This window comes from Eleutherodactylus coqui, chromosome 7, assembly GCF_035609145.1.
Source record: "Eleutherodactylus coqui strain aEleCoq1 chromosome 7, aEleCoq1.hap1, whole genome shotgun sequence".
NCBI classification, from domain to species: domain Eukaryota; kingdom Metazoa; phylum Chordata; class Amphibia; order Anura; family Eleutherodactylidae; genus Eleutherodactylus; species Eleutherodactylus coqui.
The window spans coordinates 73,974,006-74,034,953 of record NC_089843.1 but is presented as its reverse complement, the minus strand read 5'-3'; the positions used below and the strand labels follow the sequence as shown (position 1 = coordinate 74,034,953).

The 60,948-nt window shown below is 42.8% G+C and overlaps 1 protein-coding gene across 1 annotated transcript; it reads right to left on the bottom strand.

Annotated features, from left to right (window-relative positions):
* Window positions 1–5,296: 5,296 nt before the first annotated feature.
* Window positions 5,297–45,176, bottom strand: LGI2 (leucine rich repeat LGI family member 2). The gene is made up of 8 exons (XM_066574629.1): window positions 44,972–45,176; window positions 37,644–37,715; window positions 28,407–28,478; window positions 14,760–14,831; window positions 14,581–14,652; window positions 8,717–8,886; window positions 7,443–7,607; window positions 5,297–6,256 (listed from the first exon to the last, which is right to left on the bottom strand). The coding sequence occupies exons 1-8, from the start codon at window positions 45,151–45,153 to the stop codon at window positions 5,439–5,441; spliced, it is 1,623 nt and encodes a 540-aa protein (XP_066430726.1). The 5' UTR covers window positions 45,154–45,176; the 3' UTR covers window positions 5,297–5,438.
* Window positions 45,177–60,948: the final 15,772 nt, after the last annotated feature.

The window sequence follows — 60,948 nt, the reverse complement described above, 5'->3', positions numbered from 1 at the left end:
CCGGGATGGACGTGACAGCCACCTACTTTACAGCTAAATAATGTCGTCGTATAATACACCTAAACAATATCACCTACTGAACACATATAAATGATACTATACTGTATAACTAAAAAAAATACTACTAAATTGTTCACGTACATAAATCATACCAACAAATAGTTCACAAAGAATAATGCCAAACAGTGCCGAAGTCATATGAAACCCAAGTAACACTATCGTTTAGTGCCCAAATAATACAACTGTAAGTCATGAGCACAGTAGGTATGCTCACAAGCATACGCATTAGATACCTGCATGCACACATACGTAAACTCATGACATACATGCAAGCACTCTATATAACACCATCTAAGAGCCATAAAAGCCCTGTATAACACTCAGAGTTATACAGCGCTTTCATGGCCTTACACAATTATATATACCAGTGTTTAGGACAAGTGTTGAGTGAAACGAACCAGCAGAAAACTTGTTTGGGGTAGAAGTTTGCTAAAATCTCAGTTCAGGTCTAGCAAAGTTTGACCTGAAACTGGGTTTACTGGTTCAGTTCGCTCAACACTACATGCCAGGATTTGACCTAAAAAAGCAGATGTTTCAGCTATAATATACACTGCTTATTAGCATAATTATAGTAAATCTGATAGGAGGAGTGCAGAATGCAGCCCAATGCCAAGTCCTGACATTTTTTTTAAGGTGGCACGGGATAGAATAAACTATTAAAAATATAGAATTTTAGCACTTGCGCCAAAATTGTGCTACTTTGATGCCACAATTTAGGGCCAAAGCAGATAATACATATACCCCAATGTCCCTAAAATTGGGGTCATATTGAACTGCAAGGGGTTATGCATTTATACTTCTACTAGACCCGATGGGTCTATCATCTGAGATAAGGAAATCTATGTTCCTCATCACTGCTGGTCAGGTAGTGACAAGCTCTGTCACTTGTTTTGGGCTCAAAACTTGGCTTGTCACTTCTGAAGTTCCCAACATTATCATTACCCAGAGGGACATGTTCTATGTTAATCTTGCACTTGTGTTCTCTGAGCAGGGTAAAGGCACCTTTACACTGAGCAACTATCACAGTTGTTTATTTGTAGAGATGAGCGAATGTACTCGTTTCGAGTAATTACTCGATCGAGTACCGCGATTTTCGAATACTTCAGTACTCAGGTGAAAAGATTCGGGGGGCGCCGGGGGGCGGGGGGAGGAGTGGCGGCACGGGGGTAGCACTCCCCGCTGCAACCCCCCACTCACCCACAGCGCCCCCCGAATTTTTTCGCCCGAATACGTAAGTACTCGAAAATCGCGGTACTCGGGCGAAAAAGGGGCGTTGCTGAGTACGTTCGCTCATCTCTATTTATTTGCTTTCACACAGAGCATTCATTGCTCATTAGTGGTGTGCTATCTCCATGCAAATCCATTTGCAAGTCGTTCAAGTACGAAATCCTGTGACTTTATACCGGGCAACTTTTGATCAACCAGCAACTATATTTTAGGTGAGCTAAAACAAAATGACTAGTGAGTGACTCATCCCTAATCACCCAGTTGATGACCGTGTTTACACAGAAAGACTATCATTTGCATTCACTCTTTCAAATGACTATTCAGATAACAGTCATCCCATGTAAAGCCTCCCTTGGAATATATTGAGATTATAAAATCTATCCACCGCAGATTTCCACAACCTGGGCCACAAACGTGCTGCATTACTTTCACTTCAGCACACCATTCAGCCTCTCTTGCAGAAAAAACCTGTTCTCTCCATCCCCCTCTCCTCTGTGTGTACAGCATGTGGTCTGTGTGGGAATGTTCCTCCATATGTGTATGTGTGTGTGTATATATATATATATATATTTATTTATATGTATGGGAGGGTTGATGCGTTTGAACTGTGGTGCTGCTGAAAGCTGCTGCGTATGCCCTGGATGGCAAGAGTAGCAAACAGAGAGGTCATGAATTCTAGAAGACCCGATATATCACTGAGGGCGGAGATGTCCCAGCTCAGGCTCATGTATTTTGGCCATTTAATGCGAGCAGAGTCTTTAGAAAAATCTATAATGCTTGGACAGATCAGTGCAAAAGAAGACCCGGCCGCCAAAGGACACAATGGCTGATACTGGCATGGATATCACACAACTGAAAGAAGCTGTGCAAAACCGAGGAAGGGAGGGAGCCTTTAGGGTCGCCGAGGATTGTGAACGACTAAACGGCTAACAATATATATATATATATATATATATACACATATACTAGCTGATATACCCGGCTTCGCCCGAGTTAATTTGGTACTGGTGTTTATCTGGTGTTTACACGGAAAATCTTATGAAGTCGTGGTTACTTTAGAGATACCGGAAAAACATATGTTCACCATTTTGCATTGTTCTCTGCGTTACCCAGGAAACACCACGTGGAGGTAACCATGCGACATTTCCTTTATATAAAATGACATTGGGAAGTGAGAGAATTAGATTCCATACGTAAAATTTGGACGCTAATTCTTTTGCACTTAGAATTGAATAATCGAGTTGGGACCCATTAACTTTTCCTATTTATGACATAATCAATGCCTGTGTCAAATTTCAAGTTTCTATGACATCAGAAAGTGAGAAAATTACATTCCGTATGTAAAAGTTGGACGCTAGTTCTTTTGCGATAGAATTGAATAATTGAGTTGGGACCCATTAACTTTTCCTATTTATGACATAATCAATGCTCGTGCCAAATTTCACGTTTCTATGACACTGGAAAGTGAGAAAATTACATTCCGTACGTAAAATTTGGACGCTAATTCTTTTACGCGTAGAATTGAATAATCGAGTTGGGACCCATTAGCTTTTCTTATTTATGACATAATCAATGCTCGTGCCAAATTTCACGTTTCTATGACACCGGAAAGTGAGAAAATTACATTCCGTACGTAAAATTTGGACGCTAATTCTTTTGCACGTAGAATTAAATAATTGAGTTGGGAGCCAGTAGCTTTTCCTATTTATGACATAATCAATGTTCGTGCCAAATTTCACGTTTCCATGACACCGGAAAGTGAGAAAAATACATTCCGTACATAAAATTTGGACACTAATTCTTTTGCGCATAGAATTAAATAATCGAGTTGGGACCCAGTAGCTTTTCCTATTTATGACATAATCAATGCTCGTGCCAAATTTCACGTTTCTATGACACCGTAAAGTGAGAAAAATACATTCCGTACGTAAAATTTGGATGCTAATTCTTTTGCGCATAGAATTAAATAATCGAGTTGGGACCCATTAGCTTTTCCTATTTATGACATAATCAATGCTCGTGCCAAATTTCAAGTTTCTCTGACACCGGAAAGTGAGAAAATTATATCCGTACGTAAAATTTGGACGCTAATTCTTTTGTGCATAGAATTGAATAATCGAGTTGGGACCCATTAACTTTTCCTATTTATGACATATTCAATGCTTGTGCCAAATTTTAAGTTTCTATGACATTGGGAAGTGAGAGATTTAGATCATGTACGTTAAATTTCGACGCTAATTCTTTTGTGCTAGAATTGAATAATCGAGTTGGGACCCAATTACTTTTCCTATTTTGGAGATAATGTATGCTTGTGCCAAAATTCATGTTTCTACGACATCGGGAAGTTGGAGAACTTTTGGCCAGTCAGTCAGTCAGTCAGTCAGTCAGTGAGTGAGTGAGTCAGTGAGTCAGTGAGGGCTTTCGGCTTTATATATATAGATTGTATAAATAACAATAGTACACAATATATATATGCCTGCAAATTATTTTTTTTTTAGGACAATGCCACAGATGTTATTGCATGTGGATTTACATGCATGTAGTATTGTGGCGCAGCTTTTGATCATGCTGCACATTGCCACAGCTAGTGTACATTCCCACGCAGAAGAATATAAATAGATATAAATCTGTATAATTTTCCTTGTGGATAGGGGCGACAAAAGAAAAGGTGCACAGCGCACGTTGAAGATTTCCACAGCTGTGGTGAAAAAAAATATATCAGTGGTACCGAGTAAATACAGAGGCAGCAGCACTGAAAGCTACCACCTTCAGGGTGGGATTTGGAAACTTGAATTGTGAAGGACTATTGCCTTCATCATCAGGATTCTGAATAAATGTGGATTAACTGTTACCCTTTCCGTCTCCCTTGACTCTCTTCCACTTAGGGTATCGTGCTATACCAAGACATAACATTAGGCAGCAGAAAGAAGCACTTAACATCAACCCCCTGTACTGTAGCCAGGTGGGAGAGGGACATATACTGTAATGGCCACCATAAATATCACCTTCCACTCTGTCATACAACATGGGCTACCTTGGTATATTTGCCATAACGTTATCTTTGCTTGTCCACATAGTCTATGCATTCATTGTATTGTAATAGCAATTTTAAACTACTGAATGGGCCTGATTTTCCATAGACAGTTTTAATTTTTGGAGCTTTCTATTACAGAAAAGCTGCATGGCCACACAACAATATAGGCTTTACCAAAATGCAAATTGTGGATTACAATTGTGCATTTTATATAACCTGCCATTTTGAATCTGGCCGAAAATGCATGGGTGAACATTTCACTACTCATGTTGACTGTTTTTTCCCCATTTTAAAAAATATAATACTAAATAATGGACACGATTAAAACTCCTGCATAGTAGTCCTATATTACCCTTTAATTTGGGATCTGGATAAAAATAATTGTATAAACCGAGCATCTAAAGGTGCAGTACATGTGATGTTAGAATGATCTCATAAGGCGGGAGGTATATACAAAATATGGCTGTTACAGGATATAAACAATACATTTGTAGAAATAGTTTCACAAGGAGAAAATATTCTAAGTTAGAGGTTGGGTGGGTAAAACAGTCTCTATAGTCCATTGTACTTCAGTATAGACAGGCAACCTAGGTTCTCCAGCTGTTGAGGCATTACCATTCACAATGGCCTTACAGCTGGGATCTACTCTACTGGACTAATGATTTATGCAATATATAAACAGCATTGATATCTTCGAAAAAGTATTGTGTTTTGTTATAGATGTTCCAGGTGTTCAGTATCTGTTACAAAAAGTGTTGAAAGTTATTAAAATTGATAAATGAATAAGATCATGCAAATTACCCAAGATATGCATTTGAACATCATGTCAACTAGACCAGGGTTCCCCAACTCCAGTCCTCAAGGACCGCCAACGGGTCATGTTTTCAGGATTTCCTCAGTGTTACAAAGGTGATGTAATTATTGTCAGTACCTCAGACATTGCCACAGGTGTTCTTACTAAAGGATATCCTGAAAACATGACCTGTTGGTGGTCCCTGAGGACTGGAGTTGGGGACCCCTGAACTAGACGTTGATGCTCAGATGCAAAGTCTCCTGGTACATCATATAGTTCCCTGTATTTCTTCAGGAGCTATCCAGTCTACCTTATCTGTGTTCTTCACAAGCTTAGGTCAACTATGATGTGTTCAAAAATCTGTGTGTTTCCCTTAAAACTGGAGGCAAAGATAAAATCCCGGCGATCGGTTGACACTGCGGTGAAGGAACGAGGTGCTTGTATGTAGATCTCTTTAAACTTCTCATAAGTCTTCTTCTCAGGATCCCACTGGTATATTTGTGAAAATGTATAATCACTTCCCAGCGCTAGGTAATATCTATCCTTAAAGATAAAGGGTTGCAACGCCATTGCCCCACGAGACGGCAATGCCTGGATATCAACAAACTGTTTGTTGCTCCATTTCATGATTTTTGAGTCTCCGATAAATCTGGTCAATGAAATGTAGAGTTCATCTTTCATTTTGAAGCTTTTAACTGCCAGGACATCCTCCATGTTTGGGATGTCACTCAGTGGGGTGAATTTCTTTGTGCTTTTGTTCCACTGTAAGATAAGAGGAACTTGAGATCGGCTAGACAATACAAGATGAGGCTTCTCGTCAATTTCGATGAATTCTGCATCAGTGTCACGGAACCATTCATGAAGGGATTGGTAGGAGTAGAAACCTTTGCCATTCCACTTATACACAGTAGTCAGACCTGCCTTTGAGCTGTCAGCAATGACAAAAAAATTTTCCCCTTCTATCTGAAACAGCTCAATGTCATTTGGCTTAGAGATACGCGAGACTTCAATGTCTTGGAATTTGGTGAACTTGGCCCAGCTTTCTTCATACTTGTATATGTGAGAGCCACCAAACAGTTGGGCCACCACCATGAACACTTGATCGTCGATGAGTATGGCTTTGCATCCAACAATGGACTGGCCTGTAGATAAAGAAAACTTTGTTACAAAAATTATGTATAACACAGTCTAACTTTATGGTTTGCAATGTATGTTGACAAGAAGTTTCTAAGTACAACATAATTGAGAACGTCAGGAACATCTATTTTGCTCAGGTTGAATTTCTGGTTACCACCATTTTTGGTAACCAAACATGTATGGGGGGCAATTGAATGACTGCTCTTATGGAAAAGTCTCAGTATAAACTGCCCTGTTGAACCAAAGCCCAATCTGCTTTATTTTTCCCTTGAGCTAGGAAGTAGCAGAGATGTCTGGCTGCTACTCATTCCCCCATCATCATAGGCATTGAAGCGCTATTCCAATTTCATAAAGTAATGGTATATTTCCAGGATATGCTATCACATTATGATTGGCTGACTCTGATGTCTGGGACCACCACCGATTCTAAGAATAAAGGTCTGTAGCATTGATTCAATGCTGTGGCATCTTCACTGTTTTTCTCTATACAGTGGTGCTCCCAGACACCCAGTTGTGCAGGGAACTGCAGATGATCATATTCACTTAAATGGCGGTGTTCTGCAGTTCGATGCACTGCAAGGTGGCTAAGAACCGCTATGCAAGTAAATGATGTGATGGGACTGAAGCATTGAATCACTTCTGTGGTCCCTTCATTCTGTGGACTGATGAGGGTCCATGAGGTTGTACCCCAACTGATCATAAAGTGATGTCATATCCTTGCAATATGCCATCACTTTATAAAATGGGAATACCCCTTTTACATTAGGTTTACAATTTGACTATATGCCATACACAGCCACGGATGGACCAATAGAAACTTTGTAATCCATCGGATTCAGTTAGTAGTGTATAGTTTAACCATTAGAGATGAACGAGTATACTCGCTAAGGCACATTACTTGAGCGAGTAGAGCCTTAGCCGAGTATCTCCCCGCTCGCCTCTAAGATTCGAGGCAGGCGGCGGGCGGGGAGCGGCGGGGGAGAGTGGGGAGGAACGGAGGGGAGATCTCTCTCTCCCTCTCTCTGAATCTTTAGAGAGGAGCGGGGAGATACTCAGCTAAGGCACTACTTGCTCGAGTAATGTGCCTTAGCGAGTATACTCGCTCATCTCTATTAACCATGCATCATATTAGTAATTCAAATAACTTTTTTTGATTGATATCAAATTGAACTGCAACTATTATTTCTGTACCTGTAATGTTGTCATAACTTCTGAAGTTCATTTCAATGTGATCCCACTCCAGAACCATACAGTTTTCCATGCTCGGTTGTGCAATAGCTACAAAGACGTCATTCTTATGTTGGAAGGTATCAACTGACACAGACTCATATGGCAAAACTTGATGAACGACAAAATCTGTAAATTAAGAGGTTGAACATTTAATTAAATTGTTTTATGACTTCACTAGGCAGCATAAAGCTCCTGATATTAACCTCGGCGTGCGCTTCCCCGCAGTCCTCGACACTCGTACAACATCACTTCCTGGTTTCGAGATTTATAAATCCTGCCTCCAGGAAGCGATGGCTGTGATTCGTTCATCCAGCGCTGCATTGATTGGCTGAGCAGCGGTCGAAGAACCTATCACAGCCATTGTTTCCTATAGGTGGAATTTATGAATCCCATAACTAGGAAGTGATGTTTTACGAGCGCCGATGACTGCAGGGAAGCGCGTGCCGAAGCTATGAAGAGGGGCGGGAGGGACCTGGATCTGGACTGAGCCTGCTAGGTAAGTATAATAAAACCTCCCCCCAAAATAAGACGTAGTGCCTCTTTTGGGGCAAAAATTAATATACGACAGAGTCTTATTTTCGGGGAAACACAGTATTTTTACACTGAGCTTTTCTGGTGTTGGTATGCTACTAACGCACTATTTTCTGCACAAGCCGAATACAGGCAGACTGCCTATCAATGCAATATATATCACTTTTTTTCTTATGATGGGGGAGGCACAAAAAAAAAATCTGAACAAGGAGCCACTTAACCTAAGGCTGACACTGGGTGGCACTAGGGAGACACTTTCCATTCTACTTGGAAGTAGAGCGTATTTGCATACATTATTCCCAGGGCAGCATTACATGAATTACAAGACTCCCTAAGCCTATTTGGCACTCTTCACAAGGAGAAAACTACCGCATAATCGCATTCAGATTGTAATAAAGTAGTAACAGTGGGAACAAGATAAACATTTTAAAGATAAACATATGAACCCTACATGCAACTACTATAGATACTGCCCCCTATGGACAAGAATACAGACATGTACCAAATGGAGAATTTTAATATCAGAATGCAGTGGCTTTACCTACAGTGGAATAGTTCTCTAAGATCTGAATGGCTGCACACTATAGACTCGGTCGGGCTTTAGGTCTGCGAGACATCTCCACATAATACAGAAATGCAAATTATTTGAGAATTTTGCTATCACCATTAATCATTCTAATAACCTCATTAAGGTCAGAACATACCGGTTGTTATGCAGTCTGTATCAAAGCTTGTTATTTCATTCAGCTTCTTCCCTTGATACTCAGATGGCCCGGCACAAAGCACATCCGACACGGTGGAGTTTGTCATCTTCAGCCATGAAAATAGCCACTTAGCTTTACAGTCACACTCGAACCTATTGCCTCGTAAATCTCTGCAACACAAAGATATGGCACATGGAAATTACAAGCTCCTTGTGTTTGCAGGATGCATTTTACAAGTTGTACATTTTATTTTTTGAACATTTGGGTAAATCTGACTTACTGAGAATCCCCTTGAATAGAGCCCCTCGGGATTTACTCTTGTGCCAGTGAAAATGGAGCCAAAATTATAGAATAAATTGCCTTTGTGTGTCTCAATGGTAACAGACAACAAACAAACCCTGTATAGTTTGATCCTGCAGTCATACTCCCTTTTGTTCTGAAGTGAATGGGAGAGAACTATGTAAGAGGTGCCCTCTGGGCTTCCTTCACTTATATAAAATTCTCGCCCATATAATGCTTAACCTACAGGATTGACCTATTGTGTATGTGACTTTCAGAGGGAGGAAGCTCCTTGGGCATGCATCGGAAGAGGAAGCATCTCGAGTTAGACACTCTGAAAGGGCATGGCTGCTGACAAATAACAAGTCCCCCCCTGTCCCGCTTTGGGGGCCCAACCGATGTCCAACATGTCAAGCAAGATCGCCTCCCAGGGAAAAACATGCGCATCCTGAACCAATGCCTGTGGTGCCATTACAACTGCAATACCAAACTGGGCCACTGCCGAATAGACATCGTTATAAGCTTTCTGGCTGACAACAGCTTCTTATTAGCTGATTTTCAAATGTCCCATGTGCAACGAGCTGAAGTCGGCAGGGGTAACCCGAGGGGTTGGTTCCGATTCTAGCTTCGTCACGGGGGTTGTTATTCTGCCTGGAAATGAAGATCCATGCAACTAACCGCTCATACAAACATGGTCGGTGACCACAGTAAAGAAGTCTTTTGTGACGCCAGTGCCTCTGAGTAGGATGTAACATCAGAAGAAAATAACAAGTCAGTAGTCAAAGCATTATTTGAACCAGAGGCACACGGTTTACTTAACACTTGTAACATTGTTTTTCACTACATACTACGACAGTTAAAGGTAACAACAATTCTGGCAAGTTTTCTATAACAGTCACTGATAAAACTTGGTTGATTAAGGCCTCCTGTCCACGGGCAATATGTTACTGCATTATCCGTGGCCGCGGGTAACACAGTGAACGCTTTCCATAGACGTAACTATGGCAAGTGCAGCCCAACGTCCACGAGTGGAGAATCATAGCGATTCTCCACTCGCGGGATCCAAATCACGGTATGCTGTGATTTGCCATGATTCTTCTATCTGATAGATAGGCTCACCGCGGAGACCTATAATTTCTCCTCCTGCTCCCCCGTGGCGGAATATCGCTAGCGATATCCCGCCTCGTCCGTGGACAGGCAGCCTAACTTCTCCTTCCCAGAGACATGGTTGCCGTCAGTCTCAGTTATCTGATGGCTATTCCTGGGGTGAGCATTCTCAAGGCATAGATGGGGAAAAAACGGACAGTCTCTCTCTCTTTCCTCGACCCTTTTGCCTCTGACCTAGCAGATATGCCATACGTTCACTCACGCTAGGCTTGTCCTTCACCTCACATCGTTTGAGCCTGAGTCCCCCTCGCACTTGGTATTTTATCAATTTAAATAATCTTACTGTAGGGAAAGATGCATATTTTTTTAATACTGGATTATAAAAAATGAAACTTTATTGAACTTTTTTTGACACAGTTTTTTTAGTCCCTTAGACTTGAAGATGCAATCATTCAATCTCTATGATAGTACACTGCATTACTTATGTAGTGCATTCTACAATGCCTATGACATCAGCCTATTGGACTCTACCACAGATGGAGTCAAGTAGGCTGGGTCACATAGCAGATATAGAGGCCCTTGTCATACCTCCGGTTGCCATCCGAACCCATTGGCTCCTTGCAATTGCATTGCAGGGTGCTGATAGGTGACAGGAGGAGCCCTCTGTCATCTGCTTATATACTGTAGTTGCTATTGATCGGGGCATGTAAAGGGTTCAACTGCCAGGATCTGAGGTTTCTCAAGTCTTGGCAGTTACAGCAGGATCCTGGAGGTCAGTAATCTGCCAAGCCACCACTTTAAAAAGATGTATGTGCAGGCCCATTTGAGACCACCGTAAAAAGGCATATTTGTAGTCACTAAGGGGTTATTTTAATTTTGGGGAAACTTAGCTTAGAAACACAGAGAAAACGCAAGTCTATATAGTAAATGCTGCCCTACAAATGGCTTCTAGTATATTGTCCTCAGTGGCCATAGGGAATATACTAAGGCCCTGATGGCTAAAGGGACCCTAAGACCCCTCTGCCACACAGTACAGCTGTATTATAAATGGCATGTGGAAGTTGAGGGGACCTGGTACAGATTTTCCATCAGGTCTCAGGAGCTTCAAGTAATGCTTCTGATTCCTCTACAAAGTGCAGATAAGTTGAACTGACTGTAACCAACATTGTCAGCAAGCAGGAAAGAGAACATTAAAAGCACATTAGTAGGAGTACTAGCCCATTACATTTCTAAAATATATCACTGCATTCAATAAAATATTCTCACAGTAAAGCAATAAAAGAAAATGGGACAAGAGACTGTGACATGCATTTATATGAAGAGGCAGTCTCTACGGGATCATACCATATTCACTAAGATGAAAAGATCTTTAGGCTCATGAATTATGAAGCTGAAAATGTAATAGAAAGCAGATGAGTAAGTGTATTACAGTGGGGGGTAGAGAGGAATAACCTACAACATAAGGCGACTAGATCAATACGATATAGATATTTGTGATAGTTTACCAAATCCTCAACCCAACAGGAAATAGGTAGCTGATGGGGAATTAGTACATAAAGGAACTTTACGGTACATAAAAACCTTCTTTAAGTGCGCCATAGCCAAAGTTGTTGCGTAGTTCTAGTCTTATGTTGGCCATACTCTATACATAAGATGTTGTTTTAACAACTGATCAAGCATGTTAAAATCAAACAGCAGTGTAGGCTGGTAGAGGCCACATTCACACCAGCTTTCGGCTTCCAGAATAGTTTCCGTTGCTTGGCTTCACTATGAAAGCTGAACAACAAAAATACCAGAAGTGTTGGATCCAGCACATGCTGGACCTAAGCAGTGGCAGATGAACCCCTATTGACTAGGGCAGTGATCCACAGCCACTCTTATTCCCTTCTGGGCATGGTTCACTCTCTCAAGACTCTGTCACTCATCAATCACAATCTTCAGAGTCATATCTTTTGGTGTAGAGATGTTCTATTGGTTGAAAGTTTATGGGGGCTACTATAACGGGCTGGTGGTATATGACCGTGTTACAGATTATGTGATGGCGTTGCGATGACAGATGGTGGCTGAGGCAGCCCATTTTTATTAAAAATATCATTTACTTTACATTATATTGTTCCACAGGAGGGTTCATATACTTGAACGTTGCGTCATAACATCCTGCATCTGTATTTAAAGTGACACTAACCAGACTTTGCTTGCGTTCTCCAGTGTAACTTGCTGTTACATACATTTCCTCTCACCTCGAATGAGATGGCAGCAGCAAGACTAAATATAACTTAACCGCTCCTACCCTTTAGCAGTAGCCATTACACTGTCATTCACTTCAGCCACCAGGTCATTAGGGCTCCCTGGTCTAGTGGCGTCATCTTCTTATGCCCCCAGGTCAGCAAGGTTCGAGGGCCTTCTAGCTCAGGACTTCTCCTGAAAGGTCCCCAGCAGGACGAACCTAGCTTCTGCACTGGCCTGGAGTAGGCCTCTGCCAGTTTAAGAGTCTTGGCTGGTGTCTTCTGTTTAGGCTCTGCTCCACTCTGCTGCTCTCTGATCTCCCTTAGGCTGACTGCACAGGAGCTGTGACTCAGCTCCTTCCCTTATATAGCAGGCATCTGAGAAATATTCTTATGTTTCTGGACGGTGGTAGGTCTTAGGAGGAGCCTAGCCCAGGTGCTCACTAAGCCCTATGCATAAGGGATGTCCCTAGGGTAGTCATATCATGGGGGAGTGGGGTTTCTTCATACTAGCTCTCAGAGCGCCTCTGTTAACCCCTTACGAAGCTGCTATACTAGCAGGGGGAAGGGGACTTTATTTACAGGGCAGTAAATGCCTTACAGTCCCATTCTCCCTCTACCCCACTTGGCCAGTTCCCAAGCCAGAGGGGGATGGGACTTAACATCACAACACCTGGAGCATAAGCATACTCCTTATATAAAATGGGCTTAATTACTGGGCCATGCAGTGCAATCTTGATACGTCTACAGGTGCAATGAAATACTCAACTACGATACTCGTTTAATGAAAAAACATTAGAGTGTACAATATACCTTTCTCTGCCGATAGCCAGTGAACAAAATGAATAGTAGGACAACTAGAACATCATCAATGTATATTACAGTGCAACACATAAACAAATGTGGCAAACGTGCCAACAATCAACTATTCAAAGTTCCAGGATATAGTAATGAGTGGTTGGGTGTAGTAATATTCCACATCAGTTGCCCTCTTAGAAATATCCTCCTTACAAAGAACAGCATGTATTGCTGGGAGGATCACATCTGTAAGGGGGTGATGTGGGGGGGTGGGGGGGTGACACCATTCTTTGAGTAAGTTCTCTGTCACCCTTCTATTATTGTGTGGTTTTGAAACTATTGCTTTAAAAAGGAGAAGGTTCCTGCAAGACGGGAGGAGAGCAGAAGTTCTGGGACGAGAGTTGATGGCGCAGCAGTTGTTAAGAGGAGCTGTGAGCTGCCTGTCTCTACGAGACTACCTGGTTTGGTGCCAAGAGCCACAACTTTGTACCGGGACCGAAACAACTAGTATCCCATAAGCTATTGGGTGCTGCTAAGCAGACCCTGCTCATAGCCATGAAAAAAATGCCAGCTGCAAGCACTCTGTCCATATAACTATCTCTGTTTTCCCCACCGACCTCTCAGGAGACCGCCTCTTGTTGGGACTGTGTTGTGTTGCACTGTTTAAGGATACATACCCATAAGTGAACTAGACAAGACCCTGCTTGATTTGTTGACCTCTAATCTTAATAAACCCACTTAAGTTGATGGAACCCACACAAGTTTTATAACAGTACATCACAAGCTGGAACAAGGGCACAGGCCTAAGGGGTAGCCCTCTTGCCTAAGGACAATGCCTGGGCTCTGCTTGGACCTAGACCTTTGCCTGCTGCTCATCCAGGTAGGCTCACTGTTGAGAGCCTAGTTCCCTTAGGCCAAGAGGCCCAACGAACCCTGGCTATTGAATGCCCACATAAAAAAAAGACTGATATTAGAAGCAAGTTGCAAATTGAATATCATAGGGTCTGGAAATTAATAAAAGAATAAAGATTGCAGTCTGAAGCTTTCTGCTCAAGGCAGCCACTAACATGAAAAAAAATCATATAAGTAGAAGTTGTCAGAGCTTAAAATAAAATATATTTTTCTCCATGAGGCACCACCACTCTTATCCACCGGCTGTGTCTGGTATCGCATTAATAAAATCACATTGTTTCTCTTTTTTATTGCTTGTAAAGACAAACTATCTTACGCATCGCAAGCCAAAAGTTCCTGGCGCACGGCTGAAACAAATAATCTACTTTGTGGTAAATAATACTCTGCCCGGCTTCTACAGAAATCAGTGCTGCCTGCTGTATAAAGAATGATGGCTAGCTATGGCACAGCTTATTGAATAGGATGAGTAAATGGCAATACAAGCACAAAGAAATACACACACCAAGATTAATAGAGAATCAAGAGGCACCGTCTGACACTTACAGTTCAATGAGAGAATCCAAATCACTGAAGATGTCTCTTGGCAGAGTCTTAATGTGGTTATTGGCCAGGGATCTGGAAAAAAGACATGTAATTGAGCATGATTCTCCATTGCTGAAATGAATGAACACAGACAAAGTGAAGAAACCTAAGTGGAATACAAAACAGATCCTTGGACTTACAGATGGGTCAAGTCACGGAGGCCTCTGAAAGCATATCTGGAAATAGTCTCTATTTTATTTCCTTCAATAAACCTGAAAAGACAGACAATGTTATATAGCAGGTATAGACATTTAAGAAAACGAATGCCCACCAAATAGGACCAGAGGTGGCATTTAGAAGATAAGATTTGCTTCCCCGACATGGCATCTTTTTGCAAACTAATTAATTCACCCAACTGAGAGGTAGAGATAAAAAGTTTGGTATGCCTAGGTTTTTCACCAATTTTGGTAGGTGGACACTATGGAAGACAGAAGCAGAGTTGATTCGAACCGCTTTGTAGGTTGCAGTATCACCCATTCCGCATTGCAAACCCGTGTGCCGGCGGCCTTAGACAGTTTTGATACATATGCAGGAAAGGAATAATGTAGGTACTGCGTACCAAAATTATATTGTTTGTTTGGCAGTGGGGCCTGCCAAAAAAAATGAAATGCCACCTAGAGAAAACACCAAAATTAACTATTTTTGTTTGGTTAAACACTAATTACAAAAAAGGAAATCGAGAACAGCACCAAGAAGAAAAGTAATAATAGCAAGAAAATGTATACATTTAGGCCGTCTGTACATGACCGCGTTTGAATTGTGGAATCCGCGATCGTCTCCTGCCTGGACAATCCGCGACATTCCGCACCAATTCAAATCAATGGAGCATGTCATTCATTAGCTGAGAGCTGCCTCTGATTGGTTACAGTGCTCAGCCAATCAGAGGCAGCCCATTCAGCAGGCGGGGATTTTAAATCCCCGCCTGCTGAATACTACTCAGAGCAGTGCAGGAGAAGAGCCGGCTGGACACGGCTGAGCCCCGGCAGCTGCAGAGAGGTGAGTGTAGATTTTGTTGCTAGCAGCGTTACTTCCGCCATGACGCTCACTTCTGTCACGCAAGTTTTTGAATGCATAACTGATGCGTTCAAAAATTTGTGCGTCAAGACGCCCGTGTAACTGTGCCCTGAGCAATAATCATGTCTAAATGGGCCTTAAGCTTATGGGCTGTTAGTAAGTGACCCGTTGACTCTGGGGCTGTAAGGGTTATACTTACCTCCCCCGTCATGTGAGCACTGAAAACAGCTCCTCAATGTATTGAGTGGTACTGCTAAGTAGTCCACCCATTATAAAATTAGGATGGGCAAACTACTTAGCACGCCGCTCAATGCATTCAGCAGCAGCTTTCAGCACTCACAGCGGGAGAACAGCGAGGGATGTAACACTTCCATTCCCGGAGTAATAGGCCAAATTAACCTCCAGTCCGAAATATACCCGGGGTTAAAAGGGCCTAGGCTAGATTATACCCCAGGTATATTATGGCCTAGGCCTATTCATACCCCCTCAGGCTGGATTATACCCCCATGATAACAGTAGTGTTGACTGATATACACAAGAATTACTTAATATTTTAACATTATATTGTCAGGAAAGTTAAGTGAGAAAGCTGACTGACTTAGAGGAGTTGTCCGGCCACACAGGGTGACATTTTTTTATAATAATAATGCTTTCTTTTCACTAAGCATTTTAAAACACAGCATAAATGGGTTCGAAAAGACAGGAATATTAGCTGTTCTGTCGTTTTCTTAGTTTGAAATCTGATGTTGAAAGCAGAGTTCAAACATGGTGCGCTTGTGCTGCAATCCCATAATGCCCTGCGCCTCCCCCCTCTGTGTGCATGCTCCCAATGATGGCAGGACACATTGAACCAAAAATCAGTCTCTCCTGGCCCCACCCACCTCCATTAAACTCCTCCACAGTCTTTCCTGGCCCCGTCCGGGCCCTGCCCTGACAAAGCTGAACCCCCAATAAAATGCTAAAACATTACGTAATTCTTGTGTATATCAGTCAACACTACTGTTATCATGGGGGTATAATCACGTCTGAGGGGGTATGAATTGGCCTAGGCCATAATATACCTGGGGGTATAATCTAGCCTAGGCCCTTTTAACCCCGGGTATATTCCGGACTGGGGGTATACTCTGGCCTGTCACCTGCTTTCAGCTGTAAGATTAGCTTATAGGGCTAAAAGTAGGTGGCAGATTCCCTTTAACCACTGTTTTGTGTCTACTATGTGGTGGCTTAGTTAGAATACAGCTTAGAAAGAGTTGGGCAGCCCATTATTATAGTTACACACACCATAGCCAATGAGTAAAATCTATATAAGCCTAGACATTTATCTAGAACTTTCAGTCTGGTTTTAGGATTCAGTTTGCTCTGTGCGACTCCTGCTTTGAGGGCTCATGCCCACGGCCGTGACGGGCTCCGCAAGCGGAATACCGCGGAAATCCGGCCATGGGCATTATCCCTGACTCAGCCAAAGTAAAGCTGGTTTGGAGGTCACTATTACGTGTTTAATTGGTGTATCTATCCTGCCCCTGGATTGCTACATGAGGGACTCTAGCTAACACAGGATTAATTCGAAACTGGTGTATAAAAGGCGTCCAGAAAAAGCTACAGACTCCAGGGCTGTGGGGTAAAATATTCACAATAGTGCAGAAAAGAGCAGCAAGAGAGCGTATAAAGGGTTAAAGCCACAACCATCAGGTTGGAACTTATTGATTGTAAAGAATTGTGCTTTCATCTTTATGGATGTTGTACTGCCAATCTTCTGGAACAAGTAAACATGGGTTTTAACTGTTTCCTCTCCTGTCTCTCTGGACTTATTTTAGGGTATGCACTGCACATTACCATCTACACACCAAGGGGTAGAGACGAGCCTCAGTGAATATCACCATCACACTCAATCCTCTTTGATTATGCCACATAGCATGGCAAGTGTTGGGCATTCCATCCCTTCCAGTTGCTGTTAACACAAAAATAAATAAATAACCAATTCCCTAATTACATGTTGCCAGGACAAGGTCTGGTTTTCTTTAATGGTGCTTCCCTTTAAATTCAGCTTTGATCTCTTTGCATAACTGCCAGGGAAAGCTCTGAAATGAAGTGCTGCTCTGAGCATGTAATGAGCTCTGGACATGGCAGTGAAGAGGGTTAGAGGATGGAGACTCAGTATGGACAAATCTTCCTGTCCAGGTGCACAGATGTACAGTTGCAACAAGGCACCATGGTCCTGCATTTCTTAGAAGTTAACCCCTTAAGGCAACCTTCCGATCCCAGAGAAACCAAGATGGCCGCACTGATCCTTTGACTACTTGGTACTCATTGGTAGTCTAAGACATTGGCTATTTAGATTGTGCCAAATAGTCATATCTGGAAACATAATCAGAAACCAAACTGGGGAAATCCTGCCAATTTAGGAGATGATCCTCTACATATCTCCCTTACCAACTGTTCTTTTGCAAAAACTCGTTAAGGGAGGCATATAGGCAAGACTTCTCCCATAAAGACATATAGATATTAGCAAGGTACATGAAGAATGATGAGCCCATGGGGCAACCACAAACCTGAGGAGAAATGTTTTTGTCAAAAGGAGAAAGTAAAAATGAAGTAACATGTAACATATATTCTTTTAGATAATCTGAATAGTTGTTATAAGCATCCAGATGATGTGTGGGGGCATTAATGGCCACACTGTGTGGAATAACTATGTAAAAGTCCTGAAGGTTGCAGGTTCAATCCCCACAAGGTTCAGGTAGCCGGCTCAAGGTCGACTCAGCCTTCCATCCTTCTTTCCGAGGTCGGTAAAATGAGTACCCAACTTGGTGGGGGGTAATAAATAAATCACCTTAAAGCGCTGCGGAATAAGTTGGTGCTATACAAATAACAATATTTATTTATGTAAAGGAAGGAAACATTTATGGTAATCCAAGAATAGCAGACCATTCTAATTTATCTAAAACCTGTAACAGGACCTTGGCATCTTTAGTGTTGTAGATTATCAAGCCATATACTGAGGCGTTCAAAAAAATGAGCCATTACTAGCTATAATTGGGCATAAAGGAGGAGGAAAGATGTTTTTATGAATTTTGGGTAATTCATGGAATATAGGGCAAACTGGGGAGTCTGACAACCAATCATATAGTTTTTGGTATATTATACCCGAGGTCAAACCTTTCTATAGCAATTTGGATAAAGCGATTTTACATTTTTGTAGGATCATTATTAAGAGACCGGTAAGTGGAGGTGTCGGGTAACAATACAAGTACTTCATGTTCATATAAAGCTTTGGCAAGTATCACAATAGAACCCCCCTTATGTGCAGGGCAGACTATAATAAAAGGATTGAGAGCAATATCTTCTAGTTCTTTTCTTTGGTTTAGTGATATATTATCTTGTTACATCTGGAATATAAATTGGTAAGTTCTTTCTCCACTTCAGTTTGTAAAGAGTCCCTCACTGAAGTTCTTGTTTCGAGAGGATAAAAATCTGGATTGGATATTTTTGATATATTAATGCTTGCAGAACACACATCCACAGGAGAAATGGGCTCATCTTGTAAACTGATGAGAGCTAGAGTAGTTAATTGCTCTTCGAATGTCATTTCCAAAGGAATAGCTTGCTGTCCAGTGCTGTTCAAAAAATTAATGGGATCCGAAGTAATAGGAACTACTGGAGTGGTATTTTCTATAGTCGGAATATTGGAAAAATGTTTCTTCACTGTTAATAGTTGTATAATTTTATTAACATCTTTATTCGTTTGACCATGTAATGTGAGCAGAGCCACTAGAAAAATGTATAATGCTTGGACAGATCAGTGGCAAAAGAAGACCTGGACGCCAAAGAACACGATGGCTGATACCGTCAAAGCTGATACTGGCATGGATATCACACAACTGAAAGAAGCAATGCAAAACCGAAAAACAGGGAGGGAGGGAGCCTTTAGGGTCACTGAGGGTTGTGAACGACTAAATGGCTAACAACAACAACAAACTTGTGACCCTTTAAAAGAATAGATAACTGTGCAGAATTGAAAATTGTCGCTGATAAATTGACAACTGGTGAAACATTGTACCCTGGACTGCAAGAGTAACGAACAGAGAAGTCCTGAATCATATAAGGCCCGATATATCACTAGAGGGGAAGATGGCCGGGCTCAGGCTCACGTATTTTGGCCATGTAATCCAAGCAAAGTCACTAGAAAAATCTATAATGCTTGGGCAGATCAGTGGCAAAAGAAGACCTGGCCACCAAAGGACATGATGGCTACTATCAGAGCTGATTCTGGCGTGGATATCACACAACTGAAAGAAGTAGTGCAAAACCGAAAAACATGGAAAGAGGGAGCCTTTAGGGTCACCGAGGGTCATGAACGACTAAATGGCTAACTAAAAAAACAAACTTGAGACCCTTTTGAAGAATAGATAACTGTGCAGAATTGAAAATTGTTGCTAATAAATTAACAATTGATGAAGCTTTTTTCGCATGTAATGTTTGTGGTTGCATTTGTGCATGTAGTAGTCTTTTTCTGGTGTTTTCTACCAGGTCTCCATTGTCATTTTTTGGTGGATTTTTGGCAGTACTCTGGGTGTTTGCAGAAGGAAAATAAGGAGTTTGGTGAGCTGTAGAAGCTGTATAAGAACAAGCTTTATGTTAATTTGAAGCCACAAAATAATTGGCAGAATCATCCGTATCTGAAAAATCAGTTTATACATCAGATACATCTGGATCTGAAGAAGAAAAACTTACATTTTTGTTGTGGGCATTTGACTTCTTTAACCCATGAAGGACCAAGCAAAGTAAATTTACATGGATTAGTCCTTGGCTTTAAACCTAGCCAATAGTAAAAATAAGGTGGGGGATTAAAGCCTCTGCTTCTGCAATCAATCAAAAGCATGTCCGGTCGTCAGTCAAGGTTTTCACCCTTCTCTTTTTTCTAGTACACAGCGCTCAATGAGTCTGATAGTCGCATGTGTCTCAGTCAAACTTGACCTTTTTGCTAGAAGTAATAAGTTCCTCTAGTTTAGAGAGGTCATCTTGTAAGGCTTTGTGCAATGCCATGTACTCTGTATGAGTTTGATTTAATTGTGGTGAAGATTAAGTTTCCTGGATGACTGAATCAAAGTGTTAAAGTTTCTCGTGTTCAGATGAGATGATCAGTTGCATCAAATCTAGTGAACGTGTAGAAAGTATATTATTCCACTGAACCAAAAAAGATTCAGGAGATTCAAATGTGGGAATCTTTTTGATTCATGAGCCATGTGATATCACTTTTAGTGACACAATGTTCCAAAATAATAACATCCCACCAAATATGCAATTGCCGTATCATCTGTTTTTCCAAAGTGTTCATGAGGCTTTTTATTATCACTGGTATCATTATTCACAAGAAAACAACTTTATTTAAACGTACTGGGTTAGGTTATACCTTAAGGGCGCAGCCCTTTTTTCCCCATTTTCGTTTTTTCCTCACTACTTTTAAAAAATCATAATTTTTATATTTATTAGGCCCCCTGCACAAGGGCAGAAATTCTGCGGTGGGATTTCCCGTAGACTTTCTGCCCGTGCCCGCCTGCATAGGATTGCGTTAGATAACGCAATCCTAGGCAGACGGCTGTGATTTGTCCGCGTGAAAACACACGCGGAAAAGAAATCGCGGCATGTCCTATTTCTATGCGCATGCGCTGGCTGGCCGGCAGCTGGCACACAGCTCAGGGAGGAGACGCCGGGAGCAGGTAAGCTGCAGGCCTCTGCAGGGGCATGGGACCGCATCACGGGACCGCAAGCCTTCAGGCATCTACCTTGAGTAAGGCCACCTGCACGACCCGGCTGTCTGCAGGTGGCCTTACTCAAGGTAAATGCCTGAAGGCTTATTTGTGAGGGGCAAGTTGTATTTTTCAACTATACTATTTAATGTACCATATAATGCACTGAAAAACTTTTTAAAAATTCAAAGTGGAAAGAAATGGAAAAATACCAAAATTCCGCCATCTTGAGGGGGATCTTGTTTTTACAGCAAAGAAGACATGATAACTTTATTCTGTGGGTGAGTACGATTACTATGATACCAAACTTATATAGTTCTTTTTTTTGCTGTACGACTTTCATTTTTTTTCCAAAGATATTTAATTTCTTATTATTTTCTGCTGCCATCTTCTGACAGCCAGAACTTTTTAATTTTTCTATTGACCGAGTTGTGCGAGGACTGCTTTTATGCTGGACGTCCTGTAGTTTCTATTGGCGCCTTTTTGGTGTACATACGACTTTCTGATCACTTTCTTTTACATTTTTTCTTGGAGACAGGGTTATTAAAAAAGCTGGCGTTGTTTATTTATTTTTTCTGACGATGTTCACCGTGGGGCGTAAGTAATGCATTAGGGTGAATGCACACGGGCAGGCTTGAATTGCAGAATCCAGAGCGGGCGACCCCCTCTGGATTCCACAGCAAATACCGCCCATAGCATGCAATGCAAAAGTGATTCTTCATGAACACCAGCGGAAACCAATTGTAGTTTCTACTCGCAAATGAAAAATCACAGAATGCTCCATTTTCCTGCGGATTCCACACAGACGGCTTCCAACCTGTGGCCAGTCCGCAATGTCGGATTCCGTAGGAAAAGCAGGAGTTAAAAAAAATCTGTACTGCGCATGTGCGCCGGAGAGGCGTGCGGATCGGGAGTACAGAAAAGAAGAAGAAAATGCAGGTACGCACGGATGCCGGCTGGGCACAGGGTTGGATTCTGCTGCGAACTCCCGCATGCGGAATCCGACCCACCCATGTGCATGCAGCATTACTTTGATAGATCGGACTTTTATAGACCCAGCTCTACAAAATATGTTTGTTTTTGTTTTTAATTTAATAATAATCTTATTTGTATAGTGCCAACTTAGGCCTCAGTCACACGGGCGCATCGGTACCCGTACACCAGCGCTGATGCGCCCGTGTGACTGTCAGTTAGAAGATGGCCGTAGCTGAAGACGACCGTCTCTCTGCAGCGCTGCTAAAAGAACACATGAACGGCAATGGAGCCGGTCACATGTTCTTTCCTCCGGCGCTGCAGAGAGACGTCCGTCTTCAGGTACGTCCGTCTCCTCCCTGCAGTAACACGGGCGCCGATGCGCCCATGTGACTGAGGCCTTATTCCGCACCACTTTTGTTTTATTTAGATTTTTTAAATATAAGTATGGCAAAAGGAGGGGAAGGTTAAACTTTTATTACCTTTTATTTTTTTATTAATAAAACTTTGTAAAACTCATTGTTACGTTTTTTTTGTTAGCCCCCAGAGGGGACAAGAACTTGCGATGCTTTGATTGCTCCTGCAGTATGATGTAATGGCATAGCATTACATCATACCGCACTCTGACAGGCATTCTAACAGGCAATCTGTAATGGCAGCCCTGGGGCCTTTCAGAAGGACTGCAGCTGCCATGGCAACCACATGACACTCCGCAATCTCATCATGGAGGGCCATACAGGAGCCCCGAACATTGATCATGTAAATGCCACTGTCAGAATTGATGATGGCATTTGAAGGGTTGACAGCTACAATCAGTGGCGCTGCTGTTAGGAGCTATTGTGGGCAGGTGTCGGCCGTAACAAACAGCCATCACCTGCATTGTATAGAGCGAGATTCACTTCCGATCCATCTCCATATAGATTCCGAACCTACAGGACATAAATATACGTTAAGGGGTTAACATTTGAAATGACACAGTAGATGAAATATCCATTGTAGGAGAAGTGATAAGCAACAGATGACATATATATTTTCCCCCCAAGCCCCAACACACACACACTGCTACCGGGATCCAGCGCTGCAGCGGCACATTCTTGAACTCCTGCCATCAAGGTGCTCAGGATGTAAGCACTAATGCCAAGAGTGGTGAAGCTGCAGCAGTCAGGTGATTTCCTATTACATCCGTCCCAACAATCACCGGGACCACAGCGAGCTGCAGCACTGGGTGGGTAAATATATGACAGTTTGCTATTTTAATGCAGGCAGTGCTATTGAAAAGGGGTTGTCCAGTATGCAAACAACCCCTTCAATCACAACTGTGCTGTCAGATGTGTGACCAAACAAAAGCTTAGTATAAATGAAATTGTTATATTTTCCCCAAGAAAGCACGACTCCCAAGTGACAGGGAACAGCAGAATTCTGAATTTAGCCTTCAATTTGATTGGGGAAGAAACTCAAAATAATGACATTATAATTACAGCATTTAGAAAGCTGTTTTACAGCAGCCTCATGGGCCATTCCCACAATGAACAGGAGGGGACCCATTGACTTGTATGGGAGACTGTTCTAGACATACCCCATGACTTATGCAAAGATCATTTTACAAGGAGGAGTAGATAACCACAGTTGATACCCATTGTGAATGGTGGATCCTGTGTTACCTACATATAGGTGTCCCTTCTCAGTGTAATCCTGCCTGTGATGTTAGTAAGACGACTGCTGCAAAGTTTTCTCTACAGATCAGGAAGTGACAGACTAGTCTCTGTGGTCGGTGTGAAAAATGCAGGATTTAAGGATTTTTAAAAAAATACTGATCGAAAGCTAAAAACAAAATCACCAAAAAAAGGTTTAACAAAAATGAGATTTTCTAATTACACATTTCCTTAAAATGATTAGACTTTTGGTCTAAAATGTCAACTTTTGGATGCCATCTTTTTTTCATATTCTTCATGAATTTTTTGGTTAAGGAGTGCCTGTTATTTAGGCTCTTATTAAATATGCTTTGTATACTGTGCATTACATTTGCATAGCCAAAGACAAATAAAAACAGATCACTCCCCAGGACAGGAGACGGTAGTTATATTACCTGCTGTGGGTCTTCTGTGGTTATGTTCCTCTGATCCGCCGGTTTCATGTCCCTTAGGCCGCCTGCAGATGGGAAAGTCGGATCCTGCTGCCGGCATCTTCATTCTCTGCTATGCACCGGCTGCCGGCCAGCCGGCCCGTCACCACTGACATTTCTGTGCAGGCCTCTGCGAAACCCGCACAGAAATAGAACATGCCGAGATTTGTTTTCCGTGTATGATTTTACGCGGACAAATCACGGCCGTCTGTCTAGGAGTGCATTATCTAATGCCGCAGAAATTTCTGCCTCAGAATTTCCGCCTGTGTACAGAGGGCCTTATTTAGCTAACCAAGATGCCTGATGCAATCTTCAGACTACCAAATCCCAGTGGTGCACAGACTACCAATGAACTATACTTGCTCTCTGATTGGCCAGCACTGAACACATGATCAGTGCTAACCAATCCAGAGAGCAGTGTACAGTGTGCATTAGGCGGCCTAAAAATTGCAGTGGCCATCCTGTACCGTTGAGAACAGGATCGTGCACCAGTGGATTGGAGGGAAATCAGCGCAAAAGAATAACAGCAGTTGCTCCTTCAGTCTAGGGACAGAATTTCTCCTATGACATTAAAAAGGGGTTCACAGGAAGAAAACGCAACAAAGTATCTTCCATTTTATATGGAGGAACAAAAGACCCAGAATCAAACAAAACGTTATGCATTATCATAAGCGAGTTGGAGGACTATCAGTCCCGAACCTGAGAAAATACTTCTTGGTAGCTCAGCTGTCACAAATCCCTCTCATATTTGCAGGTTCAGGGAGACCTCTGTGGGCAGATCTGGAGGCTTCCCTTCTGGCCCTGGTTGAACTCAGGGCAGTCTTCTGGGACAAAAATATAAAACCCACAACAGTTCAACATCTATTACTGCTAACCCACCACCTTTTCTTGATCTGGAGGAGAAATAGGTTTAAATAATAATCCATGATGTCATCTTTCCCAACCCTGCTACCAGTTATCCCTAATCAAGCATTCGTCCTGAGCTCCCTGAGGCACAGTTTTCCATGGTGGCGGACCAGTGGCATCACCTTATTATACCACAACAACTGTCAGAGAAATACTCAACCCCAGAACTTCTCTGGTTTGAATTGTGGCAAATATACAGCCTCCTCCGATCTTCGGTGAGCTCCACTAACACTCCAATTATCCCTTTGGCATTCAAAATAACCTGTATGTGGTCTCCATTGCAGTTAGGCACAATTTCCCTCTTGTATGCTAATATGAACCAGCCTCCTTCGGGAGTTAAACTTCCATTCATGCAGCACTGGGAATCAGACCTAAATATTTCCCTCTCCCTACCTCGATGGCAACATTGCTGTACATTTATCTCAAGAGGGTAGTCATCAAGTAACGCTTGCTGAATCCTTGCTTAAAATCCTACAAAGATCCTACTTAGTCCCCTCAATAATCCATAAATATTCACCAAATACCTCTCCAAACTGTTTTAGGAGATGCAATACCCTAGATTTGACATTCCATACAGGGTGGACATGCCCGGTGGTGAGGTCTTTCTAGAGACGGGTGATCAATCTCATATCTAAGGTCTTGGATAAATCGTTCCCCCTATCCCCTTTGACCTGCCTCTTGGCGGACAAATCCCTTAGTTTCAACAACCAACAGCATAAACGTTCGCAACATATCTGCATGGCTGCCAGGATCTATATTGCTTACCAATGGCTTTTACCTACTTGCTTAGACCGGCCATTACAAGAACCTCAAGAATGCTGCTATATAAAAAGCTATCATTGAAGAGTTCTACAAGAAGTATAGATCCACCAGACCTTCCACCCCCTTCAAAAAATTCTTCTCCGAGGGCGCCCCCAAATATAAACAAGTAGCGAACATCCAGAGAAAATTCATTAGCCCCCCCACAGGCTACAAGCCTGCGTTTCTTACCTCTGGGAAAGAGAGCTAAACATCTCCTTATCTTCAGAGGACACAAAACTCATCCTGAAAATGGCCTTTGGCCTCTCGCCGTGCGTGCTATTACAAGAATGCCACTATAAAGCCCTCGTCAGATGGTATAGAACTCCGCAGTGGCTGTTCTCACAAAAGCTAGCCACACACGACAGATGTTGGCGCTGCAAAGCCGGAGTCGGATCATACCGACACATCTGGTGGGACTGCCCGGCCATCGCTCCTTTTTGGAGAGAGATTGAGAACTCTATAAAAAGCATCAGGCCAAATTTCGCGCTGTCACCTGAGATAATCTTTCTGTGGAAACCCTCACCCCGCTTCCACCCTCTGAAAGACAAACTGATCGCCCTACTCATAGACGCGGCGAAAGCACTCATTCCGACACTGGTTGCAAAAGCTACCCCCCACTGCAGCCCAATGGAAAGAAAAGGTCGACCTGATTTATAATCTGGAGGAACTCACCAGCTGAAAAAGGAATGGGAGTTGTGGAAGCGCATGAGCTAGGTCCTGTAACTAATTTACCACAATAGGAAGGGACCCACTCCCCCAGGACCCCCAGGGGGAGTCACCCCTACCCCCACCCTGTAGAGAGCATTTTCATCCCAACTGAGGGCTCCCCATCCTAGCCCACCGAGGAGGAGTACCCCGGACGTTGAAGGAGGACCTGAGGGAGAGATGTCCATGTGGAACTTCCACCGAAATGGCGGGAATAACTGATCCCGGAGATGCACGGAAGATGAGATCAGAGCTTGTGAGAATTTTCTCTGAGAGGTAAACGTTAAGGTGCCACCATCACCCCCTTACTCCCCCCCCCACCCCCTCTGACCCTACCCCCCTATCCCGCGTTGTGTGTTGTATTAGTAAAGAGTAGCCGTACGTTAGGTTACCCTAGTTTCGAAAGATCCGGGAACTTTTGTGGACAGTTGCCTTAAATAAGCACAGTAACCTACTTATAACTAGATATGTTTAACTGTCTCCAAGGTGTATTGTACATGACCCGCAACTGGTCTGGGTCTATTTATTGTTATGGAAAAACCCTTGAATAAAGAACTACATTTAAAAAGCTATCAGCCATGAGGGAAGATAAAATGGAGCTATTCCTCAAAATTTGGCAGCCATGGGTCTCGTTCCTGAAAATACCCATCCTGAACTGACTTTTCAATTGGTGAAGGGGTTAGATCAGACTCGTATTTCCTTCTCAGGGGGGAGCAAAAATTGAAAGTATTGGGATACACCCCAAGGCAGTAGCTAAGCTGGGAGGGAGGGGAGAAACAGGAAATATAACACACCTCATATATTTTAATGAGGGAGGGGGAGGATTGGGGAGGGGGTGGGTGAAAAAGGAGAGAAAAGTTTGATTTGCAAAGGGACATACGATATCATGTGTGGACATCTAATGTTTTGCTTATATACTTGTGTTCCCTGGGTGGAGAATTTACAAAGCCTTTCAGCTCCTTCAGTTTCTGGCAGATCTGCATGCAGATTTGGGCCTTTTCAATGTGCAAATCAGCAAACCCATTTCTTTCTGCACGGACTCCACATCAAGAAGGGAGATGTCACTTTTTTTTCTGCACGCGGATTTCAAATCCGCATGTTGAAAAAAACCACGCCAATGTGAATTCCTATTAAAAGCAACGATACGCTAAGATCTGCTGTGGATTTGATGCATAATCTGTATACGTAGTGTCAAACATTCGCCAAAAAAACCTACCCTAAAGTTCTAAAACTCAATGCTAGTGGCTGACAGCCTCCTCAGCAAGGCTACACGTAGTTCTGCTGTGATCGTCAGGGTGAGGGTCTTAATTTCAAAGCCAAATAATATATCAAGCTTCAGTTAGAAAGTAAATCAACAAAAAAAGAAGCAAATTAAATGTTTTTGTACTAGTTGTGTTTGCAGCCCCTTTAAGCAGGTAATAAAAATATCATATAAAAAAACATTTTACTTGTTCATACAATTGCACATGCCAAAGGATGAAGAACAGAACCAAAAATATGACATTAAGTGGAGCACTTACAGGTATTCGAGGTGAAAGAGACCAGCAAAGGCATCGTCTCGAATGACAGTAAATGAGTTAGAATTCAGCAAGCTGAAAATGAAGACAGCAGGTTAGAAGCGAACCAAACTTTATGGCGCTCAGAATTAGTCAAGCAGAATTTATTGACTGCTGTAGCAAAGCACTGAGAAGTGCAATATTCGGCCTAGCACTGCTGAGTCGACCCGCGCTGGCGTTAAAAGGACACGTAACACTAATGCTTTTAGGAAGCTGCTTAGCTGAAAACTTCCCAGCTCTGCCTTCTTGATGTAACAAGGCACTCTGCATTTTAAATGTGATCCTCAGAAAACTTTAAGTGGAGTTTTGCCTATTAAGACTTTTTAGAAGGGAAAAGTGACGAGCACTTATGTATATTATGACTCGGGATGATGGCAATAATTATGTTTAGAAAGGTGAGATAGCCAATTAAAGAGCATCTCCACCAGAAATGTATTACTGAGTAGATGCTGCCAGGGTTCATTTAAGATACAACATGAGCGATGCTTGAAGGGTAGAAAAATGTTTCCCCCAATAAATAAGGAAAATTGTCTTCTACTTCATTGGTTTGTTTTGGTTTTTGCTTCCTCTGGATCAACATTGGGGGGTAATAGGCTAAACTGGATGGACATACGTCTTTTTTCAACCTTGCATGTTATGTTACAAAGTATCTATTTTTCTATCAGAAGAAAAGGGCTGCAGTAATTCTTCTCCTTCTTTGCCAAATATTATAATGAATGGAGTGTGCAGTCTGCAAGTAAATAATGGTCCTTAATTCGTCTCGATGTAAACATCATTAATTGATGCTGGTTTCAATTTCTTTTACATGGGCTGAGAATTGGCTTATTCGGATAAATGATCACTAACATGATCACTCTTCCCCACAGGCCAGCTGTATTGCTTTCTGTTCACATGGACAGATTAACCACTGAGCACTCCAGTTGATAGCTCTCCCGGTTGAGCCATCCAAGCCTTTGGACACATTTTCCTGCTGAACCTAGCCTTGTTCCATGATCTAGTGTATTCTAGTTCCTGCCTCCCAGTCCTGCCCTGCCCTGCTTCCAATCAGATTCACTATAAAAGCCTGGCCCTGACACTCCTCCAGTGTGAGATTATTGTGGTCTATTGCCTTGATCGAGCATCTTCTCCTAAACCTGCTGCTCTCCTGTAAACCATGATTATCTGTTACCGACTTCTGGCTTCCCTCCTGACTACGTTACCCGCCTCATCCGTTTTACTGCATTCCAAGACTTCCCGTTGCTGACTCCTGGCTTTCCATCTGACTACTCTCCAGACCTGTAGCTGCTACACCTGAGGCTCCACCCTAGTACCTAAACCGCTACAAATTGTCAGGCAAATTAGTTTTTGGAGGAACGCTCAGGCCATTAATCGCCCCATATAAAAGGACTATTAAATTACTAAACAGCATGCAGCACTTGTAATTGGTTTCATTTAGTGAATGACTTGAGGTATGCATTGAAATCAACTTTTTATGGTGTTGAAACTTAAGTTGTTGATAATTTTCTGCACCCCGTGAACCACATTTTCCAGAAATACACATTATGTGAAGAAAATTAGTCCTACTTGTGCTTAAATAGACCCCGAGGCTACTGCAATGCTATACAAACTGAGCCAACTCATTGTGGAGAGCATACAGCATGAATTAAATGTTTGGCTAGGATTCCTCTTTAATAGTAAATGTGTAACACTAATTCTATGGGAACAAGATTTAGGTAACCAAAGTACGAAAATTTTAAGTACCTACTGAGTCTAGTCACAGTCTTATAAGCTACTGGTTCATGATTCACTAATAAGTTGCTGCCATTCAAATTTAAATTTATGGCCATGAGATTATTTTTGACCTAGGCGCCATCTATATATAACGTCTATGTTAGTGATTCCTTCCCTCAACAACTCTGATTTCCAATAGTGTAATTGCTAGACTTATTGGATTCTAATAAAATGTAGCATTTTGTCTTTTTGTGCCATTTGCTATGAAATGGTAACTGAACACCATACTATGCCAAGGGACAAAGCTTTTTGGTATATAAGACTTTTAGTGATCACGATCAACACTGCAATTTGAGTCCTCAGTGGCTATTAAAATAAAATATGTAAAAAAAGCAAAACAAAAAGGATAATAATTGCAATAATAAATATATAAGACGTTCAAATCAGAACATGCAACGTTGTAGCTGTTATAAAAGCACATGAGAAAGAAATCCAAGCATACATTGTTGCTGCACAAGCAAAGGACAGACTTTCGAATAGGTCAGATAGACATTTTTAGAAACATCTCATTTTATGATGTTAATTTAGTTTTACGGGAATTTAATATCAAACACTTTACAACATTGAACATTTCCATCAATTATCTTGTCTACAGCAATACTTTAAATAAACCCTCAGAAAGTTGCTTCAAGTAAGTTGTGAGACTCATCCCCTCACCAAGAGACGTATAGTATCTTGAAGCTCCTGGTCAGAGTAGCACAGAGCAGAGGAAGAAGCCAACGGGGGTCTTTTTCCTGGTGTGGGTGAGGATATCCCACCTGACCATTTCAAGATATAATACTCTGGGGACAGGAGGCCCAGCACAAGTTCATACAAGGGGAAAGGGGAATATTATGGACCTTTCACTTCTCATCAGTACCATAGCAGATGTGTTAGATACCTTGACATTATGCATGCCCTAGTTTCTGTTGAGATAGCCATAGCTAGGTCCACCAGCTTAACTAGTAAACACATAATATGTCTTTGTCTCAGTTCATAGAACCTATATACAGCAATCAAGGCAATCATTATTGCTAGCCATAATCCATACTCCAAGCCATGTCCTTACCAACTGTATTATGGCCCAATTAAAGGGAACCTATCACCTTCGACTAGCACCATAAACTAAGTTATGGTTCTATTCAGTGAGGTGATGCAGAGCTGGGGAATGTGACTTTTATATTCATCCGCTCCTTGGTTCACGCTCTTCCCTCCACTTAAGAGCAGTCTGAAAATTTGATTCTGTTCAGACCACTGTGCTTGCACTCTTCAATAGACCAGGAGAGCTTTCGCACGGCAGTCTGAAAAAGAGTCAGATTTTCCGACTGCTTTCGGACTACACTGGGGCGAAACACGGGAATCGGAGAGAGTTTTAGTGTAAAAGACACATTTCTCAGCTCCTCGTCACCGAATAGCACCATAACTTAGTTCATGGTGCTATTTGGAGGTGACTGTGTCTCTTTAACCTTTTAAAGGGGTATTCCCATCTCGAGAATCCCATTCTAATGTGCTCTAAAGGTCAAAATAAAGCAATCACCCATTCCATACATATTTCAAAATTTCAATATTTTTTATTGTTCTTTACATTGTTTATTACTCATTGCCACTGGAACAGGTGACCCCCGCTATCGAGCAGAGGTGGACGGCACTTACACACTTGTAGCTCCATCTGTAATCTTCATGTGGGTGGCTGGGATATCTGGAGCACATGCACACTAGCTCTTGGCCCCGCCACTTCTAGCATTGCGCTCTGATATTCCTTTTAATACAGGCTTCGGAATAAAGTGAAGAAGTCCTCGTTTTTTGCACTGCCCAGAAGTCCTTGTATTGAAAGAAATAGCAGTGTGCAGTACTAGCAGTGGCCAGGCTGGGTGCTAGAGCGCATGTGCTACTGAGATCCTAGCCGCCTGGATGAAGATTACAAATGAGGTTACAAGTGCACAATCGCCAGTGGAGGTGCACTAGTGGAGGTGGCCAATGCGATAGCGGAGGTGTCCGGTTCCCCTAGCAACAAACAGTAAAAAACGTGAAGGAACAATAAAAAATATCAGAAAAATGGGGCATTTTTGAAATATGTAGCAGAGTGCTTTATTTTGACATTTAGAACACATTGGAATGGGAATTCTGAGATGGGAAGCCCTCTTTAAAAAAACAAACCAAGTCAAACACTGCAAGTAACAAACAGCACCGCATATGCCAGCTACCCATGCCATACACAGCATCCATATTTACCTACTATGGAACAAAAAACCTATCCTCATTTGCTGTGTAGTTCGAATGCAATCTATTGCTCCCCATAAACAATCTTGCATGGCTGGAGAAAAGTTGACTGGCATGTTCTACAATGGGATTAATAACAGGAAGTTCAGAAAAATGTCTGTCCCCATAATTACTACTTTATCTCACAGAACTCCAGTTCTGAGAACCACCTCAAAGTGTGCATAAATACAAGTGAGTAATATTAGCGACTAGTTTGATACATTTCACTTTAATCAGATTTCCGCGATAGATTTAACAGTCCTTAAAAATGTGATGGATATGAAATAGCTGAGAATATAAAAAATTGTAATCCGATTGCCCCTAATTTATTTTAATTCCCAGCTACGTACTTTGCATGAAGAATGCATTTAGTGCAAACGTACATTTTCCAAGTGTTGGTTTTGCTTTGATTAATGAGGTCTAGCCTAGGTATAATACAGGGCTATTCTCCTATTCTGGAAGGAGGTATATTAAATGTTAACTGCTGATTCCTGAAAATGCCACGTCTGAAAAAGCATCTAATGTATATTAACAATGTGAAAAATACTATTCAGAAGGTGAAATTAGGGTTAGAAAGGTCCTGAAGAAATAATTACAGCAAAAATACCACTCTTTCCTGTAGACACCTTTTATATCTGCCGTTTAGAACAGATGAGCTATGTAGGCCATTAGGAAATGGTTAGATAGGCTCATATATTATATAACATTTGAAGCAAAGTAATAGACAGAGTGATCATAATTAAATCAGAGATATTCAGAGGTCTCTAGTATAAAACCTATGGGTCAGAACTCAATAAAAGTTGGTGTGTATACTCAGTGGGGCATTGGGCTTCGATTTCTCGGAAAAAAAATAGTATCAAATGTTGCCACACGGGGAATATTTGGTCCTATTGATGTGTAAGATATAAGAGTATGTCACAATTAATAAGTAAGAGCCATCCATTGTGGCTTAGGACAGGATATGGTACAATGTGCTCCTTCTACATGTTCCTATAAATATGGTACAATGTGCGCCCCCTGCACACGTTCCAAGAATGTGTTACCACCTCGTTGATAATAAAGTTTAACCAGCAAGGCACGTTAAAGGGGTTGTCCCGTGCCGAAACGGGTTTTTGTTTTTTTTTCAATAGCCCCCCCGTTCGGCGCGAGACAAACCCGATGCAGGGGTTGAAAAAGAAAACCGGATAGTGCTTACCTGAATCCCCGCGCTCCGGTGACTTCTTACTTACCTGGTGAAGATGGCCGCCGGGATCTTCACCCTCGGTGGACCGCAGGTCTTCTGTGCGGTCCATTGCCGATTCCAGCCTCCTGATTGGCTGGAATCGGCACGTGACGGGGCGGAGCTACGAGTAGCCGCTCTCCGGCACGAGCGGCCCCATTCAGAAAAGAAGAAGACCGGACTGCGCAAGCGCGTCTAATCCGGCGATTAGACGCTGAAAATTAGACGGCACCATGGAGACGAGGACGCTAGCAACGGAGCAGGTAAGTGAAAAACTTCTGTATGGCTCATAATTAATCCACAATGTACATTACAAAGTGCATTAATATGGCCATACAGAAGTGTATACCCCCACTTTGTTTCGCGGGACAACCCCTTTAGGGCAGTGTGAGAGTGATAGTGTTGCAGTCGTACCGTACCAATTAGAGATGAGCGAGTATACTCGCTAAGGCACATTACTCGAGCGAGTAGTGCCTTAGCCGAGTATCTCCCCGCTCGTCTCTAAAGATTCGGGGGCCGCGGCAGGGGGTGGGGAGCGGCGGGGGAGAGCGGGAAGGAACGGAGTGGAGATCTCTCTCTCCCTCTCTTCCCCCCGCTCCCCGCCGCAACTCACCTATCACCCGCGCCGGCCCCTGAATCTTTAGAGACGAGCGGGGAGATACTCGGCTAAGGCACTTCTCACTCGAGTAATGTGCCTTAGCGAGTATACTCGCTCATCTCTAGTACCAATCTGATAACAGATGGACAGAATCCTTACACCAGCTGCATTATATATACCATACCATTCGCATACAGCGCCACATTTTCCCCTGGTGCCAAAATTTGGTACTATTTTTTTGTCTTTGAGAAATCAAAACCCCAAACCCCACTCACTATGCACAACTGTTATTGGGTTCTGACCCATAGATATTTGCTAGAGACCTCTGAACACTTTAATTTTACTGTGATCACCCTGTATTTGCGCGGATGCAGTCAACCTCAACGTACTGTAAGATCACTGCATTATAGACCATGAGAGAAAAGAAAGAGGAGAATGAACCTTTCACACTACAGTACAAGCAAGCTAGCACCAGTGACAGTGATAGTACTGACTCCAGAGAGGGAAGCGTGGATATGTCTCTCTTATTCCACTCATAGCCACGATTCCCGTTCCGGAGTGAGTACTATCACTGTCATTGGTGCTAGCTTGCTTGTGTGAATGGCCCGCGTTCCAATTTTTTGGAAGGATTGTAGCAACCATTTCACATTGGAACTATTTTTATGGGAAGAGTGGTGGTTACTATAATTTGCACATTGTAAATGGTATTGAATATTTTTTATTCTTGTCGAGAGGGATCCTTTGTGCTCCTAATGTAATTTTTGTTTCTCTTCTTTTTCAGCATTATGGACCGAGGTTCAACATCGTCTTTAAATGGAGAAGGAAAATGCAGCATTCTGTCATTTAAAAACCTACAACTTAGTACAAATGTTTTCCATTGGATTTACTATACTCTGTTCACCAAAGAGTGGCTAAGCCAATCACAATCAACCCCAAAGCTCCCAATAGACATGCACATATGGTTTTACAGAATAATGGCTACCACAGATGACCGTACACATTGGACCTCCTTTGGCCATCAGCAAATTGTTGTGGTGTAGATTTCACTATGTGTTGAAATCATTCTGCAGGAGTATCGGAGCCAGGGTATACCAAGAAAACATTCCCCATGCCATCAGTCCATCTCCACCAGCCGAAACTGTGCACTAGAGATGAGCAACAATTTTTAATGTTCAGTTTGGCCAGTTTGCTGAATTTCGTAAAAAGTTTGGTTCAGTCTAGATTAATTCAAAGCAAAAGTTCATAAAACTCCTAAAACTACTATTGAACACTGTCTAAGAGCGCTGAAACAATGACAGTGGTGATGCTGGTCCTTCAGTGGATGTGACTCAATGGTTAAGCACTGTTGCCTTGCAGCACTGGAGTCCTAGGTTCAAAGCTGACCAAGGACAACATCTTTATGGAATTTGTATGTTCTCTTTGTGTTTCTTCTTCTCCTCCAGATAGGAAAGGTGAAGAGGACATACAAACTTCATATTGTTCTTGGTCAAATTTAAACCTAGGATCCCAGCACCGCAAAGTAGCAACGCATTGAAGGACCACCACCACCGTTTCAAGAGTTAGACAGTGTTCAATACTAGTTTAAGGCATTTTATGAACTTCCAGTTTGATGAAAACAAAACTGCCTGAAGTTTGGGTTCTTTCCAAATGGAACTTTTAGCAAAGTTCTATCCAAAATTCTACTGGTTCGGTTTGCCCAACACTACTGTTGACACCTCATAAGAAAGGTTCACCGATTCATTTTCCTTGCACCAAATTCTGAGCTTCTCATCTGACCATGCAATGTTTTTCAACTGCTCAGTGATCCAATTTTCCTCTTACACAGCAATGGCACTCCCACAATATTGCAAGTGAAATACTGGCCCCAGCTAGTCTAGCATCAATGACCATGCCTTGTTGAAAGTTGCTCAGATCACTGATTTTCCAATAAAATGTGGATTCAAACTGGTCTATAGAAAACTTGATTTTATGCTGCCCTCTGTGGTCACATATCTTATTTCCAAAGAGGGAAGCTCCAATCGTGAAAGCGTTGGTGTCTCTAAACAATTCATTGTAATTACCAAATGTTGGCTGCTGATCTAACTTATGACAAAAATATCTGACCAGTTTAAAGGGTTTAACTGAGTTAACTTTTTAAAACTCTATCTTTGCTGTGCCCAAATATAATAGAACAGTTAATATAAACCTCTACCAACTCCCTGCATGTCCACCGCTAGCAGCTGCAGGTCTCCATGTGATGTACTGTCTACAGGCTGCAGCAGCCTCTGTATGGAATGTCACAGATTACTACAGCCAATCACAGAGCTCAGCACCCAATCAGTCAGTTGTCATTCGCTGTAGTAGCTTGTGACATCCCGTAAACAGGCTGCTGCAGCCTGTAAACAGTACATCACAGGTAAAGTCAGTGGGTGCTGGCAGGGGACAAAAGGGGAGCCAAGAGAGGTGAGTGTTAGACATTTTCTTATGTTTGGGTATGGGGACGATAGGGTTAAAACATTTTTAACTTGAACAATCCGCGAAGGTCTATCCTCAGGATAGGCCATCAATAAACTACTGATGGCCCATCCTCATAATAGGCCATCAATAATAGATTGGTGGAGGTCTGCCACCTGCAACACCGTCTGATTAGCTGACCTGTAGGCCAGTTTATGCATTGAGCTGATTTCTACAGGAAGCAGACAGCTCTGTCCCCACTGCAGTGGCCAGGCTTGGTATTGCAGGCACTTAAGTGAATGGGAACTTTGCCTGCAAATCCAAACTTGGCCACTGCAGAGGGAACAGAGCTGTCTGCTCCAGGCAAAAATCATCTCAATGTACGAACATACCAGTCCAGAGAATAGCTTACTGGTGAGGGCTCTGTGCAGTAGACCCTTGTCATTCTACTATAAATGGTCTATTCTCAGGATAGGTCATCAGTAGTTTATAACTGGACAACGCCTTTAAGAGTTGAGAAGAATCTAAGAATTTTTAATGCACATATTTAAAACTTTTAGTATGACCATATCTATTTATCTTTGAATTTACAAAGCAGATGTAAAGGGGAAGACGATGCAGGCAGTAAATACAAAGGTTATATTCAGTGCATCTTTAAGGATATCATAGCGGTTTTATACATGATATTTGCAGCTATTTTAATCCTTCCTGAGCCATTATATAGACTATAAAGGATAACTATTTACGAATAACAGCACAAAAACTATTGCAAAGATCCTGCGACATCGACAAGATGTTCTGTAAAGGGAGGAAACAGAAGAGCAGTGAGGGTGCTTTCTGTAACACTGTTAGCGGTGATGTGTTCAGCATGGCAATGATCCCATGTACCAACAGCAATGAAAGGGGCTACAGTCAGGGTTTTGTTATGGAGTGTAGTACTCACAGCAGCTGGAGGGAGGGAAGATGAGAAAACATTCTGTCCTTGATCTCAGAAGATGTCCCATTGACCAGACTCCTACCAGAGTGAAGGGAAACAAAAGTCAAACATAGATTGCCTGTGGCACATTATAGGGCATACACTGACGATAAACTACTCCAGAAATATTCACTGCTGTTCACTAAAATGTAAAGAACGAGCCAAAAAGTTGACTGATGCATCTGGGAAACAGTATAATAATAACCAACATGAGGCAAGGTAGGTACTGTAGGGTGTACAAACCCCCTGGTTGTAAGGGCAGCATTCTAGCAGATACAGCGATGTGCAAAGGTTCTAGGCAGGTGTGCAAAAAGTTGTTGCAAAGTAAGAATGCTTTCAAAAGTAGAAGTGCTAATTGTTTTTTTTTTGTCAGTTAACAAAATGCAACAGTGACTGTACAAAAGTAAAATCTAAATCAAATCAATATTTGGTGTGACCACTCGTCTTCAAAAAAACATCAGTTCTTTTAGATACATTTGTACACAGTTTGTGAAGTAACTTGGCAGGGAGGTTGTTCCAGACATCTTGGAGAACTAAGCACAGATCTTATGTGGATGTCAGCTTGCTCAAATTCTTCTGTCTCTTCAAGAAAGCACATACAGAATGGGAGGAATTGGGCTAAGCAGCAGCACATGTGAAAAAGACTTGAGTATACGAATAGATCATAGACTGAACATGAGTCAACAATGTGATGCAGCAGCAAAAAAGGCAAATACAATTCTGGGATGTATTAAGAGAAGCATAAAGTCTAGATCACGTGAGGTAATTATCCCCCTCTACTCTTCCTTAGTCAGACCTCATCTGGTATACTGTGTCCAGTTCTGGGCACCCCACTATAAAAAAGACATAGACAAACTGGAGCAAGTTCAGAGAAGTGTTACCAAGATGGTGAGCGGTCTGCAAATCATGTCCTATGAGGAACGGTTAGAGGAACTGGGAATGTTTAGCTTGCAAAAAAGAAGGCTGAGAGGAGACTTAATAGCAGTCTACAAATATCATTATAAAACTATATTATGAATTGATGGAAGTCGAAGACAATATATTTTTCATTTCCGTCAGGGATGGTTCTTCAATGAATGTGGTTCAGTTAGCAATGCTGCCTTGTAACATTAGGGTTCTAGGTTCACATCTGACTATGGGCAGCATCTGCATGGAGGTCATATGTTCTTATTGTATTTATTCTTTTCTTCTAGAGCATGGTGGCCAAGTCATTACCCTGCTGCCTTGCTGTACTGGAGTTGTAGCTTCAAATCTGAGCAAGGGAAATGGCTGCATTGCCTTTTTACGCTCTCGTTGTGTTTATTCTTTTTGCTCTTCTATTTCTTTGCAATAAAAGAGCAATCTTGGTGGCTCAGTCGTTAGCACTGCTGCCTTGCAGTGCTGGAATTGTAGGTTAAAATCTGATGGCTCTATGAAGTTTTTCAAAGTTGATATTGCTCTTGAGAATTAAAATTAGGACATCTAAAAAATGGACAACTATAGACATAAAAAACAGGAACAGACCGCAATGAAATCCATAAGTGTAACCAGAAAATATCCTAGCCATAATACTGCTGCATAACAGACAATTATATAATTCTATGAGGTATATAAGTGCTGGTGTAAGACTCTTTAAAATCAATACAGTTAAATACCAAATACCTTAACAGTGAATACCAAATCTCATGACAGTGAAGAATTCCTGAGCAGGGCCTTCCACTTGGTCAATATTATTTCCCTATCATGGTTGTTCAGCATTATGGCCATATTTGGGCTCTATTACATATTTGGTATTTACCTGTATTGATTTAAATAGTCTTACACAAGCACCTATAGACCTCACAGTATTATATAACTGCTTGTTATACTGTAGTATTATGGCTAGGCCATTTTCTGGTTATAATTATGGATTCCATTGTGGTCTGTTACTGTTTTTAAATTCGAACCTCTTATTCCCGCCTACAGGACTTCTCCAGAGCAGCACCAATCCTCTGGAACGCGCTACCCCAAACTATCTGGACAATCCATGACACACAAAACTTCAGGCGTGCTCTAAAAACGCACCTCTTCAGGGAGGCATATCGTCGGGAGTCAAGCTGAAAACTGTATTAACACTCTGCAATCCACTGTCTGATGTCTAAAGACATTATGATTTAAGGCTATACAGCTCCAATGTTGGAAGACGTCCGTCGGGGTTCTCTTACTGTATATTGCCAGCCTCTCTGCTGTCGGAGCCTATCCAACATGTCACCTCATGCAGTACTGGCTTTAGCCAGCATATAACGCTGCTGTACAACAGCAGAAAAAGAGTAAGCCCCCTAGGAAAACCAGGATACAAATTGGATTGGAAAGGGTTAAAGTATTAAAGCCCTCAGATGCATAAAGGCTGACAATTACAACAGTGTGGCCCCTAAGCACAATGTGACATGGAGCCCTACTCCGTAAGGATGACCATCAGTAGCAAGTAAGGAAATGATGATCGCTTTGATTTTCATTCTATCTGCTGTGTATTTTTCTCTGTTCCTGTTCTCCTTGGCGTTCTGTATTCAGTTGTCCACTACCATTAAGGGTCTTTTTAGACGATAATTGCCCTTTCACCTAGGAGTGATAATCGTTTAGTGAATGGTGGCCAAGTGCGCTGGAAATCTCTTCTGGTCGCTCGCCTCATTCAATTAACAGGCAGATTAACGACTTCCTGTTTATACAGGCAAATTGTCATTCCGTTTTTATGCCTGTCTAAAGTGAATGAAGAACAATAAGCAAACAAATATCGTTTGTTATTCAGCTGCTGGCAGCTTTTACACTGAATGATTATTGCTCAGTTTCCCTCGATCCAGCAATAATCTGAACTGATTGAAGTCTCTTTAATAGTGGGACTAGACACTTTTAGCTGGTGTGCAATTCAGCCTGCTAAAGTGGTAGTTACACCTCTAGTCTGAGTGTGTACTAGCCCCGCTGGGTGAGAAGGTACGTTGCCCTACATCTCTTGAGCCGCTTGTAGTTATGCCCTTACCTGATGCCTAGTAGGTCTTGGGCCTCATGCACACAGATCCAGTTCCATATGATATGAGTCTGTAATATGACTTCTTTAATGGTCTCAGATAAATGAAAGATGGAATCTGATTGGTAGTTATGGGCATCTGCTTCATTTTTGTCTTGCATTAGCTAAATCTCCACCATTGTTTGGATCCAACCCATTAACATCAATAATTGATATTATCACATAGGAATAAAAAGATGTATGTAAAATGTAAAAGATGTTGTAATAATTCTGTAAAGTTGAACTATTGTCTCTATATATTTTATGTAATTTATTCATCTATTTTACAATGTTTCTGCTATACAATATCATCCACACAGGTCTATTAAAGACACTCATCTTCAACATGGGACTGTGAATAAAATGGTTGTGTAGAAGCCTTTGAGAGACTTTGGATGATAGGCTATATCCTTGCAAACCAACATCCTGCTCCTTTTTCGGCCTCACATCATACACATGGCCTAGCTGTATGTAATTAGCTCTATAGCTGTGCACAAAGATCCAAGGAACTTGGGTTTTCTTTTCTCCCTTTGTGGTCATGCCATGCTCCATCAGCTACTATAAGTGGGATATATTCTTCTCAAGAAGCAACTTTTCCATGGGAGAAGACTTTGTGACCTTATAGCTACTGGCACAATTTTGTCTGTTGGAATTGTGTGGAATTATACTGAAAGAAACCAATGTACAATTTAGTCTGCATATGAAATTAGAGGTATATGGAGATATAATAAGGCTCCATGCATCTGTATAGGTGCTCTGTTACAGCTGCATACATGGACATGTGCATGAAGCCTTAGATGGCCACTTGATTGGCCAACAGCTATTCCTCCCAAACCTCAACAAACATGCATGCTCTTCTTGGCATGTGTTATCAATGCGAAGAGGGGAATAAGCCACTGTCAGACACCTCTGGTGGTGGCCTATCTCCCATGAAAAAAATGGATCAGGCGTGCTAAAATACAACATGCCTGATCCTTCATTTCCACCAACATAAGCATTTGGGGGGAGATTCAGGACAACACCATATGTATTAGATGGTTGATCAATCCTGCCAAAATTGGCGGATTCAGACAACATTCATCTAATGTGACCACTTTAAGATTGTTGAGAACTCTAATAGGCTTGATAACTTTGTTGTATGCTCTATTGACAAGAGGTAAAACACATTGCACATTGTAAGTTCGAGGTGGGGGAAACCACAGACCCTGGTCTTTACTGCTCATGTCAAGTGGTACCATTTTCTACACCATAGCGAAAAATAGCCATGGCATGGAAGAGAAAGGGAGGAAGTGGAGCTACACTGATGAAGATCCAAGGAGGAGATTGGTGGAGTAATTGTTCCAATATATGGTTCAACAAGTTCAACATATGGGTGCAACAAGTTCCAGGTGCTGCCAAATCAGCAACTGTGCAACCTACATAGGTTGGCCAATGAAATAATGGTTAGAGAAGAAAAAACGCTGATCAAGTGTCCAGTGATAGGTTTTCTAAAAGAGGTTGCGCCACTCGATCAGCGGCTTTTTCTTCTCTACACCACAGCAAATCATCTCTGAACTTCAGGAATCAGGACGTCACCCAGCACCTGACCATGGAAGACTTGAATAAAATGCTGTTCCTGCTCCGTTAGGTGCTGGCACTTCTAGGGATAATGTGAAGAATATATAAGAGTACACTGACCAATAATCGTGGGGCAGCGACAGAAACTTATCATGAGTCAAGCTGACACATATACAGCACTGGACAACACTCATGAAAGCACTGTGGCTAACTGTATTATTTTGGAAGCATTATGATTTGCTTATGGGGAAAATGTAGGCTTACGAAAGAAGGGGGTATACAAAAAAACTTGACAGTAGGCATTTCTGTCTGTTGTGAGGAAGGAGATGTGTCGTCTTTGGTTTCAGAATGTTGCAGTGTATGCAAGAAAGTGATGCTGATGCAACGATGACCTATACCCAAGCCATAATCCAGCCATATGTAAATCTGTCTCTTTCTATTTGACTGTGTTTTCGGTTCTTTAATACGTCTATGCAAAAAAGAAGATTTTGTTATAAAGCCAACTTGCAAGCTGAGTCAGGATCTTCACATATAGTGTGCTGTGTTTTTTTGCTGGCAGCATTGACATATTGGCAGGCCTCGCTTTTTGTAAATGCTGCACAGGCTTAGATTTATAGTTCAGTATTTGTGTATCACCCAGCCCTTGGCGTCAAAAAATTTTGCTTACTAGGGCACATTATACAGGACAGTAGTTGAAGGCCAGGCTTTGTTCATATGTGCGCCCTACAGGCTTGACTACACAATGTGCTCATTCACGGGGAGTTGGTCAGTCAATCGATCTTGCAGCTAAATGCAGAGAAACAAAAACGCAAATCCTCCGGTGGCTCAGTAAAATTGATTGGCAGCAAAGTAACTATTTTAGTATGCTTCCAGGGGAGAATATGGTACCCTTTCCATGCGGGATCCATGCTTACAACTTTGCTATGTGCATGGACTCTGGATATCAAGCTCAAACTAAGGTCTTCGACACACCAGTCTGCTTCACGGACAGGACCCAGACCCATTGTTGCCTATGTGGCTATGCACACTAAATTTTTTTTCACCTGTGCCGATAGTCCACGTGAAGAAACTTATTGCATGCTCTATTCTTGTCCGTATCACAGACAAGAATTAGGACATGCAAATGCATGTCAATGTGTAGATCATACATATATCAAACAGCACACAGACATGAGTCCAATGTAAGTTGTGCCCAAACTTCTATGGTGCAACTTGCATACACAGTAAATGTTTGTCCGGCCTTAGTTGTCCTCTTGTGTGATGTCTATTTTATGCCCTATTCATTGTTTTAGGAGATCTACATGACAACCAGTTTAGCTGCCATTACTATACCTTTAATGGGTGTCAATCATCTTCCCTAGGGTGCCCAATAGCAAATCTGCTTAGGTATGATGCAATAAAAAAGAATGGATTGCAGAATAACTAGACAAATTTGCATTAAAGGGGTATTCTGGGCTTTTACTATTAATTACTTATCCTCAGGATAAGTCAGCAATAGATGATCGGCGAGGGCTTACCGCTCAGGATCTCCACTAATTAGCTGATCCTCCAGTCCAGTACAGTGGGCCAGATGTCATCTTCGATGGTCAGAAATAGAAGTGTAATAGATGGCTTCACTCCCCTTGAAATCAATGAAAGCGATGCCTCCTATTACACTTCCGGCTAATCATTGCGGTCAGAGCTGGAAGTGTGATTGGAAACATCCCTCCCACTGATTTTAATGGCACTGAAACCATCTATTACACTGACCACCAATTGCAATGTTGGCCCAGCTGCAATGATAGGGGGCTGGAGGATCAGCTGATCTTCGGGGATCCCGAGCGGTGGACCACCCGCAATCAACTGTTGATGACCAATCCTCAGGATAGGTCATCAATAGTAAAATCCCGGAATCCCCGTTTAAGAAGCTAGAGAAAAATGGGTGAAAACTCGTTTGGGTGATGTAACCCAAATCATATTGATTGTTACCCAGCTTTCTGTATAGGTATAAGGCAATGTTCACATTTGTGTCATCGCTCCATTTATAGCGGAAGCCATGACATTGCGCTGGATCCATTGCATAACAGAACTAAATGGCTCTTGATGGACACTATTGACTTATAATGTGGCCCGCCAGGATTCTGTTGAGCTTTTTCATTGTTTTGATCGCAAAATAAGTGATTCATGCTATTCTTGCTGTCAAAAGTGATGGAACTGCTGATGGAGCTTCCTAAAAGCCAGTGTGAACAGAGCCTTACAAGAGTAATTGTAACCTGCACAGAACATTAAAAATTAAAAAAAAACTTTTATGATAAAAGTTAGAAAGTAAAAAAAATAAATCTTCACACTTTACTAAAAAAGTGCTGTTCTAATTGTTCAATAAAGACTGAATGTACAATGAGAGAACTATGGTAATGTAGCATTCAAAACCACAAAGCACATTAGTGAGTGAATAAGCATGGTGTAAGCTATATACATGCCACACTCCGGTATAGTAGACCATAGGGGTCTCTCACTTGCCCTAATACATATCCTTGGAAAGTATTGCTGCATGCACATCATTTCTGACTTTAACTCTATATATCAATGCAATCTTTGATAGACTAATATACGGATGTATAAACCTTAATCCTGGTTTAAAGCCGCCCGTGGAGCTCTCCTTTAAAGAAGCAATTACAATTGGTCAAGATACACCATTCCTAATAATTCATGCAACTTCTGCAGCCGACGTTTCACTTACAAGGAGCTGATGTCGCTGGGGATGGTCTTTGGGATCCAGGAAGAACCGACACAAATGACTGATTCCTTGGTGCAGCTGCATGTGGATGGACATCTCACCGGTTTCTTAAATTGCACAGTGTTCTGTATACATCCAAGCAAAATAAAAATGAGCAGGGGTTCCTTAATAGTAAGCGCCATCATCCTGACCCCCCAGGCTGAGTGTATGTGTGTGCACTGTGGAGTAGTGAGGACAGAGGCTTGGGAAGACGCTGGCTGGCAGGCATTCCTTATTCTGACTGCACCATACTACACTGCACTTGCCTCCTGACATCAGCACTTCAGCTGCAGCTTCTATTTTTTTCCCTTCCCTCCAATGAATAATTTATTAAACACTCCATTCGGGTGAGTTTAAAAATAATCCCCAAGTAGCAAAGGTTCCTATTCTGTTTTAGCAGACTCGATCTTTCTTCAACATGAGAACAAATCAGGGAATGACCTTGCAAAGCCTCCGAAGGGTTGTGTGTGCTGTATGGACAAGTTCTCTTTAGTGATTGACACTTTATAATGACCCGAAGTGTCTGGGGATTGCATGACGGAAATCTTGCCATGACAGATATATCATAGTTATACGTGTTATTTTAGTATTTGGAGATCAGATTGGGTTTTGGTCAGTAAAGGAAGAGTTAATAGTCCAGGCCCTGGTATTGGGCCCCTGTATGGGTGTGGAAGGGGTGTCAGCCTTTGCACTGATATTATATTATATTATTTATAATGTACATAAAAAAGTATATGAATATCTGCCACATTCTGCACATAAAAATGCTCAAAAATATTGTAAAGGCATTTATTACATCACATTTTTATGTTTTAGAAAAGGCTATAATGGCACTGGTGCATCTTGTCTCCACCAGCAGAATGAGCGGAGACAAACTGCATGCCCACAACTTGTTATTGGCTGGGCACCAGAATAGGTGGAGGCAAAGTGCACGCCCTCAACTTCTGATTGGCTGGCTCGTAGCAACCACAACCCTTACCGCTGCAAACATAGCGGATGGCTGCCGGTGCCAGCGTCCCAAGTGGGGGAACAACAACAGCAGCTGCTGTCAGTCCTGCAGAAGCGGCCAGCCCAACGCCACAGTGGGGATCTAAGAACGAACAGCTGGCACTCCGGTCTTCGACATAGCCGACAAACAGAAGCACCACAGCGGCTTGCAGCTGTCTGTCAGTCCGATCCTCCAGTTGGGTCCTCGGCAGGGGCGTAACTATAGAGGGTGCAGGGGATGCGGTTGCATCCGGGCCCAGGAGCCTTAGGGGGCCCATAAGGCCTCTCTTCTCCATATAGGGAGCCCAGTACTATGAATAAAGCATTATAGTTCAGGGCCCTGTTACAGGTTTTGCATTGGGGCCTCTGTGCAGCATGGTTTAGGTATGGGTATGGGTACAGATACAGATAGGGGGGGGCAGCTCACCTTTTGCATCACGGTCCCTGAGCCTTTAGTTACGCCCCTGGTCCTCGGCATAGCCGGCCAGCACAAGCAAGCGCCAGAGCACCTTGGAGCTTGTGGGACCTGACATGTTGTGTGCAGGGAGCAGCCAATCTACTGCTTGGGGGCGTCACCTGCCCCTTCCCTGTCACTGAGGCAGGCCAACCCAGTTCTTCACCCCTAGTTCTGGTGGAGACAAGATGTACCAGTACTGGCTATAATAATGAAATGCTTTATTTAGCCGGCTTTGAGCAGAGACATTAAAGGCTCGTCCATACATAGCATATTTGTGCAGCATATTAAACATGCAAATGTTGTGTGATTAATGAATACAACCCTTTAATGTTCCCATGAGCATATTTTTTCACGTGATGTGCGATCATATGAAAACATTTGTGACATGACCTATCTTGGTACGCAACTACAAGCAGATCCATTGAACTCAATGGGCATGCGTAAATGCACATGATATATGCAGAAAGCCTGTATATTTGCTGCGCATATATGCACAAGTTTAATGTGATTTTGTTCACAAGGAGGTAGAATCTGCAACAAATTCACATTAAAAAATCTTGCATATATTCTCGGATTGTAGGTGTAGTTTTTTGCATTTGTCCTGGATTTTGGTGTGGATTTGACGCAGATCTTGAACTCCCATTGATTTCAATGGTAAAAACCAATCGCGTTTTAGAAGTAGCATGTCACTTTTTTTGTGTGACACAGATTTTAAATCTGCATCAAGAAAAAAGCCTTCAATGGGATGCGTATTGTAAGCTTGGATCTGCCCCTAAGGGTACGTTTACAGATAGCAGAAATGGGGCACATTTTCCGCAGCAGAAAAACCGCACCACATTCCGCAGCAATTTCTGCATTAAGAGCTTAAACAGACGACCATATGTGCAAATACACTCCATTGCGGCGCATATTGGCGTATGAATACAGTAAAAGTCTTCCTCATTATGGCTGTTCATGGCGCTATTACAGGAGAGTTAGCAGCAACCACTAGAGTTTGCGTTTTCCCAATAATTGCCAGGTCTGAACTTGCAAGGGCAGCTTGATAATTAGCTCTACAGGCCCTTTTACACGGTTTGATAGTCGTTTGAACTACTGGACTAGTGTTGACATCACCGCTAAGGTCGTTAGCGCTTGTGCAGTGCATTCAAACTGAAAGATCTGCCGGCGGCTCGCTGGCTTCTCGTCAGCTTCTCGCTACCCTTTCAGTGCTTCCTATGGGAAGCACTGTGTGGGGAGCTTTCAGGCAGCACAAGAAGCCAGTGAGTGAAGAAGGTTTTTTAAGTTGACAGAAAAGTCAGATTAAGCAACCACTAACGACATGTGAGCGATAGTTTCACTTTTACACATAACAATTATCGCTCACTTTCAGCTATTTGGACGAATTTTGATAATCGTTGCGTGTAAAAGGGTCTTAACTCTCTAGCGTCTGCAGCGCTGCGTAATGGGGCCCATAAGGGGGCGATGACCTCCCACAGAGATCTTTCCTGTTGTCTCAGAGAGCAATCAGGAGGTAGTAAATAATCAAGGATGCCGTGAAGGAAATTCCTTGGTATGTGCTGCAGCTTGATTTTTATGAAGAAGATAACAATAACAACTATGTTGTGGTATGAAAAGAAAAGTTCACAAATAACAAAAGAAGTTATGATTGTCCAAAAACAAGGAGATCTACTTCTTTTGTGCAGGCATTTTCACCAAGGGCCACGTCAGCATTATATTTGCCTTCAAAAAGTCGATGGTAATTGTAAGACTGTATAAATGTAACTACTCCTTAACGTATTGTGAGACCCCATATCACACACATCCTCATCCACCGATCATATTCTGAAAATAACAACAAAATAAAATGCAAGCACAACCAATCAAATGGATACTTAAAATGTGATTCAACCAGTTATTTAGGACCAATAGATAATAGCCAGTGTCTTCCGCCTCCTTAGTACCGAGCTTCCTATCTTGGAGGGTGGTAGGGCGCCCGGGTGGGGCTGTCAGAGCTGTGTCACCACCTGTGAGTTGCTGAACATAGCGGCTTGGAGGTGGGCTCTGGAGCTCAGAATCCAAGGTGGCACCGGTGCTGGCGCTGCCCCCTCTGACAAACGCTGGCTTCGTCCTCTGGGAAAAATGGAAAGCCGCTTCTTGTGTCTGGACCTTGTAGGCCACATAAAATGACGTGAGCATTGAGTTTGACACATGATGTAGAGGCATAAATATAGACAACTAAGGCCTCGCTAACACCTGTGTGAGCCCTCCGATGTGATTTTGCAGCATCCAAGGAGCGGGCCCTCAGCTGAGGGGATGGCGGGGTAGATAAGGATTTTGTCATGGGTGGCTCTCCATCTCGTCTCCTGAGGGTAGCTCGGGACCCAACCAAGTCACTGCTGTGGAAGGTCACAGGGTAAAAATAACCAGGAGTTACCTTAAAGTTTTTTGTCACTCGTGACGTCACCGTTCCATCCTCTGCGGTGGATCTTGATGGTGAAATAACAGTCCACACACAGGGATACATTCTGCACAAACCGGGAATGATTGGTAGTCTCCGTTTACTATAACCTCAGTAAATTCTAACTTACAACAGTAGTTTGGCATGGGTACAAGTCAAGGTGGTGTGACAAGGAGGACTCTCAGGCAATAATCCACAGTCTTACGCCTCCCTCACACAGGCGTTTGCAGAAACGCAGCATTTTTCAACGCTGCGTTTACTGCTGTTTCAGCCTGGTCTCAGCAGCGTTGGCATGCATTATGCCATCATTTTGGCTGCGTTTTTAGCACAGCTGAAAATGCAGCCAAGAATGTTGAGAAAAAAAAAACAATCCATGCTCACCTAGCATGTGCCATCGTTGGGCCCCGCCGGTGTTCTTCGTAGTTCTGAGCTGGCTGCTGGGCACTTGTTAAAACAACAGAGCATCTTTTGCTAGTGAAGGGGTTTGAGAACCCTGCCTTCAGCAACAGATTGTTCTGATTGGCTTAGTCAGCTGAGTGACAGCTGGCTCAGCCAACCAGAGCAATAGCTCACTGAGAGGCAGGGATTTCAATCCCCGTCACTAGCAATAGATGCTTTGCCGACTTGACAAGTGCCCATCAGCTTGCCCAGAGCTATGGTGAACACCGGCAGGAACAGTGACAGCACCTGCTAGGTGTGTATGGAGTTTTTTTTTTCCTCAGTTAGTGTTGCTAGCGCATTTAGCACTGCCAAAAACGTGGTACCAAGTTGTGCCACATTTTCGGCAGCGCTGAAACCACTGCTCATTCATTTTAATGTGTGACACAGCTGCAAACGACCAAAGATAGAACATGCATTGCTGTCAAAGCGCAACGTTGAAGACGCTGCATTTTGGCGCTTGTGTGAGCAGCCCCATTGAAATGAATGAGAGCGTTGTACAGCGTTCAGCGCAACGCTGAAAAGGCAGCGCTAAACGATGTGCAAAAATGTAGGTGGGAGGGAGGCCTTAGTTATCTGTGTGATCCTGCTCCTGGCGACTGCCTCTCCTTCTCTCTACCGGTCCACACTCACGCTTCTTGTGCCTATCTCTTGCCAAGCAACGGTCCTCCTCTCACTCAGCACTTTGAGACCTTTCACTCCCTCCTCAGCCCCAAGGAACAGGCCCCTGCGACAGACCTGACTGCTGGAGAACTAGCTGACTATTTCAAAGAAAAAATCGACCACATTCGAAAAGAAATCTCTGAAAGCTGCATGGTTAGCCCTGATCCCAGTTTCATCAGCACTGCACCCAGCACCTACTCACTATCTATACTAGAACCAACGACAGAGGAAGAGGTCTCCAGGCTCCTTTCCGTTGCCCGCCCCACCACCTGCGCTAGCGACCCTCTCCCCTCTCACCTCCTTTCCCCAGCTCTCATTACTCACCTCACTACAATCTGCAACCTCTCCCTAACCTCTGGCACTTTTCCCTCCTCATTAAAACACTCCATTACATCCCCTCTGCTTAAAAAACCAACCCTGGACCCGACTGATGCTGCCAACTACCGACCCGTCTCAAACCTCCCCTTTATATCCAAATTACTGGAACGCCTGTTCTACTCCCGCCTTACTCGCTTTCTCTCTGACAACTCGCTCCTCGACCCCCTCCAGTCTGGTTTCCGCTCTTTACACTCGACCGAAACTGCCCTTACAAAAGTAACAAATACCTGATGACTGCAAAGTCGAGAGGTGATTACTCCCTACTAATCCTCCTTGACCTGTCTGCTGCATTTGACACTGTCGACCATAATCTCCTTCTCACTATGCTCCATTCTATTGGTCTAAAGGATACTGCTCTCTCCTGGTTCTCTTCCTACCTCTCTGACCGCTCTTTCAGTGTTTCCTTTGCTGGTTCTTTCTCTGCTCCACTTCCTCTCGCTGTTGGGGTACCCCAGGGCTCGGTCCTTGGTCCCCTACTTTTCTCTATCTATACTGCCCCAATTGGACAAACCATCCACAAATTTGGCCTCCAATACCATCTCTACGCTGATGACACCCAACTATACACCTCCTCTCGTGAGATCTCTGGACCATTCCTCTAAAATATCACCGACTGTCTGTCCGCTGTCTCTAACACTATGTCCTCCCTTTTTCTCAAACTAAACCTCTCTAAAACTGACCTCCTTGTCTTTCCGCCTTCTAACCGACCTCCCCTCAACATCTCCATTTCAGTGTCTGGCACCATCATAACCCCCAGACGGCATGCCCGATGCCTTGGGGTCACACTGGACTCTGACCTCTCCTTTGCCCCCAATATCCAATCTCTGGCCCAAACATGCCACATGCACCTCAGAAATATTCTTAAAATATGTCCGTTCCTAACCACGGACACGCTAAAGACGCTCGTGGTTGCCCTCATCCACTCCCGGCTTGACTACTGCAACTCGCTACTCAATGGCCTCCCCCGCACTAGACCCGCTCCACTTCAATCCATACTAAATGCAGCAGCTAGACTCATTTTTCTATCCAGTCGTTATTCAGACGCCTCTGCATTATGCCAGTCCCTGCATTGGCTGCCCATCCACTGCAGAACTAAATTTAAACTCCTCTACCTCACTCACAAAGCTCTGCATGGCGCTGCACCACCATACATCGCCTCCCTACTGTCAGTACACCACCCAGCCCGCTCACTCCGATCAGCTAACACACTCAGACTAAACACCCCTGTAATACGAACCTCACATGCTCGCCTACAGGACTTCACCAGAGCAGCACCTATCCTCTGGAATGCACTACCCGAAGGCATCCGGACAATTCCCGATGCACGAAATTTCAGACGTGCCTTAAAAACGCACCTCTTCAGGGAAGCATACCAAATCTCCTGACCTAGTCCCTTGCCCTCCCTATGGTGCCTCACCCTGTTTCCCTTCTAATAAATGATCTGTACATGAAATTTCCTATTGCCTGTGTTCCCCAACCCCTGCACCTCCTGTACCACCCTCAACCCATTTGTGTCTAACCCAATGTATCTCACATTGTAATTGTTGTATTGTTTTGCATTTATCCATGTCTGAAAGTGCTGCGGAATAAGTTGGCGCTATACAAATAAAGATTATTATTATTATTAGTACTGGCATATCCTGGGTAAACGGGTCCTAGGCCAAGCATAAGGGAATTGCCCAGCTTCCTCTATTCTCCACACACAGACCAATCAATTGTCTGTGAGGTTCACTCACTTGCAGAGTGACTAGTTGTTTATTGTAAGCCGAATAGAAGACCCTCTCCCTAGAAGGCCCACCCTAGAAGACTATACCTTTCAAACACATATATATATAACACAGTCACATGACACACAACATGATACATTTCCCAGACATAACCCAGACATTAACCCATTCAGTGCTGCAGAGGTGCAATACACATAGCAAATGCACACTACACATAAAACACTGACAAGACCATGGCACAAGACAGACATATAACATTATGAAGGGGCCTCACTAACTCTGGGCCACTATAGTTTTCATTGGTGAACTTCATTGTAGAAGCAGAACATTGAAAATACCGGAACCGTGCTGGATCCAAACAGTGCAAGACAAACCCCATTAACTAGAATGGGGTCTGTCCAGCTTGTGGCATGTCGACCCAAATTTTCCTAGCTGAAATAGCACAGCATGTTACACTATTTCATCAGGTCTACCTCATTGCCTTCCTCTGGATCAACATGGGGGGTGGAAACAGGCTGAACTGGATGGACATTTCCTTTTTTTCAGCCTAACATACTATGTTAGTGATTTCATGTTAGGTCTATGCCGAACTGAGCCTCTAGTGCAGATGTGAATACGCCATATAGCACTTGCTGTCCGGAAGCTGATAAAGTACCAATATTGATAATGGCATTTAATAGAAATATCCTTACTCCAACACTGTCCTCATCCTTATTGATTAGCAGGAAGAGCACTGTGGCCAGAAATGTACTAAGATCAAAATTTATTGTTATGTTTTCCCATGATTCCAGGCACTCAGGGCACTACTGAAGGTGAATCTGTGTCACAGACAGGACACAAAACTATCTGTCTGTGTTTTAAATATGTTTTTATTTTCAGATCATAGATTTTTTTTAATTCTATTTTCTGTACATGATTATGGGGGAAGGGGGGGGGGCATCTTACCTGAGCTCCTTTTAATAGCATACATAGTTATGCTATAAACTGATTGGCTTCTATTGGTGGGTATTGTAGGCATGCTCTGTGGCCTGTGCAGAGGTCATCCCACAGGGAGGGGGAGGAGGTAAACTATGACCATTACCCATTGTGAATTGTGGATCCGGTGTTATTTACACTGAATGCCTATAAACGGTGAAATATTTTTGTCAGACTAGGTCAGCAGCCAACACTTGGTAATTACAATGAATTATTAGATTGGAGCTCAGTTTTAGGGTGAATCCATATTAGAATGGGAAAATCGAGTGATCTGATCAACTTCTAAAGAGTCCTGATCATCAGTGCTAGACTAGCCGAGGCAAGGATTTTATACACTGCCAACCTTGTGGGGTTTTCTCATGCAACAATGTCAAGGATATAATGAGAATGATGAGATTAAGGAAAAACATGCAGCGAATGGGGATCCTGTGGATGCAAATTAGTCATCGACAAAAGGGTTCAGAAGAGAGCGTCAAGAATCGTTCTGGTGAACAGGCAGTGCACAGTCAAGCAAATTTCAGCTCATTGTTTTTCATCACAAATCGGCTATAGCAGCAGACGAACAGTTCCAGCACCATTCCTAAGAGAAAAAGAAGGCAAAACTCCAGTAGGCAAAAAAGCACAAAAATTAGATCACTGAGAAGTGGAAAAAACATCACCTGATCAGATAAATCCAGATTTCTATTACACCCTGCTGATGAGCGGGTCAGAAATTAGCATAAACAGCATGAATTGATGAACCGTTCATGTCAGGTGTCAGCAGTTCAGGCCGATGAAAATGGAGTTATGGTGGGAAATGTTCTCTTGAGAGACTCTGGGTCCAGTATAACTGCACAACAATTCCAACACCTAGCAGAATATATGCCGTTACAAAATGCTGCAGTTCTGAAGGCCAAAGTAGGTCAAACGTGCTACAAGATGGGGCTCTCCAACAAGGTGGTCATTCAGTGTATGTTTTGCTTATATGTATTACTTTTCATTGTAATCCTGCCTGCGATGATACTGAGATAGCTACTGAAAAGTTTCCTCTACATAACAGGAAGTGTTAAACTATTATGAGGCTCAGTGGCCAGAGTGAAAACTGCAAGATTTCAAGATTTTTTTAAAGCATAAATTATGACATTGACACTTCAAAATAAAATCACCAAACATTCTTAAGAACATGTTGATTTCAAACAATTTGATGGACACCACTCACTTGACACATAGGGAGTGCCAGGAGTCGGACCTAATAGGATCCCATCCAAGTGAAGAGGGGGGAAAAAACGGTGATAGAGTCAGTAGGGCCATAGAACAATGCAGACTATCCAGGTTCTCTTTAAGCAATAGGTCATTTTTCTGTTGATGCATTCCCTTTAAGTATGGAAATCAGAATATGACTGCAGCTGATGTTATTGTTCTATTTGACCCTAATATTTTCAGGAAACCTTGATTTGCAATTTTAGTTGAAGTCATCAATTCAGACTTTAAAATCTCAGCATTTCTTTACTTTTCCTTGATTGATATTCCCCAGTAGCTCAAAAATTAAAGAGATATATCCTTACATCTATTACACATTACATTCTTCCCCTTATCAACTGATATTTGTAAAACTGGTAGGGGTCGGACAAAAGAGAATAGACAGGTAAAGCCAATGGATGGGAATTTCAGACTGGGCAGCAGCAAACCTTGCAGCAACCTTATCCTCATCATCATTCTCCTCCCACAGCAGCAATGCAAAACTGGATGTGAGCCACAGGCAAGCTGCATTGTGCATTCCTTCATTAAGAAGTCATATAGATGCCAATCTTTTACAGAGGTTTAGGAATGATCTAGAAATGACCTAACGACAAGCACTCTGGGCCTCGGATTTCACTATGGATTCTCTGACTCCAGATGTAAAGAATGCTGATGCAACGGAGGTAACGGCTGCTCCCTCAGCTCCTCTAGCTGTGCAGTGCCAAAATATTGTATCAGGTCTAGAAGGTTCTCTGAAGTGTAACCATCATTTAATTATTCTTTTAAATGAACAGAATAGGCGAATCTAAGCTATTTTGAAATATGTTTTATCAGCCTACATTTTTCCCTTTTTTCCTCCCCCCTTCCAAAAAATCGTAATTCCTTTATTTATCCATCGACGTCGCTGTATGAGGGCTTGTTTTTTGCGGGACGAGTTGTATTTTTCAATGGTGCTATTTAATGTTCCATATAATGTACTGAAAAACGTTTAAAAAATTCTAAGTAGAGAAAAAATGAAAAAAACCCGACATTTCGCCATCTTTCAGTGCGTCTTGTTTCTACAGCACACAAACAGCAACAAAAGCGACATGATAACTTTATTCTATGCGTCAGTACGATTACTACGATACCAAACTTGTGTAGGTTTTTTTTTACTATACTACTCTTTTTTTTTTTCAAAGACATTTAATTTTTTTCAATTATTTTCTGCGGTCATTTTGTGCGCGATAACTTTTTTATTTTTCCGTCAACGTAGTTGAGCGAGGGCTCATTTTTTGCAGAATGTCCTGTAGATTCTGATATAATTTGGAATACATACGACTTTTTGATAGTTTTTTATTGCGTTTTTTCTGGGAGACAGCGTAACTAAAAAAAATGCATTTCTGGCATTCTCTTTTTTTTTTTTCGGACGACGTTCACCGTGCGGGAAAAATAATGCACTACTTTGATAGATCGGACTTTTACGGACGCGGTAATACCAAATAAATATTTTTATTTTATGATTTAGATTTTTTAATGATAGATATGGCAAAAGTGGGCTGATTTAAACTTTTATAACTTTTTTTTTACAATTAAAAAAACTTTATTGTTTTTTTTTAAAATTTTACTTTAAAGTCCCCCTGGGGGACTACAAGCAGCGATGCTTTGATCGCTCCTGCAGTATGACGTAATGCTATAGCATTACGTCATACTGCATTCTGACAGGCAGTCTATCAAGCCACCCCACGGGGATGGTTTGATAGGCAGTCTGCTAAGGCAGCCCTCGGGCCTTTCTAAAGGCCCCCGGCTGCCATGACACCTGCACGGCACCCCCGATCTCACCGCGGGGGGGCCGTGCGGGACCCCCGAACATCGTTTGGTGGGATTGAAATGCTGCTGTCAGAATTGACAGCGGCATTTAAATGGTTAATAGCCGTGATCGGCCGAACGGCCGATCGTGGCTATTGCCCGCGGGTGTCAGCTGTATTAAACAGCTGACGCCTGCGCTCTATGCAGAGAGGTCGTCCCACAACCTCTCTGCATACATACCCCGACACTCCATGACGTACCTATACGTCACGGAGCAGGAAGGGGTTAAAGCATACCTGACTTTTCAAAATATTTTCAGAAGCAGACCAGGTCTTCATTGGCTGCTGCTTTACTGCTGTTTGCACCTAGTTTGAGCTCCATCAATCCAGTTTTCCGTGCAGGTTTTCCTACTTTTCTGTTGCCCTGCTGTTTGCAATCCACTTATAAGTAATATTGTGTGCCAAGCTAGCCATTCTACTAGTACTGTACTGGCCGGGACTTCCTCTCCCACATTTCTTATGTTGCCTTGCATAGCTCTGCTCCAATCAGCTGCAAGGCAGCTTCTGAATGCACACCACTTTCACAAGTAGTAACTAGCAGTGTCCCCATGTCCCTGTTACTAGAAAAGCCAAATGCTTAACAACAGGCAGTGGATTGCAAAGGTGCTGGAAGGGAAATCCCTAGTGGCACTCGCTTCAAACTTGATTTTCAGAGCTAAAGCAAAAAATGTTTAATGCAAGTATATTACAAGACTGATGATACACACAGACTGTTAGATGAGCATAAGTTGTGTGAAAGTTGGTGTCCTTATAAAGAGTAGTACAATGAAGGAAAATGAATGGACCAGAGTTGCATTACCAGGAATAGTCGCCCATATAGAAGAGCAGCTTTTTAACTGTTAAGCTGGACTTAACTGTTGGGGGTCCCATGCTAAGAATAGTATGTGAAACATATGAAGTCCTGAACCTATTAAAAGGAGAGTTAAAATTTCAAAATCTAGGGGCCACTATTCTTTGTAGGATCTATGGTAGATACTACAGTGTCATATCTGTTGTTGGCAGGGGCGTAACTAAAGGCTCAGGGGCCCTGATGCAAAAGGTGAGCTGGGGCCCCCCTTTATTTGTATCTGTACCCGTACCCATACCTAAATCATGCTGCATAGAGACATAACTTGAAGCTCCTGGGCCCCAATGCAAAACCTGTAACAGGGCCCCCAACTATAATGCTTTATTCATAGTACTGAGCTCCCTATATAGAGAAGAGAGGCCTTATGGGCCCCCTAAGGCTCCTGGGCCTGGGTGCAGCCGCATCCCTTGCACCCTCTATAGTTACGCCCCTGGTTGTTGGGCTCTATCCTTTGAGCCAAACAATGAAAATACTGGAAGTAGCATATGCAGGATCTGAATGGTGTCAGATGGACCCAACTGACAGTAATGGCATCCGTCCAGCTTCGAGCATGCTGTCAAAAAGTCTGATGATTTTGTGCCGTATTTGAGCCGAAATGCACGCAGAAATGACTCGCTCATGCTCAAATATGCGCCTCAGCATTGCGTTCATCATCATACATTTGACACCATTCTTATTAGAGATGAGTGAGCACCAAAATGCTCGGGTGCTCGTTACTCGGGACGAAATTTTCGCAATGCTCGAGGGTTCGTTTCGAGTAACGAACCCCATTGAAGTCAATGGGCGACCTGAGCATTTTTGTATTTCGCCGATGCTCGCTAAGGTTTTCGTTTGTGAAAATCTGGGCAATTCAACAAAGTGATGGGAACGACACAGCAACGGATAGGGCAGGCGAGGGGCTACATGTTGGGCTGCATCTCAAGTTCCCAGGTCCCACTATTAAGCCACAATAGCGGCAAGAGTGCCCCCCCCCCCCCACTGTCAGCGTAAAGATCGTTCTCCTCTGCCATAGCTGTAACAGAAGAACGATGTTTGCCCATTGAATTCAATGGAGCCAGCAATACAGCAGGTTCCACTGAAAGCAATGGGCTGCCGGCGATCGCGGGATGAATTGTCGGGAAGGAGCGCCGCAGAACGTCAGAAGAAGTAAGTAATGATTTTTATTCTTTGCTCCACTGTATTGCCGGCGTATAAGGTGACAGTTGGGGGGTCGTCTTATACGCCCCGTCACCTTATACGCCGGTATATATTTTTATTGTAACACATTTCTGGATGAATTGCAGGGAACGGCTTACATATTTAACCCCTTCCCGACAACTGTTACAGCTGTGGCAGAGAAGAAGGATTTGTCTTCTATATGTTCTCAATGGGGTCGGCGCTGCTGCCGCCGGCCCCATTGAGCGCATATAGAGAAGATTTATGGCCTTAAGAAGGACCGTTGGGGTTCTTGAAACCTAAAATACTCCTAACGCTCTCCCTATAGCAGCTCCAACACGATAGCACTTTCCCTGAACTAATGTCAGAATGCATCTGTGGCGAGCCGCGGGAGGGGCAGATTTCAATACTCGGGTGACACCTGATCTCGCCAGCCACTCACTGCAGGGGGGTGGTATAGGGCTTGAACGTTGCAGGGGGAAGTTGTAATGCCTTCCCTGTCTTTCTATTGGCCAGAAAAGCGCGCAAATTTCTCAGGGAAGAAAGTGAAAGTAACTAGAACATCATGTGGTACTCGTTATGAGTAACGAGCATCTCGAACACCCTAATACTCGAACGAGTATCAAGCTCGGACGAGTATGCTCGCTCATCTCTAATTCTTATATATTATATTTCTGTGGCCTGTGCTCTCATCATAAGATTGTACCGTACACATATTAGTCTTTCTGCCACAGCAGAGATTGGCGATATTTTTGTTGTTACATATTTTTTCACATTTGTGTGTATCTTTATGATATTTAAGATTTCTTTGCTTGGTTTTTGTTGACCACTCCAGCTTTCAAACACATATAAATGGATGGATATGTACTTGTTGGCTTATCCCATGATTCTATTAGACATGTTGTTCTTCTTTTAAATAGGGTGTGATGTTTTTAGCTCTCTGTTAGGCAGGTTTCACATGGCCAAGAAAATTGGGCGAAATTTATGCATTGCGAGACGCACAAATCTCGCACAGATATGAACTCCATTCAGGGGGTCATACACATGAGCACTGTTTTCCTGCATGGCACCATGCCTTGAGGCTATGCATGAAACACATTGCAGCATGTTCTATCTTACTGCGGTATTGCCGATTGTGCCGGTATAAATGCAATATATTGCGTTTATACAGCGTTGCATACATTGCCTATAAAAATGTATAGGGCTCACGCTGCGTGGTATGCAGAGTAATACGGTAGACACGTGCATGGATCGATGAAAGTCCATGATTCCATTCATCACGTATCACGCGACCGTGCAACACATGCATAATGTGCGGTGAGAAGAACGCCTGTGGACTTGAGTTCTAAGGCCACCTTCACACTGTCGCTACAATTGAGCAAGATTTGTGCTTTGCGAGACTCACAAATATGAACCCCATTCTTTTGAATGGGGTCACACGCATGAGCAATGCAATGGTATGCGGTAAACAAGTCGCGGTATGTTCTACCTGGCTGCGTGATCTCACATTGTGCCTCCCATTGTCTTCAATGGGGGCTGGCGGCAGCATCACACCACGTGCCTGGTGCGCATGATGTGAGGTCTCCCATTGTTTTCAATGGGAGTAACTGTGCTATCCTCTGCCGCGACAGCCGCAACGGAGGATCCCTATGACCCGGAAGTGATGCAAGGCTATTTTGACATGACAACGTCTCACATACCTGGGGAATTCACATGGCGGGGAGCGCGATATGGGGGCGGGATTCACGGTCTCATATTGCACACGCCTGTGTGAAGTTAGCCTAAGGGGAATAAAGTTTGGGCTTTTACTTTTCCAAGCCTAGGTTCCTAGGTTGAGCTGGTTTTTCCTACAATTAACTTATGGTTTTTGACTTGGGTGGGTAATCATGGTAATATTATTACTAGGGTATTAAAATTTGGGACATCATTAATAGGTTGTAGGCCTGCCTGGTGCACTATATATATCAGCGGGCCTGCCCCCTTTGTATACCTTATCTATGTGCAAGTGTAATACTAAGCAGCCCCTCCCAATATGTGGTAGGTGTGTGAGTGATTGATCATTCTGTGATTTTTGAATTGATAGATCCTTTTCTGTGATTTGTCTGGATGTGATTCCCCTCTTGGACAGACTGTAGGGATGAATTAGTAAATAAACTTAAGGGCAGCGATTTTCCGTGAGCCGCTTCACGGCATCAGCGCGGCCGAAAATCACATGATCGAGAGGCAGCCGCGACCAAGTCAATTTGGCACTACAGAATTCTGCATCAAAATCTGCAGGGCTAATTGCGGATTTTGATGCGGTATTGCAGGCTGATTTAAGCCATTTTCATTCTGCATCAAATCAACATGGAGCCGACTTGGTTTGTGGAATTTGCCACAACTTGCAGTGTAGAATGTGGAAAAATGTGCCACGTGCTAGGTGCACACGATGCCATGTGAAGTCTTCCATTGAAAACAATGGTAGAAACTCTGTAATCCTGCCAGCCGCTGCAGAGGATTGCTACATCCCCAAAGTGATGTAAGGGCTGTTTTCACATAAAAACGCCTTGCATCCACGGGGAAATTCACATGTTGGCAAGCACGATATGGGGGTGGGATTCGCCCGTTTGAAGTTAGCCAAAGGGCTTGCTGCTCTCCAGAAACTCAGGTGCAACACGCATTTTGTTGATGTGCTGCAATTTCTTTTCACACAGGTCATCGGTGCATGTGAATAGCTCCATAGTCTAAGGTTGGGCAAGTGCTGTCCATGGAATACATGAAGAGCACATAGCCCAAATATATGGCTGTGTGCTTTTGGTACATAAATACAGCC

What these genes read in the sequence shown, in the direction of transcription:
- LGI2 (XM_066574629.1), bottom strand. Translation starts at nt 45,153, where the DNA reads ATGATGGCGCTTACTATTAAGGAACCCCTGCTCATTTTTATTTTGCTT. An exon ending in CCCAGCGACATCAGCTCCTT is followed by an intron (nt 37,716 to 44,971) that starts GTAAGTGAAACG and finishes TCACTCTGGTAG; the next exon opens with GAGTCTGGTCAATGGGACAT. An exon ending in AAGTTATGACAACATTACAG is followed by an intron (nt 6,257 to 7,442) that starts GTACAGAAATAA and finishes CTTTATCTACAG; the next exon opens with GCCAGTCCATTGTTGGATGC.